At 32.7% G+C, this 63,223-nt stretch overlaps 3 protein-coding genes and 1 pseudogene across 3 annotated transcripts; 2 read left to right on the forward strand and 2 right to left on the reverse strand.

The window, feature by feature from the left end:
* Window positions 1–10,218: 10,218 nt before the first annotated feature.
* LOC111401217 (NDR1/HIN1-like protein 6) lies at window positions 10,219–11,280 on the forward strand. The gene has a single exon (XM_023028857.1). It carries the CDS (start codon window positions 10,363–10,365, stop codon window positions 11,119–11,121), a length of 759 nt encoding a protein of 252 aa, XP_022884625.1. The 5' UTR covers window positions 10,219–10,362; the 3' UTR covers window positions 11,122–11,280.
* A 677-nt stretch (window positions 11,281–11,957) lies between these two features.
* Window positions 11,958–13,337, reverse strand: LOC111401218 (microsomal glutathione S-transferase 3). Its single transcript, XM_023028858.1, has 4 exons — window positions 13,129–13,337; window positions 12,969–13,044; window positions 12,729–12,901; window positions 11,958–12,225 (listed from the first exon to the last, which is right to left on the reverse strand). The coding sequence occupies exons 1-4, from the start codon at window positions 13,230–13,232 to the stop codon at window positions 12,150–12,152; spliced, it is 429 nt and encodes a 142-aa protein (XP_022884626.1). The 5' UTR covers window positions 13,233–13,337; the 3' UTR covers window positions 11,958–12,149.
* Window positions 13,338–22,689: 9,352 nt separating this feature from the next.
* On the reverse strand, window positions 22,690–39,872 carry LOC111400283 (annotated as a pseudogene).
* A 3,568-nt stretch (window positions 39,873–43,440) lies between these two features.
* On the forward strand, window positions 43,441–51,053 carry LOC111401220 (protein DJ-1 homolog D-like). The gene is made up of 5 exons (XM_023028859.1): window positions 43,441–43,659; window positions 43,780–43,896; window positions 47,016–47,456; window positions 48,041–48,403; window positions 50,637–51,053. The coding sequence occupies exons 1-5, from the start codon at window positions 43,603–43,605 to the stop codon at window positions 50,823–50,825; spliced, it is 1,167 nt and encodes a 388-aa protein (XP_022884627.1). The 5' UTR covers window positions 43,441–43,602; the 3' UTR covers window positions 50,826–51,053.
* The last annotated feature ends 12,170 nt before the right edge of the window (window positions 51,054–63,223 follow it).

The raw sequence follows: 63,223 nt of genomic DNA on the forward strand, positions 1-63,223 counted from the left end.
TATAAACAAGTACTTTTTATGAGGCAACCAAGTTAGGCAACCCAGTTCTCTTTCCTTTTATTCATTCAGTTTTGATGTTTTAGAATAAGATTTTATTGCTTTGGTATGTTAAAGTAGATTAGGTGTCATTCATCTATTACATAGGTAGTTTGATGTCGCAGAAATCCCTCGATAGATCTTGATTCTGAGTTCAGAAAACAATCAAACGAACACCGATTTACCTTGGTTCGACCCGAGACTTTTGCCTTCACGTTTCGACTGCCCTCTTTCTCTCAAACCCCACACAAGAGAAGGGTGGTGGTGTTAGCAATCCACAAAGGTATGGAGAGGAAGAAGAAGATATCACAATGGTTGAATCTCACTCACAACCTCACATGGCTTCCATCTCTCTCTCGACTGCCTCTCTTCTCTCAACTTTTCTCTCAATTGCTATAACACACACACGCTACACGGCTGGGAGATAGATACATATAGATAGGTTAGTTTAGGTCACCAAACATGGGTTAAGAGATCTCTAAATGGGCTGCCATATAACCTAAACTAATGGGCCAATTTCCAACTCCATATTAATCACTAAATGGTCCAACAAACCAAATAATCATCCAACCCAAACCCAAGCCATCCAAAAGTGTAGTTCGTCTCTGAGCCGAGTCAAGTCCATGGTGTCGATAAATAATCCGACAACTGTTTTAAATCATCGTCCGGATTATTGGGTATAAAAAAATTCAACATATGAGTTATGCATGAGTCACACAAGTTTCAAATCTATTTTGCATAAATTTGGGATGTTAAAACCATACTTAGGTGAATTAGAGCGAAAATCAAGCATATCGAAGCAAAAACGAGATTTTTGAGCTTTGGCCAATCATGAGTGTTTTAGTTGGGAAAAATATTAAATCTCATGACATTTTTATGTTCCACACCATGCTTACACTTTAATCCCCAAACTATCTACAATAACACACATTTCTCCATTTTTGCACATGGTCAACGACAAACTCATTCCATTACAAGCATTTACTTGGGCATCACACGATAAGGATATTAACACATTTATCTAAGATTCATCACTTCCATCATTTGAATTTCAAGAAACCAAGGTAAATTGCTTCATCCTCTCGAGTTTCAACTTTTATGCTTTGTTTCATGAAATCTTGGATCCAGTTGGTAGTTGAAGCATCAAATTTGTGGAAGGACTTTGGTAGTGGATGGTGTGTGTTTGTTTTGAGATTTTTGGGGATTGAACACATTTGATGGTTAATCTTGAATTTTGGCTATGAGTCATACCTTTGAAATGCTCAATAAAATGTCAATTTTAAGTATTTGTTAGAATTATTGCACTAAACTCGCTCAACACACTCTTGCTATATAGATGAGTACACCCACATACATCCATTCATGTTTGAAACATGTTATGCACGAAATTGGAAGGGACGCAACCTTAAGCTTGCATCCCCAGCCTGCAATCGCCTTTTGTAGTTGCTATTCTACATTTTGTTCTCTCGTGTAGCCCCTATATCCCTTGCATTAGATCATTGCATTCCATGCATTCGACCCCCATTTTCGATGTCATGTGCACTATAGTTATATCATGTAGGCCTTTCCATTGCACACTTGGACTAATGATTTCATTCTCTTATTTGACATGATACTGCCAAAACGACAATGTGAGGCCTCTACATCCAAAATCAGAGAAAAGGCTGGCACATCTAACACCACTGCATGTACATGTATTGATGAAGGAGGCATAAAACATTTTCTTAGCACGGATTACAAGAGGTTATTTGACCGGCTATTGATGAAGAGAAAAATGTAGTTGGGGAGGCAAGTTATTATGGGAGACTTCCCAGGATATAAGATAGCTATTCTCATAGGCGGAGCACATTGTGCAAGGGTGAAAGATAAGCCACATAAAATATATCCCACTATGGCTCAGGAGTTTTATACAAACTTCAACTACTAGATCAATGATCAGGAAACAGAACATGAGCACGACATATAAATTAAGGACAAGTGGGTGATGTTCACCGTCGATGTGATAGATCAATATTATGGTTTGACTCGAGACAACATTGTCTTAATACCTATGGAGCAGGATATGGCTCTAATAGTTCAAATGCTATACGAGAACACGAAGAGGTAGGAGAAGAGATTGAATATAATAAGTTGATCTGTTCGTTGACCATGCTGATGAAATTCATCTGCAACAACATTGGGCTCACCTTGCATATGTCTTCTTTCAACTTTGTCAAAGAGGGACTTTTCTTTCACTTAGCAAAAGGGTCTAAAAACTGATTTGGGGACATTGATATATAATCAAATTGTTGAGTTTGGTTTTGCACCATATATTCATCAGAAAATAATTTTTTTCCAACCTCATATGTGAGATATGCATAAATTTTGTGGTGGGACTTATCTGAGTAAAGCAACCGGCTCCAACTAGTACTTTTATCAACCATAATACGGCATAAAACTCATAGCGAAACATCCTTTAGAGTAGACAGTGCCAGTATCAACAGCGACATGAAACCACGGGCCTGCAACCTCTACAGCTAAACCCAGTCTCGACATACCACTTATACAACAGGTGATTGCAAGATCGTCGGAGACCATCCAAGACATTATGGCAAGAGTAGTGCTTGGGTCCTTGGACTTGAGAGTTGGTCACGTGAAGACCCACGCTACTATACATAATCATATGATGTTAGTGTGGAAGGATGCTTCTAGTGCAAGTAGGAGTATCGACATGGTCATTGAAATGATGGATCGATATGCTAGGCAAACTGATGAGCTTAATATCAGGGTTGATCGTTCCTATGATATGATGAGGAACATACAACAATGAATTGATGAGAGTTTTGATATGATGATCGACATCTAGGCCGAGGTCGAGATGGGCCAATGTCTTCTTTGTTGAGAGAGATTCTCGTACACCTACCTCTACACCTTTCTTCGTCTTCCTTAGGTTCAGTAAATTCTGGGGATTACATAGTATTTCCACCACCACCATCGTCAGATTGACCAGGAAAGTATATGTCCCTTCTTCGCCTTATAAAGTTAACCATTTTTGTGTGATTGTCAAGAGTAAAAAAAATTCTTTTATGCTTTTACTGCTTTTATGTGTCTGGGTTGTATAACTTTGCCGGCAATAATGTATATGTTGGGGTTATGTGTTAGATAAGAAATTGTAGGGATATTACATGTTGAGTTCATTGATACTTGTTTATGTAAAGCTTGATTTTTATTGTGATTTACATTTATGTTTTGCATTTTAAGTTAATGAACTAGTTCATATTCTGATAAATGCTAAACATAGTTGATTAAATCTTGAAAACCATGATTACTATCTTATCCCACATATAGGATAGTTTGAAGATGGTTGAACTAGTATATGGGAGCATTGAGACAAAGAGAGTTTCATACGTGAATTTGTTGTGTGGATTATCTAAAGCAATAAGATGAAATTAAGTGTTTAATAAGGGATATTGCACTAACCTTGGCCAATAAATTGAAATGGCTTAATTTTGAAACTTTTCGCCTTTTTATTCGAGCAATTAAACTTGCAAGGTTCTTTAAAACTTGGTGCCCTATGGCCATCAGATTTAGGATTCATCGGACGAAAGCTTCTACAGAGGGCACCTAGTCACTTAATGGAAAGAAGTCAGTGCATAACTTTTTTTAAGAAGTTCAGGAAAAGCAGGTGCTTGAAACGTAATATGTACTAAATGCCAATATTAAGCCCCTAAGTGCACATCCTAGAGAATTAGACCCTTAACAAATGATCATTAGCTTAGTTGATTCTTTGAGGTTGAAGCAATAAAATATACAGGAGAACCCTTATTTGTTGAAATGTTATCTTATATTGGTAAACCTGTCCCAACTAGAGAGGACCAGGATTAGAATCAACTAAACTTCAACTTAGGAATATTTCGGGTAAAGTGAGTAAAAAGTATAAGTTTGAGGTGTGTATCCTACTAGTGGAGAAAGTAAATATTTGACTATTGAAGGTCGGGAATTGAACCAGTCATGAGCTCGTGATGTTTTACATGATTCCTAACATGCACATGTCGAGTTTCACATTTGGATAAGTAGAAATTAAGTTCAACTATGTAATTTTGACAGTATTCATTGTATTGATATAGAAATTCCAATCCTGAGATGCGGCAGTTTATCTATCCAAGTTTTGATTGAGTTAAGCTATAATTTGTTTGAGGATAAACAAATGTTCAAGTTTGGTCGGGGTTGGATAAGTGTATTTTATGTACTTATTTGGGCTATTAAATAAGAACACTCATTGATTGATTTTGAAATACGGCTTAATTCTGTACAAATATGACTTTATAGGTGAACATCGATGTTTGTATTGAAATTGGAGAAAATGAGCGATAAAAGGGCTAAAGTGAAGCATGTCTAAAGTTTGGGATATTAAAATGTAAATAATTAGAAGTTGGCTACTAAGAACTAAATTTCAAAAGTGAGATGACTCAATTGGACAAGAAACTATGTGAAAGAGACAAATAGAAGTGAAAAAGGGCAAAAAACGACATTGGAGAAAGTTCAGTGGCCGAGTTGCCAACTTGGCCCTAAAAAAGAAACCTAAGGCGCGAGCCTCAGATTAAAGCACCCTTACTTGAGGCTGCATAAAGGGGTTAGGCACGCCCTAGTTTGTACTAGATGCATGCCTAGGTTTAAATCCTGGACAAAAAAATATTTTCTTATTTCGTTTTGATAACAAATTGAAGACAATATTTCTACATGATTTAGATTGAAATTTCGTCCAAAATGAAAGGAGGCTGAATGGTAGGTTATCTTGAGCACAAAAGAGAGTATTTTACATAGAAAGGGGAGAATTCGTTTGGGATCAAGTTTCAAGTGAAGAATTGAAGTTTTTACTTTCTTCTCAAGTTTCTTAGTCTCTGGTGATGTCCTTTCTTATTTTTTATGTAATTTTTATATAACAATGTTAGGCTAATTTTTTGTTGTATTGGATGGATGATAAAACCTTTTTAACTTTTAGTTTTTAATTCAAGACTTCGTGTTTTTCAATTAGTTATTGTGTTGTGATTTCATATACATGAATTTTGTATGGTTTATTACTTGCGCACCATTAAGACAATTAATTGCTTATTTGTAGTGTTAAAAAACTCACAATTGGTAGAATACAGTATTTAAAATACACGGGCAATAAATATTATGAATAATATTTATAATGTGTGCAATTGCATGAGATAATCCTAAAATTAAATGCATGTTTTCATATGAATTCGAACTAAAAATAGGGATCATACTAAAAATAGGTTTAATGTATCTTGAAAGAATGTATTAAATAAAATTAGCGCATTGATTGCCACAAACATATTAACTACGCTGATTAACACAAGTTGAGAATTAGAACTAGAAGTTAATTTTCAATCTTGTAAATCCAATACATTCATTTCGTATTTCACAAAAAAAATCATAGTTTATTGGTTTCATGGTATATTTTAGTGTAAAAAATCAACAAACAATTTATTTTGTTATAATTGACTGAATTTGATAAACACTAGTATACTAGAATTAAACGTTATTCCTTGTGGGACGATACTTTAACTCATTATATTATTATTTATCAACGATCGCGTATACTTGCAAATTTTTTACCGAAATTATCATACTTTACTTTAAAATAAGTAAAAAATATATATATATTATCCCAATTTTTTATTTTTTATTTAAAAATACAATGAAAAATGAGTTTTTTATTCACTATTGATGAAATAGTAGCCCAATCTGAGTGCATTAATTGATCAAGTTAACAAGGGAACTGTTCAAGACCAGTTTAACAATGACTCAATGGTTGAACCACTGAGCTGCCAGTTGAATCATTAACTCGATGACCCAATGATTTTTTCGAGTTGACTACTAGGTCGAGTCTAATAACTATGGGTTAAGGGGTAAGGTTACAATAGAAAAAAGTTGGGGACTTAAGTGTTACAATGAGTAAACATTAAAAACCTTTCGTAAATTAAAATATGGTACACTTGTGGAAAAATGTATTGCCAACATATTTAGCCTTGTATTAATTATTGATGCATGATAGCTTTGTGGAAGAATTTTTGGATAAAAAATGAAGAAACAGTAAATTGCATATTTGACGTTTGAGCTTTTAGGCTCATAATACGTTTTCGAAAAAAGGAATACGAGCTAGACTGAACTCATGGCTTTTCTATGAAATATGATGAATTTTAGCCATCCGAGTTCGTTTAGAACTCAAAAACTATTTTTTGGTTTTAATGTTATTTTTGTTATTCAGGCTTTGTTTGATTATCGTTTTTCCTAAAATACATTTTTATCTCTATTCTTTTCAACTATACATTCTTTTATAAAATAATATTACATGAAAATTCAATTTTTTCTTACTTTTTAATTATATATTCTCCATCAATTTACTATTACAAATGATTTTTTCAATTTAATGGGGCTCAAACATATCCTAAGTTATTTTGAATTCTTTTCAATTTTGGGGCTTTTTTATAAATAAAAGGAAAAATTGTAGCAGTGATCTCTAACTTTTCACTTTTTTGTAAACTTTATCTCAACCTTCACTTTGTGTCACTCGTAGTCCCAAACCTTTAAAAATATGCACCTGTAGTCCAAATAGATGGAAACTGTCTATTTGAACGTTAGTTAATCAATGAAATTGAACTTTGACCAAATTTTACCAATCTAAAAGGGTAAAAGGATAACTTTGCTATTTAATCCTATAAAACAATTAAAATAAATAACTAAAACAAAATAAAACTAAAAGGGAAAAAAAACTATTTATCTCCTTCTTCACCCCCAAAACCGTTGCCCAAATGCACTGCAGCAACAACACGCTTGAATCTATATGAACATTGTGCACAAACTATTGCATGAATTCGAATTTTACTAAGGTGGGGATGCAAAATTCAAATCAAGAGCAAGAACTAGTAAAAACTTTGTAAGCTGAATTCGATTTCACCAAGGGAAGGAAGGTGAAAATCAAACTAAGAGCAAAAAAACTTTAAAACTTGAATCTTGTTACACTTGAATATTTAAGGATAATGCACAATCAACTAACCGAATTCAAAATTCCCAAAGTAGAACTTGAATTTGGCCGAAAAGAACAGAAGAACTACTTGAATCAGGTTTGCGCTGAGAGAGAAAGAAAGGTAGCAAAACAGATTGGGGGAAGGGAACAAGGCCAAGATAGGCCAAATTAGCCAAATTGAGAGTAGCATACCTTCGGCCTCAAGCGTGGCTGAAAGGCATGGACATGGCGGTGTATTTATATTTAGATTTAGATTGGGGAAGGCTAGAAGGAATGGAAATGGCAGTGGATTTTGGTGGTATTTTTGGCTGGGAAATGGTAGTGATTTTGGGTAGTGGATTTAGGCAGTGTTTTTTGTTGGGGTGGAGTGGAGTAGGGGATGAAGAAGGCGATGAATAGTTTTTTTTCTTTTATTTTTCTTTTGTTTATTATTTATTTTAATTGCGTTTATAGGGTTAAATGATAAAGTTACTATTTTAAATTAGTCAAACGTGTTCAAAATTCAATTTTATTGTTAAACTAACAATCAAATGGACGGTTTCCATCCATTTAGATTCTCAAATGCATATTTTTAAAAGGTTTGAGACTATGGGTCGCATAAAGTAAATGTTAGAGTAAGTTCTGCAAAAAAGTAAAATATTAGGGACCACTGTTGCAATTTTACCTAAATAAAATCGTTAGTTTTTCGTTTTTAGGCAATTTTTGAATCAATAAAATATCTTGAGTTTATTTTTCATTCTCTAGTGGATTCCATATTTGTGTTCTTAAGATTTTCGCTCGAATTCGTTATTTCACGCTACGTTAATTATGAATTTCATTTTGTTCTAAAGTTGCCTTTAAAGTTTGCCAACTATTTAAGTTCGGTCATTTAGCCATTGTTTAAGCCCCATTTTAGTTTTTTAAAGAAAAAGTAATTTAGAGTACTGATTTTTTTGGAGAACGTGTAGTAAAAAAATAAGAAATTTTTTTGAGTTACATATAAAATTATTTTATTAAAAAATGTGAATTGAAAATGAATTACGGAAAAATGAGTTTTTGAAAAAATGGAACTCAAACAAGGGCCTAGTTAAATGGTTTTAGACTTGCTAATAAAGTATTAAATGTTGTAATAACATGAACCTTATTGGTGAGTGTGGGTTGGGCCGGTTGTTGGGTTTTTCCAACTCAACCCAATCCAAACCGATCAAGTCCGGGTTGATTTGAATTGGGTTGGTTGGTTTGGGCTTCACCCCAATTAAGGTTGGATTCAATTATTTTTTTTGTTGAATTTGAACAATTTTTTAAAGTTTGAAATTACTTGAAGTCCTCCATTTTTTTAAACACCTATATAAGGAGTTATTTCTTAAAAATAATAAATAAATAAATTTACAATTATAAAGTACTCTTTTTTGTACAATTTTTTGGAATTCATTCATTTATTCATCATGTCCTTAACTTTTATTTTATTGTCAAATAACTTAGCATTTGTACATAATGTTTATGTCAGCTAGTCTACGTAAAGAAAATTGATATTTATAGCCCCAATTTGGCTTCCATTTTGTAGCGTTGAAAATGGATGGAATAATATTTTTTCGAAAATTAGTGGTTGAAAAAGAAGGAAAAGTTTTCAATTTACGTGTAATATTATTTAATAGAAGATTGTGTGGTTGAAAATAGAAGAGAGAAAAATGTAATGCAATGTAATAAAAATTAATGGGGGCTAAATGGGGTATAAATTATAAGTCCTCTTATTTTTACTACTGTGTCTATTTATGTTATTTTTTTAAATCATTTTAGATATTATTTTTTTAATTCATTAGATTGTGTTTTAATTCATAACCCAAGACTTAAATACGCCCAATCCAATTCAACTCAAACCTCAAATTCGATTTTTCTGTCCAATCCAACTCAATTGAATTTGAAACAAATCCAATCAATCGATTTGGGTTGGTTGGGTTGGGTTGGTCGTATTGAGCGGTTTGGGTTGGATTTTGCCCAACCTTACTTGTGATAAGTTGATTAATATTTTTACCTTACATTAAGGTATTAAAAAAAAAAAGAAAAAAGTATAACAAGACGATTTTATTCATCATGAAAATTAGATTTTCCCATTTTCAATCTTTCTAGATGGATTTTGTTGTAAGAAACCTCCTAAATTGGAGACTATAATACAAGGTTTTGACTAACTTTTCATTGACGAGGTAATTCTTCCCCAAATAATTAGTTGATTTTGCATTGCGAATTGGTCCATCAAGAAGGGTTGTAGTACGCAGGCAAACTTTTCATTGACGAGGTAATTCTTCCCCAAATAATTCTTCCCCACCAAGAAGAATTGTAGTATACAGGCTAATTGACAGAAATGGTTCTTATCCTAAGGTGGTACTTCAGAATCAGGACTGAACGTTTAATTATTGACATTGACATTCCTATTTGGACATGAATTAAACTACTTAGTCTGAATTTTTTTTTTTACATAATGATTGACATTCTCTGACATGTGAATGGATCTCGTGAATAAAAAAGTGGGCCCCTACCATTGTGAGTGTCGATCAGTCATTATATTAAAAATATTTGGACAACATAGCATGATTGATTTGGATATTTTTCTTGCAAAAAATGGCCCCTACCATAGCAGCCGTCCATTTCCTACATCAATTGTGCGCGTTCTCATCTCGTTTCTAAGGACATTTCCTGGGGAAATCAGTAATTTTCTTTTTTCATGAAATTGAGAGTTGAACTAATCATTATTTATTATTATTATTATTTTTTTATTTGTGAAAATCACTCGCAAAATTCAAAGTTAATGAAGGAACATAGCAGTTGGCAACCTCCCAATGCCTTGAAAGTCAACGACTCAACACCCATTGTCTAAGAATGAACTTCACACACTGGAAAATGACATTTTAACTGCTCAAAATTTAACATTGGAATCTTCTAATATTAACAAAATAAAAAAAAAAATTAAATTAATAGGAAAGGGGGCCCAGGTACCCAATAGTCTTTGTTATTTATTTGGTTCACTTTCATTAATATTTTTTTTGGTTAGAGTTAAGATGTTGTGACAAGATAAACTCTCCTAGGTGGGTCAGGGTGAGAGCTCTTTATTCGTTAAAATAAATGAAAAGGTCAAAATAAGGAAGCTTCAACGGAACCATTAATCTGACATTGCGTGCACACAGAGGGATTCATTTCTGTCTTTATATACGCCAAATGTTTGGTCCAGTCCAGGAATTGAAGGAAAAGAAGAAAAGAAACAAAACTAGAGGGATTAATTTCTGTCAATTGTTTTTTCTTTGGAATGCTCTCTTGGTCTTGTAGTGTACTCTTTCCCAATGGCTGATACTCAAAGAATTCATCCGGTTAAGGACCCCGAGGCGGCAACACCACAGACCGCCACTGCTCCGTTGGTTCCCCGAGGCTCTTTCCGCTCAGATAAAGGCGATCCGGCAGAACTATATCCACCATTCCGCCGGACTATCCCGTATGCACCCTCAAAACCACCACCAAGGAAAAGTTGCTGTAGAAAGTGTTTGTGTTGGACCATATCCCTTATCCTACTGCAAATACTAATCATTGGCATTTTGGCTGCAATCATATACTTTGTATTCCAACCAAAAATACCAAAATACTCGGTAGATGCCATGAGAATAACTCAATTCAATCTGGGCAACGATAACTCTCTCTCTGCGACGTTCAACGTCAATATCACTGCAAGAAATCCTAATGAAAAGATAGGTATATACTATGAAGGTGGAAGCCATCTTAGTGTATGGTACACTGGAACAAAACTTTGTGACGGTTCATTGCCAAAATTTTACCAGGGCCACCGAAATACCACCTTGTTGAACCTTACCTTGATGGGGCAGACGCAGGATGCAAGCGGATTACTTCAGTCGTTGGAGGCGCAACAGCAAACGGGAAAGATTCCTTTGAGTCTTCGAGCCAAGGTTCCAGTGAGGCTGAAGCTTGGAAAACTGAAACTGATGAAATGGAAGTTCTTGGTGAGATGCAGGCTGATGGTAGACACATTATCTGCAGATAATGTAATTAGAATTAGGGAGAGTAACTGCAAATTTAGATTTAGGCTTTAAATTTGATTTATTCTTCGTGTTAATTATGCCACATCCAGCTTGGAGGATGTTTTATTTTTTTTTTATTTCTATTATGTATCATGATCAAAACTATTCTCCATTCTATTACTGGTCATTGGTTATTATATCTGCTATAATACATGATGATTGATTACTTTATTGAGAGTCTCAGACCCAATTCTTTCTACGTATTCTTTTGTTTAATCTGATCACTGAAAAATAATAAATTTGCCTAATTTATAAAGTTACATAGACAATAAGGATAAAGGTGCACGTCTAGGGTCATCTGGACGTCCAGTGGCGCCCCTTATAGGTGGGTGGCCCTGGACATCAAGCAGAGCTCTAGACAAGAATTGTGGCAATGGCAATAAAGCTGCCAAAGTATATATAAATAAATTCATAAAGGTTGTAGTTATCTATAGCAAATTTGCTTGGTATAATGAGATTGGACTATCCGGCATTGGACTTCAGAGAAAAATAATTTTATTTCGTTTCTTATGTCCTTGTTTGCAGTTCCGCTAGTAAACCGAATAAAATTTAAGTCAAAATCCACAATTAATTTACCTTACCATCGATCCTACTTCCACCTTTTTTACTAGTGTGTGTGTGATTTCATTAGACCCCGTGAATAATAAGTGAATAGTAATTGTGAATGTGTAATTAAAATTGTAAATTGACTTTAACTTAATTATAAGTAACTTCAAATATTTCTCAATCATAGCGTAAAAAGATAAATATTAATAAATGGAAAAATTTTGCATCTTTCTTTCATTATTAGTGTCCTTTCTTCTTTGTAGCTTTCCATGTAAAGTATGTCTTGTTCAAAGTGCCAAACATTCTCTAAATGAACAATTTATTTAAGAGATTTTGGCAATACATAACTTTCCTTGGTGCTATAATAAGATAAGTACAGACCCAACTAGTTTTTTAAACAAACACAAGGAGGATGGCAAATGTCGAAATATAAATTAAAATTCTACAAACAGCAAAATCTCAAGAAAACATCTCCCTTCCGTGCTCATCCTTGTTTATGCAATTATCATATTGACTCCAAATGAGATTGTGCAAATCAGAAGCCCCAAAAATGCTACGAAACCGTACCGCCTGCATACAACAAAATTCAAAACAACTTCAATATTATGGGTTCTTTGCCATACAAAGTATATATACCAGTTCGACCTACTGTGGTCTGTGTATTGACTGATAATGTTTAAGACTTGCGGTTATGGAAGGCTATGAAAAATAAGGGAAACGTGACTCATGTTTGTTTACAAAATCCGTTTGGTCTTCTTTTTGTTAGGGGCTGTTTGTTCCACATTATTTCCTCATTTGTAGAAGAATTCCGACTGTTAGTGGACCCCATACAGCCGTAGTTGTTGACTTGCATCTCACAATTTCATGAAGGAATGTGCACCAACGACTATATTTCTCATTTTTTTTTTAAATGGAAAGTGTGCCTCAAACTCCCCCCTTAAATTCAAATTTTTCTACATTTTAATCACACATTCTTAAAAAAAAAAAATCATTATTCCAAAATTCATTTAAAAAAAAAAAAAAACACTCTTTTTGATGGTTGTCGAACAGGGATTAAATGTAGAGTGACTGACCCAATGGTAAACCTCTTCCAGGGATCACCGGTGGAATAACCTTTGAAATAGAAAAAGCGAGCAATGCTATAAACAACTCCAAGTGATGCGCAAATCAGAGGATGCCTAATTCCCCCCAATATCATCAACATGAAGAACATTGGCATCGTTTCCAATGAATGTTGGTGCCCTCTCTGTAAGATTCAACAAAGTCAATCATAATTCCAAATAGAATCAAAGGAAAACAAAAATCTATGGAACCTGAACACAGTTAAAGAGTTTGGCATCCTTATTCTCAGCTTCTGTGGCATACATTGTTGGGTAGAACACTTTGTATCTGCAAAGAATTTTACATAAAAATTTCACAGGGGTTTACTTTTGCCCCCCGAAAACGAGAGAGAATGAGAAAAAGGAAACTTACTTTTTACGGGCAGCACCGACTTGAGCAGCCATCCAGAAATTGAGAAAGCAATGAAGGACCAAAACAATAGCCACGTAACCATATTCTCTGGGCAGTAATTCCATATTGCTAAATTGATATGACTGGCTGACTTTGGAAAGGGCCGAAGGGGAAGAAATATTTATAATGGATTAGCAGATTTCTAGCTTTTTTTCCAAGGCAGGCAGGTAAGCTGCAAAATAGGATTATCCCATTTTTTTATATTAAACTTCTCTGTCAGAATTGCTTATAAAATACAAATGAAAGAAGGAAAGAAACTTGGAAAATAAGAAAGACACTACAACTAATCTAATCTACCAGGGAGGTGTTGGAATTTGTTCAAATAATTAACCAAAAATTGGAAAATAAAAAGGTGTATAAAGTGAAAAATGAAAAGGTGTGACTACGTGTCAATTTCGACCAAATATTCGAACTTGATCCAATGGTCAAATTACAAAAGTAAATAGACCAACTTATTCTACTCGTTGAGTAGATCGTCATGGTATATTTGGAATCTCGAAACCAATTCCGGATGAATGAGAAATTGCGGACCAAAGTTGGAAGAAATGAAGTGTTGCAACTTTTCGAAAAGATGTAGGTTTTGACCAAGTGTTGCAACTTTTTGAAATGATGCATATTTTGACCCACAGTACTTCATTTGCACCATTTCTACATCTATAAATAGAACTCTATGGACATGGTTTTGAGTACACCAATTGCATTGAGCATTCATTTTCCTCTTGCAATTCTTTCTTTTCTAAATTCTATAGCATTTTCATGCATTTTCTTGGTAGAGAGAAAATTCCATTTGAGTTCGTTGGTCGAAGTCATTTGGAGTGCTCCTATGGCTTGACGTGGTCGTTGTATCTTGGGAGATGATTGTCGAAAAATCGTTAGCACCGATGCGGGGCAAATTCATCTTAAGGAAAGAGTTATACTCGTCTCGGCCAATCGCATCACTTACATCTAATTTTTTCTGATTTTATTTCTACTTGATTTTAGAAAATGATTAATTTTATTTATATGGTTTATGCAAGGTTCGATATGAAGAAACACATGTTTTAATTTAAGAATGGAAATTGTCAGATTCGATAATCATTGGTTAGTTTCTCAAACTCCATTTCGGTAAGTCGAAACCTTGTTTCGATTTCGTGAACATAAACGGTATATTTTTTTATAAATATAATATGCACATAATCGGTGTATTCCCCAACAGTCTTAAGATGAACTTTTTCTATTCATTGTGCGTTTTATATTATATTTGGAATCTGCCAAACATATTGCCATTCTATATCCCATTTAGAACCGTATCGCCCAATTGAGGAAACATGTTTATTTCATATGTTCAAATTAGGTTCTGTCCAAAAATGCATTAGATTTTTTGCATTAATAGAAGCATGAACACATGTGCAGATTATTAAAGACCCCTTTTGGAATCGTAGCATGAATTATCTGTTTTGATGTGTGAAACTGCAATATATTCAATTTTCTTTGGTCTGATATACCGACCATTGTGTTTCGTTGTATACTTGTCCGATCAGCTGCAAATGGAGAAAACTGCAATGTGATATAATTCAATAGTTGGCGAATAATGCATGGCTGCCATTAATTTGTCTTTCAAAATTAGTGCATATGGCTTCAAAGTAATGACTTTCCATTTTAAAAGCAACTTTAAACCATTATGGTGGCAAAGGAATCCATTTTGGCATGGTGATTGTTCAATTATTAATTTCTTATTGTGACTATTACAGAATGTGCAAGAATAAAGTATAATTTTGTTGCATCTCTATTTGCGGAAACGGTGTCAACATTAAACAACATTATTTACTTATAAAAGAGGCGTTAAATTTATGTTAATGGAATAGGACAAATCTCACGAAAGTGTGATGGTCAAACGGTGGCCAAGAATATATATTAAATCCATACCGATACATTGCTGTAATAACTGAACCGGTGACTTTTTCTGGTTGGTGCATTCTTTTAATAAAGAATGAAATAGATTCGGTGCAATTGTCAAGTGAATCCACTCACGTGCAACTTAAATGGCGTCTTTTCACGTTGCATACATGATGAAGATTTGGTAAATTCCTTTATTCAAATAAATGAAATTGCTTGGGATGGAAAAAGTTTCTGTTTCATTCTTCTGGTTGTGAAAGCCATTAGTAAATTGAATTGTACCTTTTCAAATCTATCAAAATCCATTAAAATGGTGTGCATTATTGAGGTGCATGTTTGCACAAAGAAATCCATTAAGTGGTACTTAGTGGAGAATATTTGAAAAAATTATTCACATGAAGAAGCATGATTTGGTGTCCACCCATATTGTTGGATGCGGCTTCTTAATTTTGTTAAAATCTCATATCTTGTTGAGCCTCAATTAATTTGATGAAATTAAATGAGAAGGCTTATGCAAATTATATGACAAATTGTGATTTTGTCTTAATCATATTAAAGCGAAAATTGCTTGCCCAATTATTGGGATAAGAAAATATTTATAGAGCACAAATAATGTCTATAGTTGGCGGTGGTATTGGATATCATTGGAAATAATGATTTTGAATGACATTCACTTGGAAAGGTTAAAAACGATGATATGAAAAATATTATGAGATATTCTAAGATCAATTTAGATGAAAAGGTGCGTCCTTTTATATGAATAATTATGACTTTTGGTATGATTATTTTCCAATGGGCGTTTCTCTATGAAGAGATTAATTCAAAAGGTGTGTCATTTTATAGGGTTGTGTCTCTTGAGAACACAACTTTTCAACCTATGGTTGATTCATTTGTTCAAGTTTGAATATGGTGAATAAGGTGAATATATACCTTATTATTTGACATGAAATGAAGCTATTATGCGAAATGTCATAAATATGATAAGTTACATATGTTTGGAGATGTTGCAATTCTTGTAAATCAAGATGCTTAGCCCTCTTCACTATTGAAATTGACTCCAATCATGAAACCAATTAAATTTGTTTATGCTTGAAAAAGCATTGCTGGTCCATATGATGGTCTTGATTTAATTTGGATGATCAAATTAAAATAATTTGGATTGAAATACATTATATGCAACTTTAATTCAAATAAATTGTGAGTTAACAACCACTATTTTGAAAGTACTTAAACTTTCACGAAACACTCGATATGGATATTATCTAAGAGATAAATAAATTGAACTATGAAAGAGTTGTTAAACCCTAAGTTCAATTGTAACCCAAAGATGTGGGAGATTATCATAAATGCTAGTGAACTTGAATGAAAAGTTTAAAACTTATGGATGCAACATTACTAGATTGCATATGTATTCTTAATTGAGGAATTGTGGGGGTAACTCAGTTTAACAATTACATTTGCTTCTATCTTATAATCACAGAACGATATCTATGAATGTGGAAAGATAGAAAACCCTTATACTAATTATAAGGACGATATACACTAAGTCTAAGGTGGATTAAATGGGTGGAAGTTGATTGTGGCGATTGTTTGGACATGCAAGAACAATTGAAATATTTGAAGAATATTCATAAAGTTCAAATGCATGGTAATGTTTCAATGATAATATTGAATACCCATGATTCTGAAATCCACTAGTAAAAGTGATTGACTAGTGTAGTGTTTGATGGAAATCCTCCAACCGTATTTGGAAATTGATAAAGCATTAGAGGATTTCTTGGTGGCGAAAATTTGTATCTATCAAGTAAATTGATAGTTGGCTAGCTATATTTGATAAGATATAAGTCACATGTAATGGTAGATCTAGACGTATAAGTTATAGACATAATACCATTAAGCAGTTGATCTTAATGGTGTAAACTCGTTGTACCTTTGAAAGAGATTTACTAAGAGAGATCAAGAAGACTGCTTATCGAAGGGAATGGGATTGAAGCCTATTACGTTAGAGTCCTTGTAATGGTAACCCTACCTTGTTGACTGGAGATCCCAAGATCTTGGTTTAAAGGGACAACTAAGTTATGAGGATTCCATAAAACACTCAGGAAAATAGTTTCCTAACTCATTCCTATGATATTAAAATACTTTCTGCAGAGTTGTAAGAGGCTAAGATAATCTTTTAATGATTCTTATATCTTGATTAAGTCAAGTGGAGTATGACAGAATACTCTTAATAGGAGGTCACCTATGTGAGTGTGAAGTGGGGCCGCTTCAATGAGAATTATTCAAGGCTTGTATTCTTTAAACACTCGCAAAACCAAGAAGGGTTCAGGGCCAAAATGAACTAAGTCATGAGAACCATGAACGGTTTAGGAAAGATATCTGTGTTAGTATCGTTGTCTTGACTTACACTAAAGGCTGAATGGTTCAAGATATCACGTTCACCAATTAGCCGAGTAAATTCGATGGTATTTCACTACGGGAGGTTCAAGGCTGGAAGCTACTATCCCCGATGCAGTGGCTTTCCGCTCTCTCTCTACTTACATCACATCATAGCATTACATTTGCATAATCGAATTTTCATTCATGTGGGGGATTGTTGGAATTGGTTTAAATAATTAACCAAAAATTGGAAAATGAAAAGGTGTATAAAGTGAAAAATGAAAAGGTATGACTACGTGTCAACTTCGACCAAATATTTGGACTTGATCCAATGGTCAAATTACAAAAGTAAATAGACCATCTTATTCTACTCGTCGAGTAGATCGTCGTGGTATATTTGGAATCTTGAAACCAATTCCGGATGAATGAGAAATTGCATACCGAAGTTGGAAAAAATGAAATGTTGCAACTTTTCGAAAGGATGCAGGTTTTGGCCAAGTGTTGCAACTTTTTGAAAGTATGCATGTTTCGACCCACACTACTTTATTTTGCACTCTTTCTATATCTATAAATAGAACTCTATGGACATGGTTTTGAGTACACCAATTGCATTGAGCATTCATTTTCCTCTTGGAATTCTCTCCTTTCTAAATTCTATAGCATTTTCATGCATTTCCTTGGTAGAGAGGGAATTTCTTTCGAGTTCACTGGTCGAAGTCATTTGGAGTGCTCATATGGCTTGACGTGATCGTTGTGTCTTGGGAGATAATTGTCGAAAAATCGTTAGCACCGATGCAGGGCAAATTCATCTTAAGGAAAGAGTTATACTCGCCTTGGCCAATCGCATCATTTACATCTAATTTTTTCTGATTTCATTTCTACTTAATTTTAGAAAATGATTAATTTTATTTATATGGTTTATGCAAGGTTCGATATGAAGAATCACATGTTTTAATTCAAGAATGAAAATGGTCAGATTCGATAATCATTGATTAGTTTCTCAAACTCCATTTCGAGTCGAAACCTTGTTTCGATTTCGTGAACATAAACGATATATTTTTTGTGAATATAATATGTACATAATCGGTGTATTCCCCAACAGGAGGCAAATAGGAAATTTCAGTTTCTGACCAACCATTTGTAAAATCCAAGTTCGAAAGCAAACTAAAAGTTTTGGAGATAGAAAAATGTCATTTTTACATTAAGCCCCTGTTTGTTTCTCATTATTTACCCATTGAAATGAAAATATAACCGTTATCTATCACATCAAACAATCATATTTGACTTTCTATCTCTTGTATGGGCTCGTAACGGCTATATTTTTCATTCTCATTTTTACATTAATGTGGTTCAAACGGGGTCTAAAAGACTTTCCTATTTTATTTTTTATACCAAAAAAATAAAATAACCCTCCTCTTATTCTTGAATCACGGTGCAAAAATTGTTGACCTCGAACAAATATTTCTCTTTACAATCAAGATCAGCTCCATCCATCTCCGTTCAACACCTACCCAGCATTATCTCCACCCTCTATCATGCTCATGTGCCATTTGAATTGAAAAACATTAAGAGACGTTTATTCTCAACCAAATGTGAAATATCGTAGTTCGACCCAATCAACACCTAGAGGGGGGTGAATAGGTGTTTATGCGGAATTTTCTTTTTCAGTCAATTAATAATTGCAACACGTTACAAATATTAATTTGTCCAGATCAGTTCACATGTTTTACTATCCTATGTTTGAATACCGGTAATAAATTAATTGCAGAAAAGTAAATAACGCAATTGTTTGATGACGGAGAAACCCCAATGTGGGTAAAACTCTGGGTCCAAGCCAGTAGGAATCCACTATAAACGAAAATACAACTTACAATCTGCCAGACTTAATCCACACTGGTTTTTCTGACCTCCTGACTGTAATTTCCTCAAAGCTTTCTTGGCGTGATCTTGCACCAAATCTCTGCTCCTAGCCCTTCTGGATTGTGTGCTACACCAATTCCTGACTCTTGATTTCGTCTATCTTCTGTGGATTCAAGAGAATCACCAGTTCTCTAATGATCGGGACTCCAATCTCCTTCCTCGATCTCCAAGAATCAACAAAGGCTCTGGAACATTGTGTTGTGGTGTTTGATGAATGTTGATTTGATGTTTTTGGGTGATTGCGCGAATCAAATATGGGATTGAATGAGAGAATCAAAGTGTAGAGAGTTTTCTTCAATTTCAATCTTTGAGCAAACGTCTGAAAATCGGCGCAATTTTATTTATATGAAGTGTATTTGGACATTTGGGTCTGGTTAAAATGTCAAAAAAGGAAAATAGGATTTTATGGGTAACACCGTCGCTCGAGCGAAAAGCAAGCGACACTGTTTCGCTTGAACGAAGTGGGGATGAGAAGCAAGATACGACCTTTCTGTTTTTGTCGCTCGAGCGACCACTTGGTGAGCAGCTAGCAAAACTTTAACGACAAATCTTGCCCTACTTTATAGCTCGAACCCTAGCATAATTTGACAAAATTGGAACTTAGTCCCTCATCTTTTACACATGTACACAATGACCCCTAACCTTTAAACATTGACAAATTGACCCCAAACTTTTGAACATTTACAATTTTACCCTTTTGTTCACAGAATCGCCAACGCGAAACCTAACAAAATGAATCATTTAAGCAAAAAAGCAAAAAATTGAACTATTGATAGACAAAATGATAACTCAATAAATCAGCGATCATGGTACACCAAGAACAAAATGACTACTATTTGCGTGCCTAAGCAAATCCATGCCACTAGCTATTTTCTCACATCTTGCAATCCAACATCAAAGTTTTATCAATGCCAAAGAATCAAATGTCTTGCTTTTAATTCATTTAAATTGCAATGCAATTTCAGCTTTGATTTGAGTAAAACTTACTTCTGTTCAACATGGTTCCTCTGATAGTCTATTATTTCTTCTATTGGGAAATATACTATCATTATGATAACTCTATTACAAGTAAATGTAGAATCCATTGGAGTTCTGGTAATGCTCTATTCCTATCCTCTCAATGAAAGTTTCTGTAATTTCTTAATGGTTCTTAATTTCATATATCCATAGGAGCTAAAAAGTTGATAGAAAAATTCTGACATTGAAGTAAAATTTGACATTTGTGTGTCTGCATGCTCTGTAGACTGTAGGTACTTGCATACTTAATACTAATCAATTAACATCTTTGTGAAGTTGTAGCAAAACACGCACTTGCAGATGTAGTCCACAACAAAGAAGAAAAGAATTGAAGAAACAATTTGCAACTTGGTACAAATTATTTCTTAGAAAAACTTTGCAACTAGTTACATTTCATTTTAGGAAATACCCGGTACCAAGTTTTTTCGTACATTCTAAGCTCCCTTGCTCAAGAGTAATACTGGCTACAAGAAAATGTAGTCAGACAATGGTTACAATAGGCCATTGTTTGCGATCTGTTGCAACCTTTTCAGGTAGAAGAATGAAGAACAAGTTTAAGAAAAACCCGAATCTCAGCTGGCAAGACAACTTGGTAGCAACGTATTGTTTTTGTTGCTTTCAACTGGCTTCTAATACAATGATCAAATTAAATTTCATATAGGATAAGCATTCGCTGCATCTAAAGAATACACATATAATCGGCGAGGTTCAGATCTGTACCGGCAAAGAGGGGCAAAATCCAATCAGGTGCAATTAAGAAGTGACAGAATTTACTGGGCTTTTGTTATGATTTATACATACTTAATTTAGTCATGTGAAAATAATAAAACTACTAGATAAGCAATAACAAAGATTTATGAGGGTAATATAATTTTTGGAGTACATGTCAAGAGATGATGTAAAGAACTGTCTTTCAGATTTTGTTTTTGTAAAAGAGAGAGAAAGAAAACAAGATGGCAAGAAGCCACAAATAAAAGGTATAAAATGGTGCCCACAATATTGCAGATTATATAAATTTATCAATAGCAGTCAGAGCAAAGCAAATAATTTAAAATTGCAGAGAGCAAGAAAAGAGCAAATGAACTTTCAACTAAAGCCTATGTAAACACAGTTTCTTTGAAACAAATTCGCCCTCTCACCCTACGTACTTGAGGTTTAGCTTGAGCGTCTGTTTCCCTAGATACAATGAAAAATTAGTATAGTACGAGCATTGCAGATACTACTCTAACAAACTGATTTAGTAACTTAATAATATCACCAAAATTGAAAAGAAAGAGAGTTTTCGGCCAGAACAGAATGTATTGGTTCTCTTGTATAGAATATGGAAGACGAGTTCAATATAGACTTAACCTCCATGAATGGTGAGTTAAATTTGTCCTTAAGTATGCCATTAACTTGTATTATAATGACCATAACGTTTGGAGTATCAATAGTTTTAGAAGTTAAAAGGTCAGTTGGAGGAAAAAATAGCAAAACATAAGCCCTCCTAAGGGGCCAATTTTGGTCCTTTCGGTTCGACATTCATGTGTGCAGGTCACGTCCCACACTAGCTCAAGGTCTGAAGATTATTTGGATCCATGATTTGCACCCTTTATACGCACGTAGAAAGAGTCTCTATGCTACACAAAATCATACCATTCCTAAGTGTAATCCTATGTAAGGTGGTATTTGTCTTTATTATTTTCCTATTTGGGACAAACCTTTATTTTTTTCCCTCCAACACATAAGCTCATTTCAATTGGCACACTTTGAGCTCCAATTTCTCATTTACCCGAACATCATTTTTGGCAAGTAAATATATGATTTCGATGTTCTTATGGAGGAGAACACAAATCAATCTTGATCTTCCAAAATAAACGACTAGGTCCCACTCAAAATTTATCCCAAAATCAGCCATCAACTTATTTTTCCAACATAAAAAACAGTGGATAAGTGATGGAACTGCTCTATTTTTTTTCAATTACCAGTACCAGAACTAAGGGAGGCAAATGGAAGTTTTTTTTACCTCTAAAGCTGTCCCTTGGGCCCCTATTTAACAACTGATCAACGGCCATTTACCTTTCCAAGTAAGGATGACATAACAATTGCTAAACCAGTCTAATAAATTTGGATCCATGCAATAGCATTTACTGGTACATGGTGACAGTATTTGTTGAATTGAAGAAATATGATAACTTGATCTAAAGATTTATCACCAGTATAGTTAGACTCTAAAATTTTGAGAACATCTTCATGCCAAACAAGAGAAATAGCTTTCTGGGTGTGGAAGTGCGATGTGAAGGTAGGGACTGCATTCTTTTAGTCTAACACGTGCCTCAATTAACAACGATATCAATGGTTCTGCAAGAAAGTTCCCTTCTTACCAAGTAATAATGCAATTAATGATATAAGGCGCTCTTCCAATTCTTCCTTGCAGTGCTTCTTGTTCGTCTTGCTCAAAGGTATCTAAAAAGTTGTTGGTCCCAAATAAATCGAGCTTTTGTGACGTGACTAATTTTAATTAAAATACACAAATAAATTGCAAGAAAAATAAAGAACACGAAGAATTTTCAGCCCAAGGTTTGAAGGTTCGACGACTACTGCTAACGCCTAATCCCCCGTTAAGCATCCGTTAGGATTACGTTCAAATCCACTATCAAAGCCCCCCCCCCCCAAAATCGGTCAAAGCCAAGCTATAGAAAGAACACGAATGTTCAGCCGTTCAAAACCACTAAAAAAGGCCCTCGGAAATTACATTCAACCTCACGAAGAGGTGGATTTTACTCTCTCTCACATTTACAACACAATTCACTAAGAAATTACAAGGTAATTTATCCAGAAGATGAAGAGAGTACAAGAAGAAGAACGGCCATAACCAGAAGAGAATAGGGTTCAAAAATCTGCCAACCCTAGAATTAACTTCACTATTTATAAGAAATAGGGCCATTAAAAAGATCCAACGGTTGTCCATCTGCCAAGTGTGAGAGATCAAGAGTAGACGCCTTTTACAATTAGAAGCGTGTTTACAAAACACGTTTTTACTTATTCTGGAATCTTCAATGATCAATCATTGGGCCGATTTTTTACTTGGATAGCAGATCAAAACTTGGGCTCAAGAATTTCAGCAATCCAAACCTTTACAATCTCCACTTTGCTAGAATTTTGAGACCAAGATTAAGTGGATTCTAACAAAAAACTAACTTCACTTGCTCTTATTACCCGTTAACAACAAAATAGAAAGTTAGCAAACTTCAAGATTCAATAATCTTAAAGAATAAAAAAATTTACTAAAAGGTATTACCTTTGTACCTACATCTGCAGGATTAATTTTAGTAGGAATTTTAACTAATTTTATATCACCTTTTTCTAATATCTCTCTAATGAAATGAAACTTAACGTCCATGTGTTTGGTTCTGTCATGAAACACATGATCTCTACTTAAGAAAATGACACTCTGATTATGAACACAACTCCATGTGATTTTCTATAATTTCTAGTTCATTCAAGAGACCCCTTAACCAAATTCCTTCTTTTACTGCCTTTGTAGCAACAATATATTCTGCCTCAGTTGAGGATAAGGCCACTAATTTCTGAAGGTGTGCTTTCCAACTGATGCAAGTATCATTTATCACATAGAAATATGCAATAGTGGACTTTCTATTATCAGAATTTTCAGCAAGATCAGAGTCAACATAGCCTTTTAATTTTAAGCCATTTTTATCAGTTTTGAACATAAGTCCTAAGTTCTATGTACCTTTCAAATACTTAATTAAATTCTTCATGGCTTCCCAATGAAGTTCACTTGGATTGCTCATGAATCTACTTAGCACACTCACAGCATAGGCTATATCAAGCCTTGAACATACCATAATATACATAACAGATCCAACAGTATTAGCATATGGTACATGTAACATTCTTTTAAGTTCAATTTCAATTTTAGGTGATTGATTAATAGACAATTTCACATTTGCAGATATAGGTAAACTAACAAGTTTGGTTTCATGTAAAGAAAATCTTTTAACAACTTTTTCAATATAGCCTTTTTAAGTTAAAAATAGTTTTCCATTAGGTCTATCCCTTTTTATTTCCATTCCTAAAATTTTTCTAACATGTTTTAGATCTTTCATCTCAAATTCAGACTTTGATTTTTCTTTTATAGAGTTTATGCATTAGAATTATGACCAGATAGAAGCATATCATCTACATACAAAAGCATATAAAATGATTCAAAATTTCCATTTCTCTTGAAATAAAAACAGGGATCATACTCAGATTTTCTAAACTTCAGGCCTTGTATAAAAAGAATCAAATATTTTATACCATTGTCTTGAGACCTGTTTTAGGCCATACAAAGACTTATTAGACACACTAAGTGTTCTTTACCTTTAACCTTAAAACCTTTTGGTTGTGACATGTATACTGTTTCATTCAAAGAGTTATACAAGAATGCAGTTTTCACATCTAATTGCTCTAGTTCTAAGTTAAATTGGGCTACAAGTGCAAGCAATATTCTGATAGAAGTGTATTTGACTATAGGTGAAAATATTTCTGTGTGGTCTATACTCTCTCTCTCTCTGTGTAAATCCTTTAGCTACAAGCCCTTCCTTGTATCTCTTTCATTTGATTTATACTCTCATTCTTTTACCTTGCAAACATATTTATAGTCAATTAGTTTGTAGTCTTTAAGTTTAACTACTAAGTTTCACGTTTTATTTTTGTATAGAGAACCCATCTCATTTTGCATAGCTGCAAACCATTTGGCAGAGTCCTTAGAGGCAATAGCCTCTTCATATGATTTAGATTCCTTGTCAAAAGAATCAGATTCTAACTATGCAGACACATAATCTGTAAATTGATACCTAGAAAGAGGTCTAATTTGTCTTATCTCTCTGTCTCTAGCCATTTGATAATCCTGCAAGTCAGGTGCAGGTTCTAATTCCTGAGGACTATTTAAATTTTCATCATTTGTAGCAGGCTAGGGTTCAATCTGAAGTGTCTCCACCGCAATTTGTATCTGTTCATGGGTTATTTTGACTGCTGAATTCAATTTTAGTGATAACAAAGTCATTTTCAGTTATTTTATCTTCATTATTGTCACCAAGGCATGGAAAAACTTCTTCATTAAAAATCGCAGATCTGCTTATAATCACCTTAAACCCTTTAACTTCTTTTAGCCAAAGTCTATAGCTTTTTACCCCTTCCCTATAACCGAAGAAAACACATCTTAAAGATCTGAGGTCAAGTTTTGAATTAGATTGGTGAGCATAGGCTATAAAGCCAAATGTTCTTAAGTGAGAATAATCATAAACAGATCGCGAACAAACTTTCTGTGGCACTTTATTATCTAGTGAAGTAGAAGGGCACTTATTTATCAAGTAACGAGCAGTCTTTACTGCCTCTCCCAAATTTTTTTTTTATAATCCTGAACTAATTAGCATGCACCTAGTTCTTTTTAGAATAGTTCTGTTCATCCTCTTAGTAATATCATTTTGCTGAGGGGTATTGTTCGCAATCCTATGTCTAAGTATACCATGAGTACTGCAATACTGATCAAATTCAGTATTGCAGAACTCCAATCCATCGTCAGTTTTTATTACTTTAATCTTCCTACTAGTTTGATTTTCTATCAAAGTTTTCTAGTCCTTGAAGACTGAAAAAGTGTTGAACTTTGATTTTAGTAAGAAAATTTAGACCTTTCTAGAATAATCATCAATGGTAAGAAGATAATATCTATAACTGGATACAGTGGAAACAAGTGCAGGCCCCTACAGGTCACTATAAATGTATTCAAGTATATTTTGTGATTTATGTATTCCATGGTTAAAGGGCATTCTATTCTGTTATCCCATAATGCAATGTTCACAAAAGGTTAGCTTTTGAACATTGTCTTTTCCAAAGGCACTTGATTTTGAAAGGAATTTTTTTTTTCACTTAGATGGCCTAACCTTCTATGCTATAACTCTGACTTATCAGTTTGTGTTACCAAATTCACAATAGTATTTTGAACAATAAAGTCAGGTTTTATGGTATAAATATCATTAATTTTAGGTGAACTGACTATAAGTGATTGATTTTTGATTATATTTGTAAAACCATTATTAATCTCAATTTGATAATTTTCATCATATAATACCCCCAAGGATATAAGATTCCTTCTAATTGTTGGAACATACTTAGTGTGAATCAGCCTTAAAAGTTGACCATTCTTCAATTTTATAATGATGTTCGCAATTCCTTTTACTTAACAGGATGCATTATTCCCCAGTTTTACAAAACCATCACTAAGATTTGAGAAATCGGTAAACCAATTAATATTGCGACTCATGTGAAAGGAACATCTTGAATCAAGAACTCAACATGTTTAGGCCTTTCTAATGAAAGCACATAAGCAACCGCAATATCAACATTTTCACCCCTCTTATAGGAAGCAGCAATGATTGAAGTACCATTATCACAGTTAGACTCACTCCCTAAGTCATTAGCCTTCTTGAAACAGTCTTTAATTAGGAGTCCAATTTTACTACAGTAATAACACTTTCTATTCTTGGCCTTTCCTTTGTTTTTTTATCCTTTCCTTTATCATTTCCCCATTTCTTTTTAGGGAAATTCTTATCTTTATTGCAATTGGCTTGACAAAAATTATTCAAGCCTCTAGTAGGGAATTTAGGATTGGACAAAGGCTTCTCAACATGTAAGGCTTATCTATGTTCAAATTTAAGTTCTAGGTCTCTATCTTGAGAGAATCATGAATAATTTCAACAGTTAATCACTTCTGCCATATTCTAAGGCATTTCTAATGTCCTTATACTTATCACTAGGGCATTAAGTAGACCAACTACTTTTTGATCATCTGAGATCCTTTCTCGATAATTGATTAGGTCTTGAGTAATCTTATTGAACCTATTCATATTCTTTTCTAGGTTTGCACTAGGGTCAAATTTGTGACTTAAAAAAATTGTTTCCAAAGAAAACATTTATTTGGCAGGGACTTAGTAACATATTGTTTTTCTAAGGCTGTCCATAACTCTACATCAATTTTAGTGTTTCCCGTCTTTTCTAATTACAGAGTCAGACAAATGAAGAAAATAAGTGCTCCATGCCAATTCATCTTACTCGGTTTTCCTATCTTTGGATAGGGTTTATAACCAAGATTCATCTATAGCTTTAAAACATTTTAATTGCATTAAAAGAGCTTTCATCTTCTGGCTCCAGAGACTAAAGTCTCCTTTACCATCCCAATGATAAATATCAATTTTAGTGGACATACTATGCAAGTATGTCACAATTGTGTACAAAAAGGGTACAGGTAAGAATGAGATTCAACTAAACAAATCACACAAAGTATAATGTACACAACAAAGGTATGAAGACAGAGAGTTTACACTCAGTAAATTGTAATTAACAGATTTGGTTCTTGCAGTAACTAATTAAGCACTTTCTTGCCAAACTTTATATACAAAGTATAAGCACAAATACAGGCATCAAAAAGGGTAATAACTCTTGCATATCAACTATTAGAATTAATAAATCAACATTTAAGTATCAGGATATGCACCAAGCAGAAGCGTGAAATTCCAGTAAAATAAACGGAGAACCCCTAATGGATTTTCTTAACCGAACCCTACTTCCCTTGGATTCTAGGGTTCTCTCAGGGAACCCTAAATAAAAGTAAATCAGGGGATTTCAAAAAATTCCTAAAACTTAACCCTTAAAGAACAAATTCAACGAGTATACAAAAGAGGATTCAGGATAAATGTCACCAGAAGTGCAGGCGGTTTCTAAAATAACCAAATAATACCAGAGATCTACACACGATACAGGTTGAAGGCATCTTTCTGTACAACAACAGCAGATCTATTAGATTTAATAAATTTCTAGAAATCAGTGGTGTCACAAATAATTGAAGAACAATTTTTAGAAACTTTAAATTTTAAATAATAATAATAATAATAAATTTAAAAAAATTAATAGTGGCTCTGATACCACTGTTGGTCCCTAATAAATTGAGCTTTTGTGACTTGACTAATTTTAATGAAAATATACAAATAAATTGCAAGAAAAATAAAGAACACGAAAAATTTTCGACCCAAGGCCCTGGAGGTTCAGCGACCGCTGCTGATGCCTAATCCCTCGTTGAGTATCCATTAGGACTACACTCAAATCCAGTATCACAACCCCAAAACCAGGCAAAACCATGTTACAGAAAGAACACAAATGTTCAGCTGTTCAAAACTACTGAAAAGGCCCTCAAAAATTACATTCAACCTCACCAAGAGGTGGATTTTACTCTCTCTCACATTTACAACACAATTTCACTAAGAAATTACAAGGGAGTTCATCTAGAAAATGAAGAGAGTACAAGAAGAAGAACAACTGTAACAAGAAGAGAATAGGGTTCAAAAATTTGCCAACCCTCGAATTAACTTCACTATTTATAAGAAATAGGGCCAATGAAACAATCCAACGGTTGTTCATCTGCCAGGTGTAAGAGATTAAGAGTAGACACCTTTACAAGTAGAAGCATGTTTACAAAACACATTTTTACTTATTTTGGAATCTTTAGTTAAAATGGATCAATCATTGGGCCGATTTTTTACTTGGCTAACAGATCAAAACTTGGGCTCAAGAATTTGAGCAATCCAAACCTTTACAAAAGCAATAGAATGTGAACATAGACATAAATATAAGCCTATATGCATGAAAGTGATAGTTGAAACAAAAAAATAACAAAGTCAATCTATTGACTCTATAAACAAGATTAATAATAATAATAATAATAATAATAATAATAATAATAATAATAATAATAATAATAATAAATCAATCAATCAATCAATACTAATGGAGAAGTGGTATTGATAAATCATTAACAAAGAATGTATTCCATTCCCAAATTTCTTAATCTAGCTTAATTATTCAAGACTTAATCTAGCTTTATGTCACATACTCTTTCTTTTGACAAATTGAGCCTATCAATAGAATATAGATACCCATAAAAATTCGAAGGCAACAAGAATTACAATTGTCTACACTCCCACCTGTGACAAGTGACTTAATTAACCCTTCAATAAATGATTCCTACCCTCAGACAAAGAATTGCTTTTATCAACTGCGTTGGACTAAATTATTAAACATATGTTGTATAAATAACCACTTAAGCAAGCACATTCAATCAATTCTCTCCAATTTAAATAGATTTGTCACATCTAAATAAGCACAAAAAAGGGATCCGAACATGCCTTATCATAAAAGTAGGAAATGCAGTCTTCAAGCCCATGACATCAACAAACTGCTCGCATACAAGTAAATAATTCGTCATGGCAAAATCCAATGCCCTAATGGCCGACCCATAACACGACTTCTTTTGATTCATAATATTGATCATCAACTCCACACCTTCTGCCTTCACAAACCTCTCTTTATTCTACAAGGGCATTAGCAAACAACACAAACAATCAAAAAAATTCTCAACCATCTCTTCCTTGTCGCTTGTCTTGAACTCCATTATTGGGAATTTACTTAATCATGCACCATTGAATATAAACAAAATTTCAATTTCCACCAAAAATCTGTTTTGTGTTTAAATAGAAACTGTGATAGAAATTATATCTTTGTTAAATTCTGCAAACTCCTTTACTTTTCTTGAACTCCAACAATCACGATCTGCAGCCTCCAATGGAAATCCACACATGAAATAAGATTGAGATAATTGGGATTTTTAATTTTCTAGTGCTAGTAAGAATATAAATTCTCTACAATTTTTCAAATACCAGCAGCTTATTTATATAAGCCCAAAGGGCTAAGTCCGTCTCATAACTTAATCTAGTCCAATATTTAATTAACTCAATTAATTAAATTTGATCCTTGAATTGATTAATTCAATTAATTAATTCGGGTCTATTAATAAGCAATTCAGTTAATTAACTATCCAATAATTGTCAATTAAGTAATTGGTAAATCTCATTCTTCTAGCTCTCCTTTAGTGTGTGACCCATTATGTTTTTAATAACGATACTTAACGATGTGAATTATTATTTGATCTAATCAAAATCGATAAGATAAAACACCTCTTTTAATTTATCAATAATTCACATCCATCGTCTCAAATTGATATCTAGTAATGTGTCAGGATAATATATATGATGAAAAATATCATGTGGTATGACAAAACTAAATATATTTATTTGCCGCGAAACTATAATATATTCATTAATGTGATTTGATCAATTACAAGATATGGAAGTGTTTTAATCTCAATTATCGATCATATTTTCATTCCACTATTAAATCAATATAAGTCGAAACTCCTTGTCGACTTGCAAATACACCTTGGCCAATGATTCTACTATCAACTTAATTGAATGAAATGTAGATCATAATTTTTTACTATCTAGGAGTGACAAATCCACTACTGATCATTCACAATCTTCATATTATTCTTGACATGCCCTAACAAAACATCCACGTGCTCATTTAAGTGTCACCATGCTTTAATTTGTGAGATCGGCTACTTACTTCATAAATAAGAAATGGCACACCAAGTGGTTTATCTCTAATAACGATCTCTGTATCTCGTTATTACTTATAGCCACAGATAATTTAAGATTCAATTATATGTAATTTGTATCTCATGATTACAACTCTTTGTAATTAATAAATTACTAAAATTTAAATCTACGGATTCTATTATTTAATTTAATTGAATATTAATTAAATAATAGATCTACCATAAAATTGCATCAATTATATATTAAAAGTGTTTATTTTCAAAGTTAATTGGACCTAGGGTATAACACTTACAAACTCCCACTTGTACTAGATTCAATCACTTATGTATCTAATATTATAAGAGTTTACATGACGATCATATTTATACAGTGACAACTCTTTGTCAGTGGATCCGCAATATTATCATTTATGAGAATTCATTCTTTCATTACGTCATTTCTTTGTATTATCTCTCTGATGAGATAATACTGCCTTAAACACATGTTTAAACCATTGGTGAGCCCTTAGTTCATTTGTTTGCACAACAACTCCATTGTTATCAGAATGTAGAAGTTTGTGATCAACAATGTAAAGATTCAAGTTCATCAATGACCTTGTTGATCCAGAGTGCAACTCTTTGCTGCTTCTGAATCAATGATTTATTTGGCTTTTGCTATTGAATTTATGGTTGTTTCATATTTGGAACTTTTCCAACTAGCTAGTTTATAATTAAAAGAAAATCATAACTTGTTTGAGATTTACTTTCATTCTAGAATGACCAGAAGTTAGCACCAGTGTATCCATGAACTCTCAATTCATTTTTTCATACAAAATTTTCTCAAGATTTTATCTATATAGATTGGGATGAGTTAAGCAATTTTTTAAATTATTTCTCTATATATCAAGTTGCTTCTCCCATTTTTATCATAAAGATATTATTTGACAACTATGATTTCAACGATTAAAATATAAGGATATCATTTCCTATTAATATTTTATCTACATATAATATTAGGGACACGACATTGCGCCCACTATCTTCTTGTAAACACATGGCTCTTCTTCATTTTTTTATAAAATCAAACATTTGAACTTACTCATCAAATTGATTATTTCAGCTCCAAGAGGCTTTCTTCAATCCATATATGAATAGATCAAATTTGCATACTTTGTAAGCATACTTGGATTCAAAATTTTTCAAATTGTGTCATGTATACTTCCTCTTGCAAGTTCATGTTAAAGAATACATTGTTGACATCATTTTACCATAACTCATAGTCATTGTATGTAGCTATTGCAAATAAAATCTGAATGAACCTAAGCATGGCTATAGGCTAGAGGTTTCATTAAAGTCAACTCATCATCTTCATTTATAACCATTTGCTATTAGCCTCGCCTTGAATGTATGGATGTTTTCATCTATGTCAACATCTTCATGTAAACCCATTTACAATCCATGGGTTCAATTTCATCAGGTTGGTCGATCAAGATCTAAACTTGTTCACATACATAGAGTTCATCTCGAATTTCAAGACATATTTCCATTTCTTTGAGTCAACACTTGACTTTGTTTTTATACAATTGGTAGGTTCATCATCCTTGATTAATAATCATGGATTTCCACCTTCTTGAAGGTCGAATGATCCTACCAAATTTACACGAAACTGACATATCCTTAGAGTCTCTACTTCCTGATCAAGAGTATGTCCCTTAGTAGGTGTGGAATCAAACCCAGATTCATCTACTTGGTTAACTATATATGTGGACTCTTGAACTCTTTCAAGTTCTATTTTACTTCCACTGTCCTCTTCTAGAATAAACTTTTTCTCTAGAAAGACGATATGTCGTGAGATGAAAACTTTCTTCTTAATGAAATTATAGAATTGATATCCAATTGTCTCTTTTAGATATCCTACAAATATACATTCATCAAATTTAGTCTCAACCTTATCTGATTCAATGCACTTCGCATAAGCATCATAGCCCCAAAGTTTCATATGAGATGAGTTGGGTCTTTTTCCTCTCCATAACTCATATGGAGTTTTGTTAACCGACTTAGATGGAACACGATTTAGTGTGTATCATACTGCGATCAATAAATGACCCTAAAACGATTCTGGTATGTTTGCGTGACTTATTATTAAGCACATTATATCTAATAGTGTATGACTTTTCCTCTTAGATACAACATTGTGCTGTGGTGTATGCTGGGAAATCCAATGCAAGAGAATTTCATTCTCTTTTAGATAATCTAAAATTCTCTACATTGATTTGATCTAGATGTGAGAACACACACCTATTTATTTCTCTACTTTTAGCTTGAATCTCTTAAACCTTTCAAGAGCTTCACGCATGAATTTCATCAAGTATACATCACCATTTCTGAAATAGTCGTAAACAAATGTGATGAAAAATGAAAAATCTCATCTAGTATCATTGGCATGGTACATCACTATGTATTAGGCCAGTAATTTGTAGACATTTCTCCTTTTGACGTAAAAAGAGATTTGGTCATTGTGCCTAACAAGCATGATTTGCACTTGTCAAATGATTCAAAATCATTTGACCTCAAATATACATATCAATGTGATTTTGGAATTGCATCTTCATTTATGTGACCACGTCCGCGATGCTAGATTTAGGTGTTATTCAGATTATTACTTTTATGCCTTTTCAATTTTTATACTCTTTGTAGAATACTTAGTATTTAGAATATAAATATCATTTTGTAATTTATTATAACCATAAGATCTTATCAAGATAAAAATGAATAACAATTGTTCTTAACATTAAAATAGTTCATATCCAAACATGAAATTTATTTAACATTTTGGTAATGATGGGTACAAAGTAACATTCGTCTAATTCCAATATTAAGTTTAAAGGCAATGGTAAAAAGTATGCTCCTATAAGCAATGTAGCAACATTTGCTCATCTTCAACATGGAGGTTAACTTCTTCATTTTGCAGTAATCTACTTCTATTTAGTTTCTCTATATTTATATAAATATGAAATGCACATCCGGTATCTAATACCTAATAAGCTAATGAAACAGACATAAGCCTTGCAATATTTATACCAATGACCTTTCATTTTATAATAATAACAAAGGTCATTAGGTTTTGTATTGTCCTTCTTCGCTTTAATCGTCTTAGCTATATTGGATACTTTTCCAAAACATCATTTAGAATTCTTCTTACAACCCTTAGGGAAATTAATGAGTAAGATTTGCCCACTACAAATTTTGATATTGGGCTTAACAATTTTAAACATATTCAGCAATTCAATGAGTGTGCACTCGAGCTTATTCATATCAAAATTTATGATTAGCTATTAATAACTCTCTGATAGAGATTGCAAAACTTAGTCAATACTTAGCTCATAGTTCATGATTGAACCCAATTGAGACAACTTGTCAATGTCAATCATTTTCAGTACATAAGCACTGACTAAAGATTTCTCCGTCATTTTGCACTAGTATGGTTTCTTAGAAGTCTCAAATCCTTCCACACTCGATTATTTATCATACAATTCTTTGAAATGAAAAATCATGTGTTAGCATGTATACTCTTATGTTGCTTTTGTAACTCAAATGACATAGTTGCAAGCATCACACATGTTACAATATTATTGTCATCACTGTGCTTATTATAGTAACCACATCTCCCTTAATCGAGTCATGAGCAGGTGTCTTTAAAAAGGGCTATTCAAGAATATAAACAATTTTCTCATACTTGAGAACCATTCTTAGACTACGATGCCAGTCAAGAAAATTTGATTTGGTTGTTGGCATCTAGTATGCCTCTTAAATACATATGGTTACTCAAGATTCAATAAATATTATTAAAAAATAAGTAAAAGAATAATATATAAAATGCATTCATTAATTTAACGTTGTCTTTTATTAAATTAATTATGCTTCCAATATTTAACTCAAATTTATGACCCTCTCACCTAAATTTATGAAATCTATACTTGACTCACAGTGGTCTAGGATATCATTTGTTATATTAAGGCCCTGAGTGTATTCAACAAATCTCAATAAAACATTTAGGTAGATACTGTTATCGATTGTATCTCCATACAATTTTCAGATCATTAAAATGGCAACTCTTTGTCTTCACACATCTTATGCGTCAGATTAACATGCATCCAAAATTTATCCCTTTAAGTGTACTCAACAACAGATAAATTTTAGTTAAGTCGAACCCATAATTCAGAAATATCTAATATTTCATAACGTCCAACATCCCCTAATAGACCATCCTTGAGTATATTCAACGAGCTAAGATCGATTGAGGACTCCGATTTTTCACTATAATGATGGAAGACGAATATAAATATGACTTAATATTTTAATGAGGGTTTTGCATGCAAATGTCACATCGTGATAAATATAAATATTTTATGGACTTTTATGGACTTTTACTAACTAGTCTTTCTAAGCCATAAGAAAGACTAGTTGGTCAGCTCCTAAGAGTATTGCATTGACTCATATCATGCTCCATTTGTATGGTATCCTCATCTTCTTCTTTTTTTTAATTAGTTCAACTGCAATATGTATATTATACTAATTGGCACGCAAGCCTAAATGATTGGACATGCACGCCCATAATAATTACAACGGATTCACAAGTCTAAAATAAATAAGAGCTCGTAGGCCCATAAAATAACAAGAATAAAACTAACTATTCAACACATCCATGTGGTCTAGTCAATAGGCATCCACTAATATGCATTCATCATATAAATGTTTTCCTATATAATGTCTAATATTATATGCAAATGTGTTTCAAGTTTCTAGCATTTAAATTCGTTTAAACTAATTTAGACAAATGGAATGGAAAAATAATTAATTAATTAATCATATTAATCAATTAATTCAATTGGCGGGTATATTTAATTAAAATCAAATTTTAATTATATATCAAATTAGAGACTAACTCTAATTCCATAGGGCTGAACTATTTAATTAAAATCAAATTTTAAATAAGTAGCAAATTAGAGTCTAACTCTAATTTCAAAAATGAAGGTAGTTGAATTTAATTAAAATCAAATCTTAATTAAATATAAAAATTAGAGTTCAACTCTAATTCCAAAATATCAGGGCGAACTTATTTAATTAAAATCAAATTTTAATTAAGTGCCAAATTCAAGGAAAATTTTAGGCAAGACAATTTAATTAAAATCAAATTATAATTAAATGTCAAATTAGAGTCCAACTCTAATTTAAATTGAATTAATATTTTTTATTTAGGATAAAACTCGTAAATAAAATAAATTTCAATTTAGGGTCAAAGCATAATAATTAAGTTAAAATCTAATTTTAACTATAACATAAAAGTCGTCGATTTTAAATAAAGTTTTAATCTGGGTCAAAATAAAATTTCGGTCAAAATTGATAAATCCTTTCCAAAATCAATTTTAAAACCCATTTCAAAATTACATTCAAGGCCCCTTTTGAAAATTGCATTATGACACAACTGAAAATCATAAACAGGCCTCTTTATTTCTTAAATTGCATAGCAACCCTTCATTTTAAAATTTACAAATTGATCTGTAAAGCATATTGCAACCAGGGGGTACAATACTCCAAATTGCAGCTGAAACCCCATGTCCATTACAACCACCCGACTCAAAAACCTAGAAGAGTTTCTTTCAAACTCGTGGCGGCATTGGCTTCTACCCATCCACTACAGGCGACATATGTCGGCATATCGCCGTTGTCATACAGGGGCACTTCCGCCGTTGCCTAATTGCAACGTGAAGCGCTGCATCTTCACTGAAGTTGTCGCAGTGGTGTTTCTTTAAAACTCGTGGCGGCATTGGCTTCTACCTATCCACTACAGGCGACATATGTCGGCATATCGCCGTTGTCATACAGGGGCACTTCCGCATTGCCTAATTGCAACGTGAAGCGTTACATCTTCACTGAAGTTGTCGCAGTGGTGACAATCGCCTGTAGCGATCGAGTAGCTACCTGCGATGTCGCCATTGACCCCCATCCTGATCTTTGTTTTTGACCCAAAAATTATTTTCTATTCAAAAATAGATTTTAGAAGATGAAAATAATTTTCTTTAAAAGCTAGAAATATGAAAAATAAACAATCAACCATTGATTGTTTCTAAAGACTGAAAACAATTCATAATAAACATAAATTAGGCTCTAATACTACTGTTGAAAAGTTACTTAATCATGCACAATGAAACATAAACAAAATTTCAATTCTTACCAAGGATCTGCTTTGCGTTTATATAGAAACTGAGATAGAAGTTCTACATTTATTAAATTTTGCAAACTTTGCTTTCCTTGAACTCCAACAATTACGATCTGCAGCCTCCAATGGATATCTACACATGGAACAAGATTGAGAGAATTAGGATTTTTACTCTTCTTGTACTAGCATAAATATGAATTTTCTCTACAGATTTTAAACCCTAATAGCTTATTTATATAAGCCTAAACGGGTTTAACCCATCTTGAAACTTAATTCGGTCCAATATTTAGTTAATCCGATTAATTAAGTCTGGTATATGATTAATTAATTCAATTAATTAATTTAGGTCTATTAATAAGAAACCCAATTAATTAATCATCCAACACTTCTCAATTAAGTAATTGATAAATCTCATTCTTCTATTCTCCTTTAGTGTGCCCCTCATTAGGTTTTCAATCAAGATATTTAACAATGTAAATTATTATTTTGATCTAATCAAAATCGATAATTAAAACACCTCTTTTAATTTATCACTAATTCACATCAATCGTCCTAGATTGACATCTAGTAATGTGTCAAAAAAATACATGTGACAAAAAATATCACATGGTATGATAAAACCAAACTTATTCGTTTATCGTGAAATTATAATCCCTTATTCAATATGATCTTATCAATCACGAGATACGAAAGTGTGTCAATCTCGATTATCGATCATATCTTTCATTCCACTCCTATGTCAATATAAGTCAAAACTCTTTTTCGGCTTATGAATACACCTTGACCAAGGATTTTATTATTAACTTAACTGAACAAAATGTAGATCATAATCTCTTACTATCTAAGAGTAACGAATCATCTATTGATCATTCACACCCTTCATATAATTCTTAATATACCTAAACAATGTCGTATTAGCGGCCATTGACAAAGAAAATTTCAACATCATCAAAGTATGACTGTCCTCATATAAGACAATATGATGACCTCAAGTTAAAAGACCTATTTCATTACTAAACATTAGAGATTAACTGTTGATACTCAGATAGTTATCTATGTGGAATCTCTTAACAGGTCTCTAATATTTTGTTTTATAACAAAATATCCATGTGTTCATTTAAGTGTCACCATACTTTAATAACAATATATGTATCTTGTTATTATTTACGACCACGGATGATTGAAGATTCTATCATATATAATTTATATCTCACAACCATAACTCTTTGTGATTAACAAATTACTAAGATTTGAATCTACAGACTCTATTATTTAATTTAATTAAGTATTAATTAAATAATAGATCTGTCATAAAATTGTATCAATTATATATTAAAAGTGTTTTGTCTAAAGTTGATTGGACCTAGGTCATAATACTTACACCATTGACTTGTACATCGCTACAACCTGCAACAACGCATCCACTCCATTCATCTGTCCAAATCTCTTCTGATTTGCAGTGTTGTTCGATAACAGAATGGCTAGAATCTCTGATGCATACTGTTTGTTACTATTAAACTCTCGTACTTTTATACGAGCCTATAGCCATTTCAAAATTTTGGTCTTCTCACAAACAAGCCCTTACACTAATGGCTTGACCTCAATGAGGTTCTCAATTGTAGACAATGAATTATAAATGGCAGTCGATTCATCTGGGTCAGAATCTTTTAACTGCGAAAGGTTTGATACAAGCAAGCAACTACAATATTCTCAATGAGTGCATCAATAAGGACCTGCACAAGCTCATTGTTGTCCTCAATGACATCTGCATCAGTAAGGTCATGTAAAAGAGTGACGGCATCAATAGCGATATCACTGTTGTCAAGGTTGAGTAGACCGATGATTAAATTAACACTGCCGAAGCTGACAAGGTCCGGATAGAGCTTGGGGACTCCAGCAAGCATCTTGAGCTTCTGGAGCTCGTTGCAAAGCTCTACCTTCGAGTTAGCGAATTTGTCGGGCTAATCAAGTTACTTGAGGCTGGTGGTAGTGTTTGCGTTCAAATGGCGCTCGAAGAAGAGGGCTAGCTTTTTTACGGTTTTAAGGTCGAGACTTTTAATGGGGTTTTTGCATTTGTTCTAAATCGAGGTATCCATTGGGTAATTCAACGATTTTCCTAGTGCAGTAGAACCCTAAATTTTGTTTTTTAGTGCAGCTGAGCGACGGATAGGGAAAAATAAGTGGAAATGGCTAATTAACGTATCGAAACAATTGGTGGAAATAGCATAATATGCCCCCCAATATTTCACTTCTATTGCAATTAGGTATCAAACATTTGTAAATGATCATTTATGTTCTCGACTTTTACTCTAGGACCATTTGAGTCCCAATTGAACAAATTTTTTTTTCCTTTGTCTTAAGTTAACGTTCAAATCCTGTCAAAAGCAATTTTATTTTTTACCCCTTATCTTTGAGATAAACAAATCAAATAAATAGAAACAAGAGAACATAAAGAAAAAGAAAAAGAAGGACAAAAGACAAGGATATAAGAATGATTTTCGAGAGAGATTTTTCCATCACTATCCTCATGCCCACCAAAGATTTTCGGAAGGTGAAGCAATGATTAAAATATCTTCATATACGATTTTATTAATTTATTTGTTTTTATATAACTTAAAATTTGATACTTAAAAAATAGATAAGATTTGGGACAGGGACGGCCAAGGTTATTTTGTCATCCTACAAGGACATACTTTTGTTGTTTTCAAAAAGCATATTTTAATATGAGAGTGTTAAAAAAGATAGAAGTAACGACATGAGGATAGCACAACACACATCGTCATTTCGTGTGCTTGCCTGGGATTTTCGAGATGTAGAGCGTGACATCTATCTCCTTATACAAAATCAAGACTAAATATTTATCACCCGCTTGGAAGCAACTAATAGTATTTTTGGATGAAAATCATAATTAAAAATAAGCTTTGCTAGTTGATAAAAGTTAAAATAGAATATCATAAATAAGAGTTGAAAGACAAATATGATAATGAAAAAAAATTAAAACTATTTAATATAATTAAAATGTGATAGACCGAGGGGTGTCAAATGGAGCATGTGGATAGCTCGGTCTCGTAAAATTAAGAGCTAGAGCACGAGCCAAGTGACTTGGCCTGTTTGGGGGGCCAAACTGGCTTAACTTGTCCACCGGCGAGCCATTCGCGGGCTTAATGGAAGCAAGATGCTTGTGGTGAATAATGACTGTTTTTAGAAGTGATCGTTTTGGTCACTGTTCAAAAGTTTAGCAATTGTTTGCAACAGTCACTAAACTTTTAGAGTGACCAGAATGGCCATTGAATTTTCCCTTTTTCTCTATAAATAGCCATTGTTGGGTTTCATTTTTTTTTTCACAACATCAAAAACTCTCTCGTTCTCTCCCTCCCACAATTTATCAACAATTATGCATATAGGCCCCGTTTGGTATCCATTTTTTAAAAAATGTATTTTTTTCTTCTTCTTTTCAACCACACATTCTTTATTAAAATAATATTACACGTAAATGAAAAACTTTTACTTATTTTTCAACCACACATTTTTCATCAATTTACTATTTCAAAAATGCATTTTTACATAAAAATGGTTCCCAAACACCCTCATAATATATTACTATATTCATTTTTACAATTTCATCATCTTCAATTTCAGTTATTCAATTTCAATTCATTCAATTCTCACACTACAAAATTACAATTATGAATTCACAATCTTAAACATATTATAGATCTTTCCGTACTCTTTACTTAAGTCCTAGTACTTACTATATCGTCTATACATTTTGAATTTCATCACAATTCACAAATAGATCCACATTCATTTGTTAAGGGCTTGATCAATGTTGGAGTTGAATTACTCTATGATCCCGCAAAGTTAATATCGGAATCAATTTTTAGGTCTAAATGAAGTACCCATTCCTGAAGATATTCCAAATTTGGCTGTACATGGAAGCAATAATCTAATTGATTTAGATGACGTTGATGTTCTTGAAGCGGAACAAGAGGGAGAACCTGAATTAGACATTCTCGACGATAAAAAGGGAAAAAATAGGCAAAATGTTGGGATCACTTCAAATTAAGTTCAACGAGTTATGTTATCGATGGAGTCCCAGAATCTAAAGTAGTATATAAATGCTGCCAACAACGATTGGCATGGCAAAAAAGCATTGGTATCACTCACTTCAACCGTCACTGGAAAGCGTGTGCAGCCAAATTACGGACTTCTTGAAGCCGGTCAAACACAACTGCAATTTGGTAGTCCAGGCACCGGTTCTACGACTTCGCCCCTCACCACATGAATGTATTCGGAGGAGAATACTCGAACGGGAATGATAAAACTTGTTATCGGTGCTGAGTTGCCTTTAGCGATAGCCGACAACCAACATTTCATATAGTACGTAAAAGAATATCTTCAACCGAAGTATGTTGGGGTAAGACAAAACACTCTTTATTCAAATACAATAGATTATCACTTTCAAACAAAACAACAATTGATTATGGATTTACAAAAATATGGGGTGTTATATATTTAACTTCTAATATATATGAGGGGTTTAATAAAAGAACTTATATAGCTCCACATTACATAAACATACTTTGGTGTATGCATAAAAAATTATTGCTTTTAAAATTATTGAATTTCCTCGTAACGTTAATAATATATATAATGCTATTATGACCATTATTAGAAAATATTACTGCGATAATAAAATTCGTTCTTTTATATTCAACAACGTTAGTGTTAATAAAGTAGTTATCGATAAATTTGTAGGGTATTGCAACTTGATTTCAATTGTTATATGTTTCATATTCGTTGTGTGCCATATTTTAAATTTAATTGTGCAAGATAATTTAAAGCATATTAAAGATGAAATGCAAAGAATTAAGAATGCACTAATATATATCACGATCTCTTCTAGTAGAAAATAAGTATTTGAGGAATTTTGTGCCGAATTTAGGATGATGAATGCTAAAACATTTGATAACGACGTAGGTCATAGATGGAACTCCATTTACTTATTATTAAAGTCATGTGAATGTTTTGAACATTTAATAACTGAGTTTTATAACAATAGGCATATTAGGAATAATGACCTCACTATTTTGAATGAATCCAATTTTCTTCTAGCTTTAAAAGTTTAAAAGATTTTGACAAGTTTTTATGACATTACAAATATTTTATCTAGAGTTTACCTTCTCATTAGCTGTGTGGTGCTCAAATGTCTTTATATAATTGCAAAGACATTTCATAAATACAAAAATGACCTCAATTTTAGTATAATTATATACTTTAAGGAATTAAAATTTAGAAAATATTGGAAAAACTTACCTTTGTTATTTCCTTTAGCATGCATCATGGTACTTGATATAATTTATTAGGAACTAAATATATAATTGATCAAATTTCAAGAGTTTTAACTTTTAATACACCTATCATGTATAGAAATTTAGAACAAACTTTATTTGAAATGTAGGAATTATATGTAGAAAGAATGAGTACAAATATTAATCAAGTACCATTTGCACCTACTCGTCCACTGATATTGAAGAAGATGATGCTAAAATATTAACTTCATTTGAAGGCATTAACAAGTATAGATATGATGAAAATGCAATAAGTTCATCTAGTAATACTTTATTTTCTGCATGTAATTAAATATCAGAGACAAGTTAAATACATTGTCTGTTAAATTAATTGATTACTTTAATCATAATATGCCTACTAACAAAACAATTAAAAAAAGTTTCGAAAAAGTTATTGAATTTTGCGAAGGTACGAACGACGATGGCCAATAGTTCTGCAATTGCAAAACACTTCCTGACACCTCTGGAAAGCATTGTAGTTTCGGAGTTTGCTTTTAAGGTAATCCGAAGTTAAGAGCTGATTGAAAGAGATATTTTGGAAGCATTAATATGCGTGAATGATTGACATGACCCTTATTTTCGACTACAAGATAAATATGTCGAAATTGTAGGTAAGTGATATTTAATTTAACCATATTATTCATAGTTTGTTATTATATAATATTGTTTTTAATTTTTTTTTAAAAAATTGTACACGACTACACGATACAAGTTGTTCGCGTATAATTTTTAATTCCGACTACTCAAAATTTAAATAGCTGGTCCCAAATTCAAATAAAGGAAAATGATTTATATTTTATCTATTTTTTCAAAAAATATATATTTCACGAGCTCGAAATTCGAAGCTCGGCTCGAGCCATGGGCTCGAGGGCCTAGACGAGCTCACCCTTGGCTCGACTCGACTCGACTCGACTCATTGCCACCCTAGGTATAGACCATCCAAAGAAATTAGCCATCACGTATAAAACACATAATATTGCTGAAAAGACATATTTGCCCAACGTGTCTTCTTTCCTTCCCAGACATATAAGCCTTTATGTCAGGTCGAGAATTGGTGATGCAAATGGAACTCTCCAGACTCTTGGACTCCAAAGTCCAAACCATAGACTTCACTTCAGGTGCAGAGCCATTCAGTTCTTCACTGAAAAATCAGGATTTCCTCCACGCACAACACAAACTTCGTCAGAATTTGTGAAGAAGGCGAAATGGAAGCCCAGAAAAGGGTACTCTTACTATGCGGAGATTACATGGAAGATTACGAGGTTCCCTCACCTTTTTTCTTTTCAATTTCCTGTACTTTAACTATGATTTCTCTATTGATAATATTAATCGTTGAAGATTTGGTTCTGATTTAAGTTAGATAATTTAATGGCATTTTTCAGGCGATGGTTCCATTTCAAGCATTGCTAGCATATGGGATCTCCGTTGACGCTGCTTGTCCTGGAAAGAAAGCTGGTGACATCTGTCGCACTGCTATTCATCAGTCTTCTGGTCACCAGGTCTATTAAACTCTGCATTTACTTCAAAAAATTATTGTTCTATGCGTGTATATTTTGTAAATTGCTGTTGTATGATTCTTGGTATATAATTTTGTAAGTATTATGCCCAAAGTCCAATCAACTTTGGACATAAATACTTTTATATATAATTAATGCAATTAAATGGCAGATCTATTATTTAATTAATAGACAATTAAATAAATAATAGAGTCCGTAGATTCAAATATTTGTAATTTGTTAATCACAAAGAGTTGTGATTGTGAGATACAAATTACATCTGATTGAATCTTAAATCATCCGTGGTCGTAAGTAATAACGAGATACGGATATCGTTATTACGGATAGACCATCATGTGTGGCATTTCTTACTTGTGAAGTAAGTAGCTGATCTCACAAGTTAAAGTGTGATGACACTTAAATGAACACGTGGATGTTTTGTTATAGAACAAAACATTGGAGACCCGTCGAGAGATTCCACATGGATAACTATCCGAGTGTCAGTGGTTAATCTCTAACGTTCGTTAGTGGAATTGGTCCTTTGATTTGAGGTTGTCATGGTATCTTATATGAGGACAGTCATACTTTGGCGGTGTTAGATGTTGCTCTGAAAAGGGCCGCTAATACGACATCATTCGGGTACGTCAAAAATCGTATGAAGGTTGTGATTGATCAATAAAGGATTCGTCACTCTTAGATAGTAGGAGATTATGATCTGCGTTTTATTCAATTAAGTCAATGATGAAATCTTTGGCCAAGCTGTACTCATAAGTCGAAAAGGAGTTTTCCATTTATATTGACTTAATAGTGGAGTGAAAGATATGATCGATGATCGAGATTGACACAACTCCATATCTCGTAATTGATCGGATCATATTGACGAAGGGATTATAGTTTCACGGTAAACGAACGAGTTTGGTTTTGTCATACCACGTGACATTTCCCGTCACATGTATTGTCCTGACACATTACTAGATGTCAATCAGGGACGGCGAATGTGAATTGACGATAAATTAAAAGGGTGTTTTAATTTATCAATTTTGATTAAATCAAAATAATATTTCACGTCGTTGGGCATCGTGGTCGGGAACCTAATGGGTCCCACACAAAAGAGAATTGGAAGATTGCAAATTGCCAATTGGTTAATTTAACAATCGTTGGATAAATTAATTAATTGGATTTGTTATTTATATTTTCGAATTAATTAATTGGATTAATTAATTCACGGACCGGATTTAATTTATTGGATTAATTAATTATTGGACCAGACCGGGCCGAGCCTGTTTGGGTTTATATAAATAACAAACTAGGGTTTGAGGTCAAAGAGGTTTTCATTATTCTTGTTGGCACAAGAGAAAACCCTAGAGGCTGCAATCATATTCTCTGTGTGGATCACCGTTGGAGGCTGGACAATTGGACAGCTGTGGTGGCGAATCAAGGTTGTGGAACGAAAAGAAAAGCAAAAGGATTGCAGATCTGAAAAAGGTACAATCTTATCACAATTTCTATCTAAACACAAAGGCGATTCTTGGTGGGAATCGAAAATTATTTTAAATTTCGCTGTGCATGTATAAGTAGATTCCCAACAAATTTTTCTTGCAAATTTGGATGCTAATTGATGGAATGCAGAAGCGGAATTATCCAAAAATTAATTCAATAAACAAGATCATCTTAAAATATACTATATGGGCACACAACCCCACAAATATGCTAGGATCTCTATTCTAAACGTTGCCTCATTCCCTACTATTCTGAGTGGCGAAAAATACTCTCTCTCTCTCTCTCTTGGGGAAGAGGGGTCAATAACTTGAATTAATGACTTGGCCACTGGCCAGTAATAAGAAGATATATGTTCTTTGATGAGGTATGGAAAAGTGTAATGGATTCGATATCTTTTGAATTTTCAACTCAATTTGCCCTCGAGATTTTATAGAGAGAGAAAATAATAATAATAATAATAATAATAAAATAAAAATAAAACTATGAGCTCTTTTTTGACGGCAGGAAGCAGATGGGATATATATTTGACAAGGAAAATGAAAAGACGTGCAAAGATTCAACCATAAATTTGAATGATTTGCATGATATAATATTGTATTTATGATTTCATATATACAGCCACATGTGTAGTAGCTTGCACTTACATTCTATCTCTTTATTTAGAAAGAAAAATAAGAGGAAAGAGGGTAGAGGATGAGTTCCTAGTCAACATATATTACTAAAATGAACTTGCTTGACTTGCTTTTTTGTAAGCAGGACATCAATGGAATTAGGGATTATTACTCTTTTCTTTATAGACGAAATTATTGTCCATGTTGTGGATATTGTTATTGCATCCATTACTGGGATTTATTATCCTTTGTAATTCAACATGTTTTGGAGTAACAATCATGGTGCAAATCCAAGAAGTATTTTTGTCTTTCTAATTTATATATTGGGTGTTCAAATCCAATAATAGGGGAAAATTGATGATAGTAATGGAAAGATCAAACATTGGATGATCAAAGTCTCATCATGGACTCCAGGTGTCAGATATCAATATTTTCAATCTTGCACATTTTTCTTGGAATCTTTTGTTCAACGGATCTGTGACATTGCTCTCTTGGACTATGTTGCACGAACGTTTCAGCTAGGATAGTGTTTCGCGTCGGATACCGACACTAATCGGACACTCTATCTTATCATTTTTCTTTCTTTATCGGAAACATTATGTATTTTTTATTCAAAGTTATTATTAAATAGCAAATAAGTATATTTTATTCAAAATTATTATTAAATAACAAATAAGTATTCACATTTGAAGTATTTTAACAAGAAAATTTAATAACAAGTATAAAACTAAATTTATAATATATAAATGAAAAATTTAAAGATTTAATCAATGTGTTGATGACGTGTTGTGGTTTGTACACCATTTTTCCCCCCCTTTAAATTTGTGTCTATGTATCCGTGTTGGTGCTTCATAATTCTTGGATAATATTGCAAATGTATGGAATTAAACCTTGGTGTTAATTTTTCCGAAGCATGCTCTTTGTTTGTGTAAATGACAAGATATCAGGTCTTTTAGTTGCCTTTTTTGTGGTTTTTATGCACCATTCTTCTCATTCTAAAAATGGCTGCAGACATATTCTGAGTCTCGAGGTCATAATTTTGCCCTCAATGCCACTTTTGATGAAATAGATGCCACCAAGTATGATGGACTGATCATACCAGGTGGACGTGCTCCAGAATATCTTGCAATGAATGAATCTGTAGTGGAATTGGTTAAGAAATTTTCTGAGTCACGAAAGCCAATTGCCTCCATTTGCCATGGACAATTGATTTTGGCTGCAGCGGGTGTAGTTAAAGGCCAGAAATGCACAGCCTTTAATGCAGTGAAACCTGTGCTTTATGCTGCTGGTGCTCATTGGGTAGAACCAGAGACCGAGGCCTTTTGCACCAGGGATGGGAACCTTATAACTGGAGCCACATATGATGGCCACCCTGAGTACATCCGGCTTTTCATCAAGGCATTGGGAGCCAATATATCTGGTTCTGGAAAACGTATTCTATTTCTATGTGGGGTAAGTTTCAATTATCATGGCTGTAAGACTTTGAACCAAAAAAACCTAATTTCAATTTTCTTTGGCTTTTGGAAGTCAAAATTTACCTTCATAATCAACTTGGTTTGATATAAAGCAAAACTTTTTGGTCCATATATTTCTCGTAATCTTGTTAATTTTCGAGGAACTAATAAACTTTTTCAGACATTTGTTTGATCCTTATTGCACTGATAAACCAGTATAGTGGAACATTTACAGTGACGACTTCAAGTTTATTTCTTAGATTACTAAGAAATTTTCTGGTTAAAGGAGTAGATACGTTTGTAAGACTGATATTGAACTGGACCAAATCAGATTCAGAGTTCTGATAATTCAAAATCAAAGGTGAACTAATCACAACTCCTATTGAAGATGTTAAATTTTCACTTTTATAAAGCCAATACACCCCCTTCTGCTTTATAGACCTACTCTCCTTTTAGAGAGGTGAATGCATAAATTCCAGTCATTCACGTCATCCTCTCTTGGATGTTGCTGAACTAGATTATAATGCTAGTTCTGAAGATTGCTCTATCTCAAGGCATCATTATTTTGTTCTTCTGGTGAAGGATTACATGGAAGATTATGAGGTGATGGTTCCTTTCCAGTCTCTTCAAGCTCTTGAGTGTCACGTTGATGCCGTTTGCCCCAAGAAAAGTGCTGGTGATAGATGTCCGACAGCTGTCCATGATTTTGAAGGTGACCAAACTTACAGTGAGAAACCAGGCCATGATTTTACTTTAACAGCTAATTTTGAAGGTTTGAATGCTTCAAGCTATGATGCCCTGGTAATCCCTGGGGGTCGTGCTCCAGAGTACTTGGCATTGGATGAATATGTTATTCAATTGGTGAAGGAATTCAAGGAGTCTGGGAAACCAGTGGCATCCATCTGCCATGGACAACAGATTTTGTCTGCTGCTGGTCTTTTGAAGGTAGATTCTTCTTGCATTACGTCATATTAGCACACTTTTAGCTGTTTTAATCCTTGGTTTTGTGCATGTCTCCTCCATTCATTGGACTGACTAGTTTGTTACTCTTAGGGCTTGTCTGGCAAAGTACTGAATATGATTCAACAATATAATAGACAAGATTTTATTTTTTGGTACCACCTGTCATGGGACTAAAGTTTCCCACCTGAACTTTGTGACACCGTGCGGCCTTAACATTCAAGGTTTCTGCCGATCGCTGGAAACATGTTAAGTCGGCCTAACCCCAACATTAACCCAACCACGAATTTTACCTTTTATTTTTGGGTTTTTAACTGTCCAGTACTTTTCATTTCACCCTGCCAAACATGCAAGAGTGTTTTTAAGTCAAAAAAAGAACTTTTGCATATATATGTCTATATTGGGAGCTTATTTATTATCTTTGTAGTTAATAGGATCACGTAGTCATAATCTAAGGTTTGCCATCATGATGAAGCATTTATATATTCATCTTGAGTCGGAAAGGAATGCTCTTTAATAGCTTTTTCATTTCAAGATGCCCACTATCCATAAATCTTGCTGTACATGTTCATTTATTTTGGTGGTTTCAAAATGTTCACTGCATTTTGCACAATATTGTTGATTAAATTTATTTCACTTGAGAAATTTATGAATTCTGAAGATATACCAAAACTTTATGAAGCATATTACCTCTTCAATATTTGTTCTCCTTTTACTGACAAACCAACATTTACATTAGAAACGTAATATTTCTTGAAAACACCACTCTTAATAGTGCTCATTTAACTAAATATGAGCTCTAAGACTTATCTATCAAAAAAATATGAGGTCCAAGACTTTGTCCAACAGCTGAAATTCTTAATTATAATTTGAGGCCATGCATTGCCAATTTGTTTAATGAGAATTTATAATCACTAAGCACTCTTAGAATCTGCTCTTTGTAAATTGTAATAAATCCATCATTGTACCGCTAATTTACGTTCCATCAAAAGTTCCATTTTATAACCTCATGTAATAAGAACTAGAATGATCAAGAAGCATAGCTTTTTCCCTCCTAAATGTTGGGGCTAAGAATCCTACTCCCACTTCCCATGACCCAAAAATATAAAATGGAACGAGTGAATTTAGTATTTGAAGTACAGATTTCCTTTTAACTTTCTATTATTGAAACTAAGAGGTAAGATGACTCATATTTTTGAGGAAGTATTTTTAGTTAATTACATACCGTTAACATTTCTCTTGAATTTGGGTCAGATGTAAACATTTGATCGCCACCCTCCTTCATTGATCTCCACCAGTTCTTCGAAATATTGATTTATTGATAGAAGCATGAATATCTGTGATTTGAGAAACTCGATAGTATGACGTCTTATGTCATTATATATCTCCTGGGAGTATAAAATTTAGTAGTTTAGCTTATAAGTCATTTCTCTTAGAGAAAATAAGTAATGCTCAATTATTAGACATTTGTGATTACACCAAGTTGCATGGAGCAATCCTATCTATCCACTTGCTTTTGAGCAGTGTACAAAATTGCTTATTCATGATGAGTTCTGCATTAGCGTTTTCTGTAGCATGAGGTAAATGAGTATTGAGGTTTCATTTCTATTAATTTCTTTATTCATTTGTTGTCCTAGTTGATCTGCAATTGCACTTACATTCCACGTGTCATTTGAATGAAGAAGTATAGGAGCTAACTCCACAAGTTTAAGAACTAACTTCATAATTTCTAAATAGATTCACGTATGTACTCAGAATAAAAATGTGAATGAGTTGAACTTGATGAATTAGTACTTAAGAGACAGCTTCAAGATGACATCTGATATTTATATTGTTGATGTGAAAAAAGCCTTTTCACGTCTTGTTTCTCCAGCTTAGTGCTCCTTTTAAGATTTTCAATTTCTTGTTTGTACAAGAAATGCAAAGTTGGCTTGTGAAAACAGTGTCTACCAAAGTTATCATATTTCTAAGACCATTTCCTATTATGTTTTCTGTTTCCTTCTCCATGATGGCTTTTTGTCGGGTATGCTTAACGTAGGTCTCTCAAGATTAAATTCCTCACGAAATACTATAAAAATTGGTAATGCATGTTTCTGTGAATCTAGATATTTTTTCATTCTCCACTATGTCAATACATCTGGGCAGTTCTTAACGATTAGATTGTTCATACTTGCTAATTCTCAATGCGATTAATGTCTCCATCATAATATCTTTGTAGGGTAAGAAATGTACTGCATATCCCGCAGTGAAACTCAATGTTGTTCCATCAGGGGCAACATGGTTAGAACCTGAACCAATTGACCGGTGCTTCGCTGATGGAAATTTGGTGACTGGAGCAGCTTGGCCTGGTCATCCTGAGTTCATATCACAGTTCATGGCACTGCTTGGTATTCGCGTATCTTTCTAGTTATGTTTGTTTCTTACTCGATATCTTATATATATGTTGCAAAATGAGATTTTCGAATAATGCCTGTACCTGTGAGATAATCTAAGTTGTGTTTGCTTTTTATACTTGGATAATGGATTTGCTAATACTTTTTAATTTGAGTTCCATTCTTTGTGTAAATTAACCATACATTACAACAATAGTGTTGCTGTTTTGTGGTTGATATTTCATTAAACACCCATTTGAGCCCCCACTCCCCCCCTTTATTTATTTATTTATTAGTAATTTTTTGAAGATTGTGTGGTTGAAGAGTAGGAAGATTGTGTAATAAACTTTAGAAGGGTGTTTGACACCTCTTTTTATGAAAAATGAATTTTAGAATAGTAGATTGATAGAGAATGTGTGGATGAAAAATAAGAATAAGTTTGATTTACATGTAATATTATTTTAATGAAAAATGTAGTTAAAAAGAAGAGATAAAAATGAGAATCAAACGGGGCCTAGATGTTGTATTACTTACTCCACCAAAGTTAAATGATGGTAGAGTGCATAAAAGCACTTTATCAATCATATCATAACTAATCTTCTACGGGATTATGTGGAACACTAGAAAAGAAATAATACTTTACGATAATGTGTTTAGTATTGTTGTATAATTGTCAATTAAGTTTGTTTCATCCATTCCATTCTGGAGACAATTGAGTGGTGAAATTTTTTAAATTAAAAGGGTGTTTGGGAGCCATTTTTATGTAAAAATGCATTTTGGAATAGTTAATTGACGGGATTGAAAAATAAGGAAATTTTTTTTATTTACGTGTAATATTATTTTAATGAAAAATGTGATTAAAAAGAAGAGAGAGAAAAATGCATTTTGAGAAAAATGGGTACCAAACGGGGTCTAAATTAGATTTGAATGATCAAATTTGAAATTAAATTAAGCCCCCATTTGATTCCGGTTCTTTGATCACAAAAATGAAAAATATGATCGTTATCCATCATATCAAGTCGTTATATTTGATTTTTTATCTCTTGTATGGTTCTCGTAATAATTATATTTTTTATTTTCATTCTTAGAAAAATGGGAATCAATCGAGGCATAAAATTTAGGCTTTGTTTGTTTATTATTATATCACATTATTTTTTCTATAGTACTCATTTCAATCATACATTTTTCATTAAAATAATATTATACATAAATAAAAAATTGTTCTTTCTTTTTTGGCTATATATTCTAACATCAATCACTATTTTATATTACATTCTTCACAAATAATGGGGCACAAAAACCTCCTTAGTTACTCAAATTAAAATTTGAATAGTAATAATTAAATATAATCCATAGCCAGTGGATAGCATTATACAAAAAGCTGAGGATTTCACGAGGTGTATGCAATCATGGGTATTTAAAGATCACTTTTCATATTTCAAGGTCAAAGTTCATTTGTGCTGTTTTCAAGTTTTAAACATTATAGTTAAATATTAAAATCTTTTAATTAAATGATGCACGCATCTCGTGAAATTAGCATTCATATACGGGATTATTGTAACTTCCTTAGTTATTGGAAACCCCCCAATTCTTCTCAAACGCAATTTCCGTTATTTCCTTACTTAACTTTCACAATTTTTCAAATTCATCTTTCAGGTAGCTGCACACGATCGTTGCAGTGACTCTCGTAGTGGCATCAGCGTAATCGTGCTCGGACGTCAGCTGCACGACTGGTTGCATCGCTGCTGGGAGTGGCTCCAACTCCAGCTCCAATCTACAGGTAGTGATTTCGAGGTATTGTTGGTGTGTTTGGGATTTTGTTGGTTATATTTTTTGATCTTGGTGGTGGTTGTAGTGGTGGTGTTGATTGTGTGATCTGATTTGTTGTTGGTTTTTGGGTGATGGTAGTTGTGATGTTGGTTGTCGACGGTAAGGCAGTGGTGATAGTCGTGGAAGTGGCCACGGTGATTGTCAATCTCTCCTCTTCCTTCTCCATGTTCGTTGTCATCGGTTCGACGAGAAACACCGCTACAGATTCGCCTTGGTGGTGGTGGTAGTTGGTGATGTTCCACCTCTTTCCTTTTCTCTATCGTCACTGTGAGTAAAAATGCGCAGTTTGGTGAGAATGATACTGCAATCGACTTGACTTGGTGGTCGTGGTGTTGTTGTGGCCGGGATAGTGATTGTGACCAAGTATTGTGGTGACTATTTATCTATGACCTTAAAATTCGATCATTTTGTGACTAAAAAAGTAATCTGTGACTATCAAATTTGAAAATATGTGACATGTGACTTATAATTTTTTGGATTTGTGACAATTTGGGACATATAACTTGTTGATCTGTGATCAAATTTTTTGATACGTGATTTCGAAATAATCTGTGATTTGTCAAAATTTTGATTTATAATCTCGAAAAAAATTTGTGATCAAATAATTTGATAATATATGACCAGTAAATAAATCTTTGATCTATAATTGTAAATTTGTGACCATTAATAATATAATTGTGATTTTATTATCATTATTTAATAAATATTTTTAATTAATTAGTTAAAATCTGATTTTTGCACTAATAAAATTTGTAATTTGAATTTTGAATTACGCATAGTTAAAATTTGATTTATGAACTTTTCCCTTTCACGAGGCACTTGATTGTTCACTTTTATGTATTGTCAGATTTGTGAACTTTTCCCTTTCACGAGGCACTTGATTGTTCACTTTGTCAGATTTGTGAACTTTTGCCTCGTGACTTTTATGTATTGTCAGGTAAAGCCGTAAAGGACACTTTATGAACCCGGTCCGACCTTCTGTGGTCCACTTTGTCGATATTGATATTCAACGTGTAAAGTATGAAGCATACTTTCATGTAATTAGACGGAAATAAAATTCTTAATATTTTATGATCCAATCTTTTTAAATCAAATATATATTCAGTGTGGATTAATATATAGAACAGTCTAATAAATTTTAAATGATATAATTTGTATATTATATTTTTAGTTTTGTTTCTGAAATGGTTAAATAATTTTAAATATTTTTTATAAGTAAATTAACATTTAAAATACGTTCAAATTCTAATTATATTAGTCAAATATTTTATGATCCAATCTTACTATTATTATTATACTTTTTTCTATAGTAACTTAAACTTTTAGATAAAATTATTCAATAATATTATATAATCACACAAAGACACGTACTAAGATTTCATAATCTAATTGTGAACATGTCAAACTTTTAATGAACAATAAATTTGATTTGCTGATACATATATTTAAAGATAATATCTGAAATAATAAATAAAATATTTATAAAAAAACGACAAACAGAAAAACAGAAAAGTTTGATTGTGAATCTCTTTCACGCTCCGTGGAGTTTGTCCGCTTCTATTAATTTTGTACCTTTTTATTTTATTATGCAGGTGATGAAGATAAGGTTTAAGGGGAACAGAAAAGGAATCTGAATAGCCCAGAGTCACTCATATGATATAATATCACATTTATTTATTATTTATGGTCATTGCTCTTATCTTTTGCCCCAGTTTTTCTTATCCATAATTTTTACACAACAATTTCTAATTCTCATCTGCATAGATAGATAGGTATTTTTTTTTGTGTTATCATCAGCAGTAGCATACTTATATATAACTGCATCGTGGATCATTGGAATGAGCCAAGAATATATGATGATGGTCATAAAAATGGAGTCTTTTTTCAACCCGGAAAATAAGAATGGGATAATGTATGAAGAAAAATTTCAAGATTCTGTTTCATGAACCTCAAGTAGTACTCTTGAATCTTCAGAATCTGATTTGTTTGAAGAAGTAAACTCATCTGATCAGCATCCAAATGCAAATGGCCCTTTAAAAGACGTCTTCTTTGATACAACAACTGCCCATCAAGTAAGTTATTGTTGTTCATTTGAGTAAAAGTTTACTTATAAGTAAATATGTTAATTGAATGGTTTTTGGTTTGCAGAAGAGGGCTTTCCGAACATTACAGTGGCAAATCACAATCTTTTACTTCTTTATCAAACATGAGGTGCTTAGGCCACACCAAATTTAAAGTAAGTTATGTACTATTTTGCACCAAACTGAGATTCATCTTATAATCAATGCATCAAAAAGAAGTTGAACTAAAATGTTGGTTTAATTAATTATTTTTACAATGGTAGACCATTTCGAGTATATTCTATTAGCTAGATAATAATTATCTTATTTTTCTTGAATGACGAATTGAGTCGACGGAGCAATACCAAGTGATGTTCGTGAAAAGATGGAATCTTTCCAAAACATTGATATAATTGTTTGAACTTGAAAGTCTAAAATATGCATGCAATATCATTTGATGACTCTATGACCGGGAATGGAGCCTGTATGTGCTCATTGGTTAATATATCGATTGGCTTACTGAGCAATAAGGAGGTTGTTGTTCAAACATATGAGAGTTATCTAGGATATTTGTACTAAATCATCTTCACCTCTAGATTGGATTTCATCAAAATTTCAACCATTCAACCTATGCTACAAATCTTATATTGTAGATAGGATATTTGGGATAAACCATCTTCAACATTATATTAGATTTCATAAAGATCTCAACCGTTCAATCTATACCGACAAATCTTATTTCATCTATCATTTTTCTATAAAATATCACACCATAATCATTGGATCTAACATTTATTTTTTTTCGAAATTTTACCTTCACTTTCTCAATAATTCCCTAACAACAAGTTCTGTTCTACGAAGTTCTTCATACTCACATAAAAAAGACGTACACATATGTTGAGTCTACCTTGATATATCCAAATGTGCAATTATTATTATAAACTAGTAAATGGACCAATTTTGGTCTCGAAGAGAGAGTGAATACGACGAGAAACTTCCTTCATTTATCGATCTTACTTGATCTAAAAGATCCCAAATGAAGTAAATGCAAGTTATTAACATTGTAGTTAGTAAAATGTAGGGATATATTTGACAAGTGAAACTTCTGAATTCAAGTGGTGCTCAAATGAAGATATTGTGAGGATTATTCGCAATATTTGCTAACAAATATTAAGTTCAATACATAATTTTGTATAATTTATTTTTTATAGCAAATATATTCATCCAAATTGTGCTTCAGATGAACATATTTTAAATGTTAATTTTACTTATAGAAACATTTAAAATTATTGAACCATTTCAGAAAAAAGCTAAAAAATAAATTATACAAATTATGTCATTTAGAAGTAGTAGAGAAATTATGTATTGAACTTAACATTTGTTAGCAAACATTACGAATGATACTTACAATATCTTTATCTGAGGCACCACTTGGATTTAGAAGTTCCACTTGTCGAACACATCCTTATATTTTATTAACTGCAATGTTAATAACTTGCATTCACTTCATTAGGGATCTTTTAGGTCGAGTAAAACTGATAAATGAAGAAAGTGTGTCGTTGTATTCACTTTCCACTCGAGATCAGAATTGGTCCCTTGGCTGGTCTGTAACTATAATTGCATTTTTAGAGATATGAAGGTAGACTCGACATAAGTATATGCCTTCTCATTTGAGTATAAAGAATTTTATAAAACAGAACTCGTTGTTAAGATATTATTGAGAAAGTGAAGTTAAAACTTGGAAGAAATTGAAGGTGAATTCCAATGAAGTATGGTGTGATATTTTGATAGAAGAAAGGATAGACGGGATAAGATTTATAGGATGATTGAATAGTTGAGATCTTTAAGAAATCCAATTTAATTGTGGAGATGGTTTAGCCTAAGTATCCTATCTTCAATATGGCACGATAAGATTTATGGTCATTGAATGGTTGAGATCTTGATGAAATCCAATCGAAATGTGAAGATAGTTTAGCCTAGATATCGTATCTTGAATATGGTAGGATAAGATTTGTAGGTATAGATTGAACGATAAAGATCTTGATGAAATCCAATCTAATATTGGAGATAGTTTAGCTCACATATCCTATCTTGAACATGACAAGATAAGATTTATGTGCATAGACCAAACGGTTGAGATCTTGATGAAATTCAATCTAATGGTTAGTCAAGAATCCTACGTGACAAGTAAAATTTGTGTACATAGATTGAACAGTTGAGATCTTAATAAAATTCAATCTAACATTGGAGATTGTTTAGTCCAGATATTGTATCTAAAGGTGGACCAAGTATTCAGCAACAATAAAAGACAGTATTGAACTGTGGTAATGCTCCAATAATGATATCAGTGTTTTAAAGAGATCACATCTTTTTACAAACATCGCTCTCAAAGTATTGCTTCGCTAGCTCAATACAGCCTTCAAGAAAAACAATATAACATAGGTTATTATGTAGATGATAATATATGCCTGAAATGGTTTACCATTGCACAAATGATTTATAAGCCACAAGCTCCCCCCAAAATTATTTGCAATAAAACAAGAAGCATGTAAAAAAGATGTTGAGCGTGCATTTAACGTTTTAGAATCGAAGTTTGCAATTATGAAATGACTACAGGTTTTTGAAAAAAAAAAAATATGTATTACATGATATAATGACTACAATCATTATTATGCATAATATGAGAATCAAGGACAAACGACAAACATGATCTTGATACACCAGTTCAAGTTTGGATGAAGAGTCAATTCTAAAAGTTTATTTGCTAGAAGATGAAAATTATCGCTTTCGAGAATTCCTTACTTGTCATAGACAATTCAAGGATAGGGAAGCTCACATTTCACTTCAAAAATGCATCAATTGATTATTTGTGGGATGAATATACGAATTTCGAGAATTAAATGACAATACTAGTTCGACTTAATAATATCATGATATCAGAATTCGAAAATGTATTACACTTTTGGATATTATAATTTAATATTTCTTAGTTGTGGCATTTGTATTAATTGCTCTACATTTTTTTATATCTACTAATAATTCAATATTTTTCATAAGTAAACGTAATTATTTATTTAGTAATTTATGTAGTAATAAAATAAATAGATGAATAATTTTTTAATTAAATAAATTGCTAAGAATTAAAATCAAAAATAAAAAAATGATGAAACACTGCTCTTTTGGTGTATTGGATTGGAGATGATTTTACAGTATGGTACAAAATGATGCAAAACTTACCTCAAGTTTTGTTGTAGCATTTGAGGTGGCCTAAGAACAAACTTCTTGTTTACAATTTATACCATCTGCCGGCAAATTTTAGAAAGTAATAAAAATGCAATTTTTCAAATTTTGCCTTTAACTTCCTCAATTGTTAATAATTAAATTATCAGATTTTGAACCATATTTAATTATATTACCAATAAATCCTTTTCCAACCAGTGTTTACGATATTCCAAAAACAAATTGATAAAACAAATTGTGTCTCGTGCATTAAAGGTAATTGATTTAATTTAGGTATTTTTCTATCGTATCAGCTTTCCTTTTATTTTGTAATTTTATAAATTTGAGATTCAACAGATATTTTTATTTTTCATTATAAAAGAATTATAATGAATACATTATTTTAGAAAAATCCTTGACAATATTATAATAATATGATGATGATGATGATAATGATAATGATGCAAAATGACGTCATTATATTGAATGTCAAACTTGTTAATTGTATATCGGTAATAAATTATTTTTGTATACCAATCACTAAAATGCTTATATTGAGTTAAAATTTCACCAACCAACTAAAAGAATAAAATTCTTTCACTTTCTTTTTGTCACTTCGTCAATGCTTAAAAAAAAAAAAAAGAAAAAAAAAGGATGTGAATGGTAATGTACAACAAGCATTTTTCATAAAATATATAAAAAAAATCGGCAAAAAGAAAACGAGAAGAACTTGTAGTGAAGCCCTCTTCAAGCTCGATGGAGGTTGTCGACTTCTATTTGGCATCTTTCTGTTTTTACGTAGATTATCAAGATAAAGAGAACAGAAAAGGAAACTAGATAATACCGAGACAATCGTACAAGAATTTATCTATTTGTAAAGAATTTTTTATCCAAATTGTTTATAGATGCAGTGGTGGCGACAGATAATTCGTCTCAATTTCTTCTTCTTTTTCTTTTTGACTGACCACCCAATGACAGTGACATCCAATCAAAGTGTATGTAAGTTTTTTTTGTATATATAGCACACTCCATTATATATCATATTCATTCATTATTATTATTATTTATAGTCCTTGCTCTTACTTTTGCCCCCATCTTTTCTTATCCATATTATAATTGCATGCTGGATCATTTGAATGAGCCAAGATTTGAAGAATATATGATGAACGTCATAAAAATGGATCTTTCTTGAACCCAGAATACAAGATGGGATCATGGATGAAGAAAAATCTCAAGATTTTGTTGTAAGTAATTAAACCATAACACCAAAATCTTTAGAATTCATGATTTTCACATATGAATTTAATTAATCAAGAAACATACCTTGATCCATGGCAATGATTGAGAATTTTAAATCTGCAAACGAAAAATTGTTAAATGAAAGAAACTGTTCTCTCACTTTTCCTCTCTATAATTGAATGAATTAATTGATGAATTTCACTCACGTTTATAGGCAGAGAGACGGTTTCTTATGGGCCATAAAACTATTCACTTTCTTCAAAGTGAACGGTTATTAAACTGCCACTTCTTAAATAGGCCAATTGAATTTAAGAAATATAAACCACTTTAATTAATTAATTAATAATATTACGTGGGCCACAATTAATTGGTTTACATTTTCCCACTTGGCCCATGTAATATTGCTCCGTTATGTGATTTATAACATAATATGCATATCTTAAGCAAATCCCTCGTACATTGGCCCCTTAATATATCATCCTTAAGTAAAGACTAATAAGAGTCATGGCGATTTTACACCATCATATTGGCATAGTTCATTCCATGTACTACAATACTAGTCCTTACTTAACATGATACGTAATGAGAAGTTCGATAATTACATTTTAATAATGTTTTTAAAAAGACTATCCCTATTATCATTTACACAATCTACTAACAATTATGATAGGAATAGTATCTTGTCAAAAACAATACATAAATGAACTCAAAGTGTCAATATATGAGCATCATAAATTACATAATAATGTGAATGATAATTTTCAAGAATGCCAATTCTCTTAACATGTTCATTAAATGTCTTTGGTAGTAATCCTTTCATTAATGGATTTGCAATCATAAGATTGGTGCTAATATGTTCGATTGACATCTTTTGTTTTTGAACTTTTCTTTAATAGCAAAGTACTTCAATTCCATTTGTTTAGCATCTTTAAAGTATTTGTCGTTATTTGAAAAAAAGATCACTGTAGAATTATCATAATAAAGTTTCAACGGCTTGGCTATACCGCCGACGATTCCAGGCACTGAAATAAAGTCTCGCGGCCAATTTCCTTGAACTGTGGCCTCAAAGCATGCCATAAACTCGACTTTCATTGTAGATGCAGTAATAACCGAATGTTTTGCCCTTTTCCATGATATAGCTCCTCCAGCCAAGAGGAATAGATGGCCGAATGGGGACTTTCTAGTGTCCATACATCCAGCAAAGTTCGAATCTGAATACCCATTGACCTCCAAGTTATCAGATTTCCTATAAGTGAGCATGTGATCTTTCGTTCCTTGCAAGTATCTTATTACTTTCTTTGTAGCTTTCCAATGATCAATTCCCGTGTTACTTTGATACCTACCCAGTATTTCGACAGCAAAACTGATGTCAAGTCTGGTACAAGTCTGAGCATACATCAAGCTCCCAACAAGAGATGCATAAGGAATAGCTGTCATTTGTTTGTGTTCCAATTCGTTTTTAGGACATTGCATAAAACTAAATTTGTCTCCATTCTGAATTGGAACGACACTCGCCGAACATATTTTCATATTAAATCTCTCTAAAAATTTATTGATATATGCCTTTTGACCCTAACAATCCTTGTGACCTATCATGGAATACTTCAATTCCAATCACATAAGTTGCCTCTCCCATATCTTTCATTTCAAAATTTTTAGAGAGAAATTTCTTAGTCTCGTGTAATAGACCAAGATCATTAGTAGCTAGCAAGATGTCATCAACATACAGAATACAAAATATAAACTTGCTCCCATTGACCTTTAGATATATACATTGATTAACAATGTTTTTCTTAAATCCAAAGGAAGTAATGGTATCGTTGAACTTAAAATACCATTGACGGGAATCATGTTTAAGTCCGTATATTGATTTCTTTAACTTACACACCATGTGTTCCTTTCCTTCCACTGAAAAGCCTTCAAGTTGATCCATATAAGCTTCTTCATCTATTTCATTTAGAAAAGCGATTTTCACATCCATTTCATGTAACTCTAAGTCATAATGAGCTACTAAATCCATTATAATTCTGAATGAGTCTTTCTTAGAGACTGGCGAAAATGTTTCTTTATAATTAATGCCACCTTTCTGAGTCAAATCTTTGGCAACAAGTCTAGTCTTATATTGTTCGATATTACCATTAGAGTCGCGCTTGGCCTTAAAGACCCATTTACACCCAACTCTTTTACATGATTTAGGTAATTCGACAAGACCCCAAATCTCATTATGCTCCATAGATTTCAACTCATCTTTCATAACATTTAACCACTTATCAGAATTAGCGCTCTCAATAACTTGTGAAAATGAAACTGGATCATCATCAACAATTCTCAAATTAAATTCAGACTCTTGTAAGCAACCACATAATCGTCAGAAATAGCAGGTCTATGTTGTCTTTGTGACCTTCTTAATGCTATTTCTTATGGTTCATTTAATGTATGTTCATCAGTTGCAGCTTCATTGTGGGGTGTTTGATCATTTATTTGTTGTTCGAATAAATAGTCATGACATTCAACAATTTGAGGAACAAAACAATATTAGAAGAAGTTGAGGGTAGAGAAACTTGAACTCTAACTTCTTGTATTTTCACATTTCGTGGTTCCAAACTCCTACTAACTTCACCATTCTCAATGAACCTAGCATTTTCGGTTTCAACAATTCTAGTTCTTTGGTTATGACAATAAAATCTATGCCCTTTTGATTTCTCTGGATAACTAATGAAAAATCCATTAATTGTTCTTGAGTCAAGTTTCTTTTCATGTGGATTATAAATTCTTGCTTCTGTCGGGCAACCCTAAACATGAAGATCCTTAAACTAGGTTCCTTCCGTCCACAGTTCAAAGGGGGATTTTGGAACTGCCTTACAATTACGCCTTTAGCCACACCATTTTGTTGTGGTGTGCCTAGCATAATGTATTGAGAACATATGCCATGTCTTTCAAGATCATAATTTCCATAATATTCACCACATCTATCAGATCTAATAATTTTTACCTTTCTATCTAATTGCCGTTCAACTTCATTGACAAAGATCTCTAAAGTATTTACAGCTTAAGACTTTTCATCAAGCAGATAGACATAACCATAACGTGAAAAGTCATCAATAAAGGTGATAAAATACTTTTCTCCATTAAATGATGGAACATTAAAAGGCCCTCATATATCGATGTGTATTATCTAAAGAAGCTGTGTGCTTCTTGTGGCTCCTTTCTTTTTATGTTTAGTTTGTTTACCATTAATACAATCCACACAAGTTCCAAGATCACCATATAAATCCAAGCCAGGAAGGATTTCATTTTTTACCAATCTTTTTATCCTTTCCTTGGATATGTGATCCAAATGTTTATGCCATAAATTAGCAGATCATTCATTCAACAAACCACGTTTAGTAGCAACATTATGATGCAAGGTTAAAAGAGTCTTAGTAAAAAGGTTATTGAACTTTAATTTATATAAGCCATCATAAAGAATAGCGGAACTAATGAGAAGATTTTGTTTAAACAAACTTAAACATCCATTTCTACCATTAAAGAAATATCCAGCGGAATCAAGTTTCGATAAGGAAACTAAATTACGAGAAATAGAAGGTACATAAAGAGTTTGAAATAAATTTAAATGATGTCCAGTATCTAAAATCAAACGATAAGTTCTAATGGCTTCAACTGGAGCTTTGACTCGATTTCTCATGAGGACAAACTTTTCATTTGGATTTATAGCCTGGGTTGAAAAGAATCCCTGCATTATATTAGTAACATGAGTGGTATATCCATAATCAATCCACCAAGTATTATAAGGAACTTCTGCCTAATTAGATTCGAAACATACATAAGAAATAATCTTACCTTTACTTTCGAACCATGCCTTATGTTTCAGGCAGTCCCTTTATGGTGCCTAGTCTTACGACATAAATGACACGTATCTTTCTTGTGTTCCTTTTTGTAGATTTAGGCAGAAGACTCATTTATTTTTAGCGCTCTTTGCTTTATGCCCTTTCCAGGCCTTTTCTTATATTTTTTTCCAACTCCTTGATGACTTAAAAGATGAACAGAATGAATTCCTTGATTTTTAAGCCTTGTCTTCTCTTGCA

Source organism: Olea europaea, chromosome 10, assembly GCF_002742605.1.
Source record: "Olea europaea var. sylvestris chromosome 10, O_europaea_v1, whole genome shotgun sequence".
NCBI classification, from domain to species: Eukaryota; Viridiplantae; Streptophyta; class Magnoliopsida; order Lamiales; family Oleaceae; genus Olea; species Olea europaea.

What these genes read in the sequence shown, in the direction of transcription:
- LOC111401217 (XM_023028857.1), top strand. Translation starts at nt 10,363, where the DNA reads ATGGCTGATACTCAAAGAATTCATCCGGTTAAGGACCCCGAGGCGGCA.
- LOC111401218 (XM_023028858.1), bottom strand. Translation starts at nt 13,232, where the DNA reads ATGGAATTACTGCCCAGAGAATATGGTTACGTGGCTATTGTTTTGGTC. An exon ending in AACTCTTTAACTGTGTTCAG is followed by an intron (nt 12,902 to 12,968) that starts GTTCCATAGATT and finishes TGAATCTTACAG; the next exon opens with AGAGGGCACCAACATTCATT. An exon ending in TGGAAGAGGTTTACCATTGG is followed by an intron (nt 12,226 to 12,728) that starts GTCAGTCACTCT and finishes TGTTGTATGCAG; the next exon opens with GCGGTACGGTTTCGTAGCAT.
- LOC111401220 (XM_023028859.1), top strand. Translation starts at nt 43,603, where the DNA reads ATGGAAGCCCAGAAAAGGGTACTCTTACTATGCGGAGATTACATGGAA. An exon ending in ATTACATGGAAGATTACGAG is followed by an intron (nt 43,660 to 43,779) that starts GTTCCCTCACCT and finishes GGCATTTTTCAG; the next exon opens with GCGATGGTTCCATTTCAAGC. An exon ending in ATCAGTCTTCTGGTCACCAG is followed by an intron (nt 43,897 to 47,015) that starts GTCTATTAAACT and finishes AAATGGCTGCAG; the next exon opens with ACATATTCTGAGTCTCGAGG.